The sequence below is a fragment of the Salvelinus alpinus genome, chromosome 3 (genome assembly GCF_045679555.1).
Source record: "Salvelinus alpinus chromosome 3, SLU_Salpinus.1, whole genome shotgun sequence".
NCBI classification, from domain to species: Eukaryota; Metazoa; Chordata; class Actinopteri; order Salmoniformes; family Salmonidae; genus Salvelinus; species Salvelinus alpinus.
The window spans coordinates 16,721,836-16,793,924 of NC_092088.1; the positions used below are offsets into that span (position 1 = coordinate 16,721,836).

The window sequence follows — 72,089 nt, forward strand, 5'->3', positions numbered from 1 at the left end:
GTCCCAAAATGTTTTGCATGTCAGCAATCAAGTTTTCAAGATAAGTAACTTTCAAAATACATCATATGGTGAAAAACGCAGCATCATACAGTATGGTTGCGCATCATACGGGGTACTGGTACCCCCTGTATTTAGCCTCGTTATTGGTATGTAGTTTTCTTGTGTTACTTTTTGATTCGATTTTTTTACTTTAGTTTATTTAGTAAATATTTTATTACCTCTATTTCTTGAACTGCATTGTTGGTTAAGGGCTTGTAAGTAAGCATTTCACGGTAAGGTCTACACCTGTTGTATGCGGCGCATGTGATGAATACAAATTTATTTTACTTGAGTAGGGCGTGAAACCGTTTTAAATAGCTCGCTTCCACCACCTACTGGTTGAGTCAGACACTCACACCATCACATGCGTGGCATGTGGCCCTACAGTGCAATTGTATTCTGTACATTTGTGTAATATATTATTTGACTGATCAACTATCTTTAATTAGAAATGATAAAACAAATTGCTGTGTCTTCAACTATTTTGTCATTCAGCATCCTGAAGAGAAAACTGAATAATAACCCACAATACTCATATAGTAAATCAAATTGGCCTGTGGAGAATCTAGTACAATATGCATCAGTAATGTAATCTTGCTTTGCCCAGCGTCCATGCTCTTCACCACAGAGTGGTGCTAATCAGTAGTCTAGTCTAGTGGCTATACTCAGGCTCTGGCCCCACTCTGGCTGTATAGGAAAAAGCAGGTTGACGTTTATTGTCATGAATCTTGCCCTGGAGGCAGAGTTGAGCGGTTTCTGCGAAGATGGACCAGCTGCTAAATCAAAATGGTCTATATTGTAAAGAATCATAAAAACTAAAATGTGCTTTTTGATATTAACTTAGGGTTAGGTATTAGAGTTAGCAGTGTGGTTAAGTTTAGGGTTAAGATTAGGTTTAAAAACTTTTTTTTTTTTTTTTTAACTTTGTGGCTGTGCCAGCTAGTGACCACTCTGCATAGCTTTCTCCATCCAGTACATGAGTCATCTCAATAAATGCCAACCTGCTAAAAAAAAAAACACTCAATCATCTCTAACATGTGGGCTTGAACATGTGGATGGGGGAATGGCTAGAGCATATACTGTACGACTCTGACTCAGTGCCCAGTGATGAAGCTGTGAGGATCCCTCTCTGTCCGCGAGAAGTTCCATAACATAACAGCAATTTGCTTGCATCAGCAACAATAATCCCACGCTACAGTGATGAAGAGGCTGTCATTATCCTCCTCACTACTCATCTGCCAGATGATTTAAGGCTTGGTACATGTTCATGATGTGACTGGCGCTCATCTGAAGTGTGTGATGGCCTTAATGAGAAGGTTGTGGTAAAAGGGTGGAGATGGCTCCTCTGATCTCACCAGTGGAACATACCAGTAGCCTACTGCTGCTGAAAGTGTCTCTATCTTCACAATCAACTTTGCAGTACTGTATTTATTAGAAAAGGCAAAAGCAAGGTGATGCAAGGTCAAGTCATCATGTGTAATAACACAGTTTTAAAATCGTGTTGTCTATAAGTAGGGCAGGGTAGTAGGATACCTTATCACTACAGAAAAACATCTCAAATGAAGTCTAGCAGTACCTGGTGATAAATTAATTCTAAACAGACCCTGCCTGGGCGAAGGAAATCAGTCACAGCAACACCGCACACTTACGTAAGGACATCCATGGTATCCAAGCTCGTAACTATGAACCTCCTCTTAGACAACATGGCGCATGTGTACAGCTGCACTGCAAATATAGACGATACATCCAGTTAGGTGGAAAATAATTAACTTATGCTTACCTAAGTGTAGCACCTAAACTAGACTTTGGCGACATTACCTATCGAATGCGGACGCTCGTGCCTGTTCACTTTGACCACAGCATCAGACTCTGGTCTCTGCGCGCTGACAACTTTGCGCGAGCTCACCTGCTTACAATGAAGACGAGAGAGCGTTTCAGGTCCTGAATGCTCTTTTGGAGTTAGTTTCAAATGATTTGATGTTTTGTTACTGCGGGTAACGTGTATGAGGGTATTGTGAGTTCTTTTAACTTGTTTTAGTTAAGAAAAGAGCAATGTGACTGCGACCTAAACGAGACTTTTCAACTGATGAAGAAATGCTACTCAACATTACGAGAGAAAACCACACACCACTGCATCAGGCGGAAAGGGAGAGAGATAGACTCCCTCCAATTTCCAGTAATTCCAGCTCTGTTAGTATGAAATGTTTTAAAATATTTTTCATATTCTTTAAATGTGTTTTCATGTCCAATTAAGAAATAAAGTAACAGTTTTCATGTGGGATCAATGTAACAATGAAGTCATAAAATGTCAATTTATTTCATTGCATAATGATAACTTAACCATTTCAATGACCTCAGAGCTTATCCTTTTGGAAATGTGTTGATGTTAAAACTAAGGGTGGGACCTTTTGGCCAGCTCTTCCTAACCCATTTATGTTATAAAACAGCATAGCAGCTTTGTGAGTAATATACCACATTATCACTGTAACAAAGCCCAAACATTATACACAAACAAAATGTACAGTATCAGACTTTTATTTTGGTGGCCTATGTGCTACAGTACTTGCTGTGAATGAATAGTATTCTATACTGTTATAGTTCCAATCGATACTGTTAAAATTCCGGGACCTGATGTCAATTTTTTGACATGTTTAGACAGGCAGCCTATTCTGTTCTTTTATTAACTGATTGGTCCTTTGACCAATCAGATCAGCTCTGAAAAATATCTGATGTGAAAAGATCTTATGTGATTTGTCAAAAGACCAATTTGTGGAAAAAAGATCAGAATTGGGCCGCCTGTCTAAACGCAGACAATGATGTCTGTCAAATGAATTGTGATTTTTATCGTAGGGACTTGATCGTGGACCAAAGCTGCCATATCCGTCTCTCAACTTCATCTCAAACCACAGAAAGGAGGATGGTAGCCACAGCCTCTCCTCCCAGTTTATCCTTCCTGGCATACGGCATGGTATGGTCCGTCATGGTAACCCTAATGTTCACATTACCTCATTCAAGAGTCAACTTGAATAGTAAGCAACAGTCTTTTGTGAACTGAGATTTCTGAAGCTCACAGGCAGCCCAATGACACAGGCAACGCAATAATTTTTTTCATTAAATGCTCTGAAAAATATCTGATGTGAAAAGATCTGAGCCGATTGGTCAAAACATAAATGAGTGAAAAAAATATCAGAATTGGGCTGCCTGTGTAAACGCAGCCATAGTGAACCAATATCAAAGTGCCTGCAAGAAGCATTTACTCAAGTATTATCTATCATGTGCTACCAATATGGCTACCTAACACATTTTTGATATTGTTACCTTCAGGTACAGGGTACACTTTGAGACTTAATAATAACACTAAGAGGCTTAAAAGGAAATCATTTTCACACAGCGCTCCCAAAAGAAAGTTTCAATTTCAAAGTGACCCATACAGGCTGTTTTGAATTAATGTGCGATGCTCCAGGCAGATGTGTTGTCGTGGCTTCCTATTCTTGAGATCAAAGATGTTAGAGGAGACTTGAGCATCAATACTTGATGCAGATGAGGGAGACAAAGGCCCATTCACAACTGCTGTTCCTTTATAGGGAGAACTTGTTCTGGGTGTAATGACCACGACCGTTGTGTGGGCTGGCGACGGAAGTTTTCAAAAGATGTTAATATATTGCTGTCACTTATACTTGAAAATATGGAGAGTTCATTGCCCTACGCTGCTCATTGTTGTGATATGAGAAGAAAAAAACATTTATGCAGGTTTCATCTTGTTATATACGGTTCATTGAGATTGTTAAACTATAATTTGTAACAAAACAAGCAAGTATAGAGTAGAGAATCATCCTACCATCTAAACAGCTGTGAAATATATTTTCCATAACCCAAAATATTGTATTTTCAACTGTTTGAAGCTGGTGTACAAAACCAAAAGTAAAAGACGCAAAAACGAAACATAAGAATGTGAAGCATAGAAGTGCTGCACATAGAACAGGTCTATCGCTTTTTAGACTTGCCTTCAATGAGAATGACAGATCTATAACTCACATGCATTTTTATTATTCAGGGATGATACATTTGGATAATAGTGTTTGTGTGTTTTTTTTATATATGTGTTTTGTTACTCCGCCTGCAGGTAGAGAGCTTCCCCCCATCTGTCCTAATGTCAGACTGAAGCATCAACATCAACATCGCATCACTGTTGACAACCTGCCTCCTGAGGTTAGGGCTCGCTTTGCCTCTGACCCAGTCATGCCCCTCCGCACCAAGACTGTCAAAGAGTTTCAGTAAGTATACACAGTAAGTACACACACACACACACATTATTATCATTCAGAAATTACTTTTAATATTTGTCTAATGTTTACTAGGGAGGACATTGAGAGGGCAACAGTCTCAGGCGATTGGAAACACGTCCACGATTTCTACTTGACCACGTTCGGCTCCTTTTTAGAACTGAATGCTGCCTTTAAGGTGGGTAATCCCCATGTCTGTGCCATGTTCAATTCTGAGGTTTCGTATTTGTATTGTCAGTCAAGCCAGTGCTATTTATACAGCATGATTTATAAGGACTTATTGCACTACTATGTCATTTGTATAGATAAGTGTGATGGTAAAATTGCTAAAGCAACCATGCTAGTTTTGAAATGTGACTGATCAACGCAAATAAAAGGTGATCATTGTTTTGGTATTAAAAGTCGGTGAATAAAGTATTTCTGGGAGCCAGGTAAAGGGGAATTTGGAGAGTTGTTTTTGAGTCTGTAAATGAATGAAGTCATTTAGAGAGTCGGGAAGAAAAGCACCTGTGCCTGGTTTCCATAGAGAGGGTTATTCATAAGAGCAGGACCTATAAGAGAATGTATGATTATATACGCAACAGTTGGGTAAATGTTTAGCATGTGTCATGGTCGGTTTGCATTGCTTCCTAGAGGGTCTAGGATAATTATGTCATAACAAAGTATAATTAAGCAATAAGGCCCAAGGGGGTGTTGTATATGGCCAATATACCATGGCTAAGTTCTTATTTACAATGCAACACAGAGTGCCTGGAGTGCCTGGTATATTGGCCTTATATCACAAACCCCCGAGGTGCCTTATTGCTATTATAAACTGGTTACCAACATAATTAGAGCAGTAAAAAATAAAAGTTTTGTCATACGGTTTGATATACCATGGCTGTTAGCCAATCAGCATTCTGGGTTCGAACCACCCAGTTTATAATTAAGCAATAAGGCCAGAGGAGGTGTGGTATATGGCCAATATAAGGGCTGTTCTTAGGTACGACGCAACACGTGCCTGGATACGTCCTTTAGCTGTGGTATATTGGCAATATATTGGCAATATACCACAAACCCCCGAGGTGCCTTATTGCTTAAACTGGTTACCAACGTAATTAGAACAGTAAAAATAAATGTTTTGTCATACCCATGGTATACGGTCTGATATACCACTGCTGTCAGCCAATCAGCATTCATGGCTCAAACCACCCAGTGTATAATATAGAATATTAGCCTTCCCCCAAAGGGAACCAGACTTGAACTGAGCGAGTCACCAATAAGTGTAAAGTCTTGGCCAAAGTTTTGACAATGACACAAATATAAATTTTCACAAAGTCTTCTGCCTCAGTTTTGTATGATGGCAATTTGCATATACTCCAGAATGTTATGAAGAATGATCAGATGAATTGCAATTATTTGCAAAGTTCCTCTTTGCCATGCAAATGAACTGAATCCCCCCAAAATATTTCCACTGCATTTCAGCCCTGCCACAAAATGACCAGCTGACATCATGTCAGTGATTATCTCGTTAACACAGGTGTGAGTGTTGACGAGGACAAGGCTGGAGATCACTCTGTCATGCTGATTGAGTTCGAATAACAGACTGGAAGCTTCAAAAGGAGGGTGGTGCTTGGAATCATTGTTCTGCCTCTGTCAACCATGGTTACCTGCAAGGAAACACGTGCCGGCATTGCTTTGCACAAAAAGGGCTTCACAGGCAGGATATTGCTGTCAGTAAGATTGCACCTAAATCAACCATTTATCATCAAGAACGTCAAGGAGAGCGGTTCAATTGTTGTGAAGAAGGCTTCAGGGTGCCCAAGAAAGTCCAGCAAGCGCCAGGACCGTCTCCTAAAGTTGATTCAGCTGCGGGATCGGGGCACCACCAGTACACAGCTTGCTCAGGAATGGCAGCAGGCAGGTGTGAGTCCATCTGCACGTACAGTGAGGTGAAGACTTTTGGAGGATGGCCTGGTGTCAAGAAGGGCAGCAAAGAAGCCACTTCTCTCCAGGAAAAACATCAGGGACAGACTGATATTCTGCAAAAGGTACAGGGATTGGACTGCTGAGGACTGGGGTAAAGTCATTTTCTCTGATGAATCCCCTTTCCGATTGTTTGGGGCATCCGGAAAAAAGCTTGTCCGGAGAAGACAAGGTGAGCGCTACCATCAGTCAGTCCTGTGTCATGCCAACAGTAAAGCATCCTGAGACCATTCATGTGTGGGGTTGCTTCTCAGCCAAGGGAGTGGGCTCACTCACAATTTTGCCTAAGAACACAGCCATGAATAAAGAATGGTACCAACACATCCTCCGAGAGCAACTTCTCCCAACCATACAGGAACAGTTTGGTGACGAACAATGCCTTTTCCAGCATGATGGAGCACCTTACCATAAGGCAAAATTATAACTAAGTGGCTCGGGGGAAAAAACATCGATATTTTGGGTCCATGGCCAGGAAACTCCCCAGATCTTAATCCCATTGAGACCTTGTTGGTAATCCTCAAGAGGCAGGTGGACAAACAAAAACCCACATATTCTGACAAACTCCAAGCATTGATTATGCAAGAATGGGCTGCCATCAGTCAGGATGTGGCCCAGAAGTTAATTGACAGCATGCCAGGGCAGATTGCAGAGGTCTTGAAAAGAAGGGTCAACACTGCAAATATTGACTCTTTGCATCAACTTCATGTAATTGTCAATAAAAGCCTTTGACACTTATGAAATGCTTGTAATTAATTATACTTCAGTATTCCATAGTAACATCTGGCAAAATTATCTAAAGACACTGAGGCAGCAGACTTTGTGAGAATTAATATTTGTGTCATTCTCAAAGCTTTTGGCCACGACTGTAGACTAAACTAACTGTCACGGCCGTTTAAAGGAGTGGACCAAGGCGCAGCGTTTTGGGCGTACATACTTATTTATTTACCGATATCGGCAACAAAAACAATAAATATCAAACCGACATGTGAGGCCAACGTAGTGCATCCAGGCAACTAACAAGGACAACTACCCACAAAACCAAACTTGGAAAATGGCAACCTAAATAGGCTCCCCAATCAGAGACAACGATTAACAGCTGTCTCTGATTGGGAACCCATCCAGGCCACCATCAACCTGCATACCCCTAGACAATACAAAATCCCCATAGATAACAAAAACCCTAGACAAGACAAAACCCATAGACAATACAAAAGCTAAACAAACCACCCTTGTCACACCCTGACCTAACCAAATAATAAAGAAAACAAATATAACTAAAGTCAGGGCGTGACAGTACCCCCCCCCCCCCCCCAAAGGTGCGGACTCCCGGCCGCAAACCTAAACCTATATGGGAGGGTCTGGGTGGGCATCTCCCCGCGGTGGCGGCTCTGGTGAGGGACGCAGACCCCGCTCCACCTCTGGCTTTACCCACTTTGGTGGCGCATCTAGAGCGGGGACCCTCGCCGCGGGCCCCGGGCAGGAGGGAGGCTCTGGCAGCTCCGGGCAGGAGGGAGGCTCTGGCAGCTCCGGGCAGGAGGGAGGCTCCGGCAGCTCCGGGCAGGAGGGAGGCTCTGGCAGCTCCGGGCAGGAGGGAGGCTCCGGCAGCTCCGGGCAGGAGGGAGGCTCCGGCAGCTCCGGGCAGGAGGGAGGCTCCGGCAGCTCCGGGCAGGAGGGAGGCTCCGGCAGCTCCGGGCAGGAGGGAGGCTCCGGCAGCTCCGGGCAGGAGGGAGGCTCCGGCAGCTCCGGGCAGGAGGGTGGCTCCGGCAGCTCCGGGCAGGAGGGCGGCTCCGGCAGCGCCGGGCAGGAGGGCGGCTCCGGCAGCTCAGGACAGGAGGGCGGCTCCGGCAGCTCAGGACAGAAGGGCGGCTCCGGCAGCTCAGGACAGACGGGCGGCTCCGGCAGCTCAGGACAGACGGGCAGCTCAGGACAGACGGGCGGCTCTGGCAGCTCAGGACAGACGGGCAAACCTGGAGGGAGGAGACGGAGACACAGCCTGGTCCTCGGAGGAGGCACAGGATAGACCAGGCCATGGAGGCACACTAGAGGTCTCGAACTAAGGACCTGCACAACCCGTCCTGGCTGGATGGTGATTTTACCCCGGCACTTGCGGGGCGCAGGCACAGGACGCACTGGGCTGTGCAGACACACGGGAGACACAGTGCGCAGAGCCGACGCAGGATATCCTGGCCCGAGGAGACGCACTGGCTGTCTGGAGAGCAGGGCTGGCACCAACCGCCCTGGCTGGATCCTCACCCTAGCCCGGCAGATGCGGGGAGCTGGGATGTAGCGCACCGGGCTAAGAGCGCGTACTGGGAACACCGTACGCTCCACCGCATAAACCGGTGCCTGCCCAATACGACGCCCGCCACGGTAAGCACAGGGAGTTGGCTCAGGTCTCCTACCTGACTCAGCCACACTCCCCGTGTGGCCCCCCCCCCCCCAAAAAAAAAACAGTTGGGGGCTGCCTCTCGGGCTTCCTTGCCAGCCGTGTTCCCTCGTAACGCCGGTTCCCTTTTCCTGCTGCCTCCGCTCTCCTGGCTGCCTCCACCTGTTCCCATGGGAGGCGATCCCTACCAGCCAGGATCTCCTCCCATGTGTAGGATCCCTTGCCGTCTAGAATGTCCTCCCATGTCCATGAGTCCAGATTGCACTGCTCCTGGTTCCCACGCTGCTTGGTCCTTTTTTGGTGGGTAGTTCTGTCACGGCCGTTTAAAGGAGTGGACCAAGGCGCAGCTTTTTGAGCGTACATACTTATTTATTTATTTACCGATGTCGCCAACAAAAACAATAAATATCAAACCGACACGTGAAGCCAACGTAGTGCATCCAGGCAACTAACAAGGACAACTACCCACAAAACCAACTTGGAAAATGGCAACTTAAATAGGCTCCCCAATCAGAGACAACGATAAACAGCTGTCTCTGATTGGGAACCCATCCAGGCCACCATCAACCTACATACCCCTAGACAATACAAAATCCCCATAGATAACAAAAACCCTAGACAAGACAAAACCCATAGACAATACAAAAGCTAAGCAAACCACCCTTGTCACACCCTGACCTAACCAAATAATAAAGAAAACAAATATAACTAAAGTCAGGGCGTGACACTAACCTATGTGTTAGTCCTAATCTAAATGTGCTCTTAATTTCTCTTTCCAGAAAGATGCAAGCCCTCCGTTCAACACGATTGAAGACTCAGGAATCAATACCAAATTCGTTAATGCTGTCTATGATGCATTATCGCTCACGGTATGTAGAATGATAGAGCAACGAATAGCCATGTTTATATTAGGTTGTTGAAATGAAAACCTCTCACTAACTTTGATCTAACATTGATCCAACAGCCTCCTGATGCCCAGAGAGCAGTGCTGAAGGGGATCATTAACAGCTTGTTGAGAGAATGGAAGGGGTGTGTGGCATTCTTATAGTGTAGTGCTCTTTTATTTGACACTCAAATCAAAGGATTCCTCTCTACATAGTAAAGCTCTATTCTTTGTGACTTGAATATTGATGCAAATGTTACATACTGGATGAGAAATGAAATTAACTTCATATTGTCTGCTTTGTTTAGCAGTCGACGGACAAAGGATGACCTGAGAGCGTATTTCATTCTAGTTCAGGTAACGTCATGCATCACGTGCTGCATATGTACACACTACTGGTACTAATGACACACAGATTTGGCTAATGTGCTCTTTTGACCGCTGATCCTTAATTCCACGCTATAAATAACAAACTCCTTTCATTATGTAACAGTAATAACGGCAATTTCCTCATTATAAGTGAGGCCGTTTCTGCATTCAAATATACGCATTACCTCCCCCCAGCCCTCAGTCTAAAGGCAAACACAGGAAACTCTTGATGCGCTCCCTCACCACATGCCCCCCTCAGCCCTCAGTCTAAAGGCAAACACAGGAAACTCTTGATGCGCTCCCTCACCACATGCCCCCCTCAGCCCTCAGTCTAAAGGCAAACACAGGAAACTCTTGATGCGCTCCCTCACCACATGGCCCATTGACTCCAGTCATAGCCCAAGCAGTCAGTCTCAGTCAGGCTCTGGATATAATGAGAGCAGAGTGTTTACTTTACACATGACCAACAGACTAGAGGTAGGCTTGGCACCGGCCAAATATGGACACAAACAGCCTGGCAGAGACTCGGTAGGCAGACTGGGAAATGGCTGAGTTGAACTGGGATGATTTCTGTCTGCTAAAAATTGAGACTTTGGTTGGAGACTCTTGTCTCCATCCCATTCATGGTTTAATTATTGTTTCAGACATTTTATGAGGTTTCTAGGACCGTAAATTAAAAAGTACGTCTTCCATCTCTTTCTTGCCAACAACTTTTTGTGGTCATTGAGTCTCTCCAGTTCTCTCATCTACATTTAGTGTGATTTGTCTTTGGGCTGTTGATAGGCTCTCTGACAGATCCTGTGAAATTGAAAGGGACAAGACAATTATTAATTAATTAATTAATTGTAGGGTTTGTATCACAATTAACACCCTATTTTTTAAATGGTGTACTACATTTGACCAGGGCCCATAGAGTAGTGTACTACATTTGACCAGGGCCCATAGAGTAGTGTACTAGATTTGATCAGGGCCCATAGCACCTCTGATCAAGTTGTGCAGTATATAAGCAATATGGTGTCATGTGGGAAGCAGCCTTGGTAAATGTGTCTGATTGGCTTAGTTGATGTCAGTCAGACCCTTATAATACCAGTGGTATTATTCTCCTCTCCTCTCTTTCTTCTCTCTCGCTCTCTCTCTCTCCCCGCTCTCTCTCTGCCGAGGGAACGGATGAGGTCATGTTTGAAGTAAAATAGTCTGGTTTCCTCTGTAATGCCAGTCTTTATTAGAAGCCTTCTGTTGTAAAGCTTTATTTCCTTTTTGAAGTGCAGTGCCACTGCTGAAAAAGCTTCTCTTTGTTGCAGAACCCTCAGTGCACCAGCCCAGCCACATATGTCATCTATGCACACTTACTGAGGCAAATAGCCGTGCTGGTGGAAGCAGACCACTATTTCCTGATGCACTGGTTTAAGAAGTAAGAGTCGGAATTGTTCCTCTGTCTTATGCAGTCCCATGCTTTTCCAGGCTGTAGTTGTTATCCACAAAGTAAACACAGTCCACAGAAAGAAACCATGTTGTTATTCTTTATCCAGGAAAGTTAAATAAATGACGTTTTCCAAATTGTTTTAGTAGCAGTTGGTAGGAATTGAGCAGTCATAGCTTTCAAGCAAAGACAATCTGTTTTGAAAGTTAAAATGTATTCCTTGCCACGGTGATAATGCCTCGATGATGATTATCTAACCCAGGTTGTCCCAGAAGCGGTTCAAACAGCTGGTGGAGCGGCTGCACCTCTTCATCTCCACCCGTCTGTTCCCAGTCAAGCCTGAGGAGCTGCCCCCCATGGCCAAGTGCTCTTGGTGGATCCCCTCCGCCACCAAGGTCCTCTCCCTCCTCAGTGAGTAGGACGTCTTCTATCTCCACCCCCACAGAGATATGAGACTGGGGCAATGGTCAGGGCAGGGGGATGTTAGTGTAGTGGTGTGGAGATTTAGGGAAAAGGGGGGTCGGTCTATCCCTTGTAATGGATTAAACTGCACTTTCTACAGAGATTGAATTCTCTTGTCCATATTTGTTTGGTTCTCCTGCCCATATTTGTCTGGTTCTCTACCCATATTTGTCTGGTTCTCCTAACCATATTTGTCTGGTTCTCTACCCATATTTGTCTGGTTCTCCTAACCATATTTGTCTGGTTATCTACCCATATTTGTCTGGTTATCTACCCATATTTGTCTGGTTATCTACCCATATTTGTCTGGTTATCTACCCATATTTGTCTGGTTATCTACCCATATTTGTCTGGTTCTCCTAACCATATTTGTCTGGTTATCTACCCATATTTGTCTGGTTATCTACCCATATTTGTCTGGTTATCTACCCATATTTGTCTGGTTTTCCTAACCATATTTGTCTGCGTCTCCTAACCATATTTGTCTGGTTATCTACCCATATTTGTCTGGTTATCCTAACCATTTTTGTCTGGTTATCCTAACCATTTTTGTCTGGTTATCCTAACCATATTTGTCTGGTTATCCTAACTAGAGGTCGACCGGTTAATCGGAATGGCCAATTAATTATGGCCGATTTCAAGTTTTCATAACAATCGGAAATCGTTATTTTTTTTTACACCTTTATTTAACTAGGCAAATCAGTTAAGAACACGTTCTTATTTTCAATGACGGCCTAGGAACGGTGGGTTAACTGCCTTGTTCAGGGGCAGAACGACAGATTTTTACCTTGTCAGCTCGGGGATTCAATCTTGCAACCTTACAGTTAACTAGTCCAACGCTCTAACCACCTGCCTCTCATTGCACTCCACGAGGAGCCTGCCTGTTACGCGAATGCAGTAAGAAGCCACGGTAAGTTGCTAGCTAGCATTAAACTTATCTTATAAAAAACAATCAATCAATCATAATCACTAGTTAACTACACATGGTTGATGATATTACTAGTTTATCTAGCGTGTCCTGCGTTGCATATAATCGATGCAGTGCGCATTCGCGGAAAAAGGATTGTCGTTGCTCCAACGTGTACCTAACCATAAACATCAATGCCTTTCTTAAAATCAATACACAGAAGTATATATTTTTAAACCTGCATATTTAGCTAAAAGAAATCCAGGTTAGCAGGCAATATTAACCATGTGAAATTGTGTTACTTCTCTTGCGGTCATTGCACGCAGAGTCAGGGTATATGCGATAATAATAAACGTTTGTTTTCGAAATGATAGTTTCTGGATTCGACCATATTAATGACCAAAGGCTCGTATTTCTGTGTGTTATTATGTTATAATTAAGTCTATGATTTGATATTTGATAGAGCAGTCTGACTGAGCGATGGTAGGCAGCAGCAGGCTCGTAAGCATTCATTCAAACAGCACTTTCGTGCGTTTTGCCAGCAGCTCTTCTTTGTGCTTCAAGCATTGCGCTGTTTATGACTTCAAGCCTATCAACTCCAGAGATTAGGCTGGTGTAACCGATGTGAAATGATGCGATGTGAAATAATAGCGTTTCAAACGTCACTCGCTCTGAGACTTGGAGTAGTTGTTCCCCTTGCTCTGCATGGGAAACGCTGCTTCGAGGGTGGCTGTTGTCGATGTGTTCCTCATTTGAGCCCAGGTAGGGGCGAGGAGAGGGACGGAAGCTATACTGTTACACTGGCAATACTATAGTGTCTATAAGAACATCCAATAGTCAAAGGTATATGGAATACAAATGGTATAGAGAGAAATAGTCCTATAAATACTATATTAACTACAACCTAAAACCTCTTACCTTGGAATATTGAAGTCTCATGTTAAAAGGAACCATCAGCTTTCATATGTTCTCATGTTCTGAGCAAGGAACTTAAACGTTAGCTTTTTTACATGGCACATATTGCACTTTTACTTTCTTCTCCAAGACTTTGTTTTTGCATTATTTAAACCAAATTGAACATGTTTCATTATTTATTTGAGGCTAAATTGATTTTTATTGATGTATTATATTAAGTTAAAATAAGTGTTCATTCAGTATTGTTGTAATTGTCATTATTACAAATACATTTTAAAAATCGGCCGATTAATCGGCATCTGCCTTTTTTGGTCCTCCAATAATCGGTATCGGCGTTGAAAAATCATAATCGGTCGACCTCTAATCCTAACCGTATTTGTCTGGTTCTTCTAATCATATTTGTCTGGTTATCTACCCATATTTGTCTGGTTCTCCTACCTATATGCGTCTGGAGTAGACGTTGTTTGAGGGTCAGAAGAGGTGTCAAAGTTCATGAGAATATATCAGTCTCCAAGAGAACTCGATACTGTTTCTCTTTTTTCTCCATTGTAGATGCAGCAAATATCATTTCTAGCACTCCTATCCTGCCCTTTGTTGACTTCTACAACCCCACACTGGACCACACTGACTTCATGGAAGACTATCGAATATGGCAGACTCAGGGAAACTCTACCAGGTGTGACAGGACAATATTATCAGAGCAAAGCTTATGTTGACCAGTGCTCTTCAATTCTCCTCACAGCCCTTGCTGTTATGGTTCCTGAATTTCCCTGTAAATAAATGGAGCTCCCTCTTGTGTCAGCTTTCAGCATTAGCACAACCGATTATTTGTTTATGATATCAGATTGCAACATCAAATATATCCAGCAGCTATCTTCAATGAGTATCATACACCAAAATCACACAATCCCTGATGAAACCAAAATATTATTTCCGTATGATAACCAAATATTCCCGTTCCTCCCTGTTCCTCCTCGTCCCCAGGTTTACATTCTGCCAGTTCGCCTTCATTCTGTCCACGGTGGTGAAGAAGGCCGTTATCCAGAAGGACTCTGAACAGCAGATGATCAGCATGGCCAGGGTGAGACAGAGGTCACTGCCCACATGGGTCCTTGTCATCCATCTTTGACAGTGTCATTGTATTGCACTGTCAAAGCACAGACAATGCTTCACATTCTCAGACTAACTCTTACCATTCTTCATATTGGCATATTGACTTTCTAGTGTTAATGTACAGAAAATGCATATACAGTGGGGAGAACAAGTATTTGATACACTGCCGATTTTGCAGGTTTTCCTACTTACAAAGCATGTAGAGGTCTGTCATTTTTATCATAGGTACACTTCAACTGTGAGAGACGGAATCTAAAACAAAAATCCAGAAAATCACATTGTATGATTTTTAAGTAATTAATTTGCATTTTATTGCATGACATAAGTATTTGATCACCTACCAACCAGTAAGAATTCCGGCTCTCACAGACCTGTTAGGTTTTCTTTAAGAAGCCCTCCTGTTCTCCACTCATTACCTGTATTAACTACACCTGTTTGAACTCGTTACCTGTATAAAAGACACCTGTCCACACACTCAATCAAACAGACTCCAACCTCTCCACAATGGCCAAGACCAGAGAGCTGTGTAAGGACATCAGGGATAAAATTGTAGACCTGCACAAGGCTGGGATGGGCTACAGGACAATAGGCAAGCAGCTTGGTGAGAAGGCAACAACTGTTGGCACAATTATTAGAAAATGGAAGAAGTTAGAGATGGCGGTCAATCACCCTCGGCCTGGGGCTCCATGCAAGGTCTCACCTCGTGGGGCATCAATGATCATGAGGAAGGTGAGGGATCAGCCCAGAACTACACGGCAGGACCTGGTCAATGACCTGAAGAGAGCTGGGACCACAGTCTCAAAGAAAACCATTAGTAACACATTACGCCGTCATGGATTAAAATCCTGCAGCGCACGCAAGGTCCCCCTGCTCAAGCCAGCGCATGTCCAGGCCCGTCTGAAGTTTGCCAATGACCATCTGGATGATCCAAAGGAGGAATGGGAGAAGGTCATGTGGTCTGATGAGACAAAAATAGAGCTTTTTGGTCTAAACTCCACTCGCCGTGTTTGGAGGAAGAAGAAGGATGAGTACAACCCCAAGAACACCATCCCAACCGTGAAGCATGGAGGTGGAAACATCATTCTTTGGGGATGCTTTTCTGCAAAGGGGACAGGACGACCGCACCGTATTGAGGGGAGGATGGATGGGGCCATGTATCGCGAGATCTTGGCCAACAACCTCCTTCCCTCAGTAAGAGCATTGAAGATGGGTCGTGGCTGGGTCTTCCAGCATGACAACGACCCGAAACACACAGCCAGGGCAACTAAGGAGTGGCTCCGTAAGAAGCATCTCAAGGTCCTGGAGTGGCCTAGCCAGTCTCCAGACCTGAACCCAATAGTAAATCTTTGGAGGGAGCTGAAAGTCCGTATTGCCCAGCGACAGCCCCGAAACCTGAAGGATCTGGAGAAGGTCTGTATGGAGGAGTGGGCCAAAATCCCTGCTGCAGTGTGTGCAAACCTGGTCAAGAACTACAGGAAACGTATGATCTCTGTAATTGCAAACAAAGGTTTCTGTACCAAATATTAAGTTCTGCTTTTTTGATGTATCAAATACTTATGTCATGCAATAAAATGCAAATTAATTACTTAAAAATCATACAATGTGATTTTCTGGATTTTTGTTTTAGATTCCGTCTCTCACAGTTGAAGTGTACCTATGATAAAAATTACAGACCTCTACATGCTTTGTAAGTAGGAAAATCGGCAAAATCGGCAGTGTATCAAATACTTGTTCTCCCCACTGTATATATATATATATATATATTATTTTGTATATATATATTATTTTGTATATTATATATATATATTATTTTTTGTATATATTATTTTGTATATATATATATATTATTTTGTATATTGTATATATATATTATTTTGTATATTGTGTATATATATATTATTTTGTATATATATATTATTTTGTATATACAGTATATGTTTAATTTTATAAAAATAATTTATGTATGTTGGAGTGTATACTGTGTAGGTCCTCAAGTTTTTCCCAGTCCATCTTGTAGTCAGGAAAAACCAAGAACAATAAGTTTACAATATTTACAGTGTATATCTCACTGAATCAGATTGAAAACATACGCTCTCCCTCTCAGACAGCAGTGGTCCAATTTAAACATCATGTACTGTGGTAACAACATAAGGAGTGGCTCTTGTTATTTATTTCAGCAAAGCCTGGTGGACAAAGTGTCTCGCAGACAGCGAGTGGACATGAGCTTGCTCTTTCTCAACATCAAAGTCCGACGGCTGCAGCTGGTCAGTGACTCAATGGATGAGGTAATACCATTTCCCAACTAACAGACACACAAAAACATTATTTAAGAAGACAGCCCTGGAAGAGAGGCTTGATTACTATTTCTGTTATGCAATAATGTAAGAGCCAATTCATTTCATATAAATTCAGTTATTTCACTGCTTTCCATGCAGTGCATTTCAAAACGGAAACATCCAAGGTATGTACAGTTGAAGTCGGAAGTTTACATACACCTTAGCCAAATACATTTAAACTCAGTTTTTCACAATTCCTGACATTTAATCCTAGTAAAAATCCCCTGTCTTAGGTCAGTTAGGATCACCACTTATTTTAAGAATGTGAAATTTCAGAATAATAGTAGAGAATTATTTATTTCAGCTTTTATTTCTTTCATCACATTCCCAGTGGGTCAGAAGTTTACATGCACTCAATTAGTATTTGGTAGTGTTGCCTTTAAATTGTTTAACTTGGGTCAAACGTTTCGGGTATCCTTCCACAAGCTTCCCACAATAAGTTGGGTGGATTTGGCCCATTCCTCCTGAGGAGCTGGTGTAACTGAGTCAGGTTTGTAGGCCTCCTTGCTCGCACACACTTTTTCAGTTCTGCCCACAAATTTTCTATAGGATTGAGGTCAGGGCTTTGTGATGGCCACTCCAATACCTTGACTTTGTTGTCCTTAAGCCATTTTACCACAACTTTGGAAGTATGCTTGGGTTCGTTGTCCATTTGGAAGACCCATTTGCGACCAAGCTTTAACTTCCTGACTGATGTCTTGAGATGTTGCTTCAATATATCCACATAATTTTCCTTCCTCACGATGCCATCTATTTTGTGCACCAGTCCCTCTTGCAGTCCCTCCTGCAGCAAATCACCCCCACAACATGATGTTGCCACCCCCATGCTTCACGGTTGGGTTGGTGTTCTTCGGGCTTGCAAGCCCCCCCCCTTTTTCATCCAAACATAACGATGCCCATTATGGCCAAACAGTTCTATTTTTGTTTAATCAGACCAGAGGACATTTCTCCAAAAAGTACGATCTTTGTCCCCATGTGCAGTTGCAAACCGTAGTCTGGCTTTTTTTATGGCGGTTTTGGAGCAGTGGCTTCTTCCATGCTGAGTGGCCTTTCAGGTTATGTCGATATAGGACTCGTTTTACTGTGGATATAGATACTTTTGTACCTGTTTCCTCCAGCATCTTCACAAGGTCCTTTGCTGTTGTTCTGGGATTGATTTGCACTTTTCGCACCAAAGTGCGTTCATCTCCAGGAGACAGAACGCGTCTCCTTCCTGAGCGGTATGACGGCTGCGTGGTCCCATGGTGTTTATACTTGCTTACTATTGTTTGTACAGATGAACGTGGTACCTTCATGCGTTTGGAAATTGCTCCCAAGGATGAACCAGACTTGTGGGGGTCTACAATTTTTTCTGAGGTCTTGGCTGATTTCTTTAGATGTTCCCATGATGTCAAGCAAAGAGGCACTGAGTTTGAAGGTAGGCCTTGAAATACATCCACAGGTACACCTCCAATTGACTCAAATGATGTCAATTAGCCTATCAGAAGCTTCTAAAACCATAACATAATTCTCTGGAATTTTCCAAGCTGTTTAAAGGCACAGTATGTAAACTTCTGACCCACTGGAATTGTGATACAGTGAATTATAGGTGAAATAATCTGTCTGTAAACAATTGTTGGAAAATTGACTTGTGTCATGCACAAAGTAGATGTCCTAACTGACTTGCCAAAACTATAGTTTGTTAACAAGACATTTGTGGAGTGGTTGAAAAACAAGTTTAAACTTCAACTGTATAAGTTCAGACATGTGGCATGCCTTGTTCTGATAAGTTCAAGAAAGTTGGCCACAGCTTAACTTGCTCTCCTGCTTTTAGCTGACTAGAAATCGAGCAGACTTGAAGAAGAAGCTGAAAGTGTCGTTTGTGGGGGAGGCTGGTTTAGACATGGGTGGTCTGACCAAGGAGTGGTTTCTCCTTCTCGTCCGACAGATCTTTCACACAGACTACGGTGAGACATATGGGACAAACAGATCAGGTATATGTGTTGCCATATAGATACAGATGTTACAGCTGTTTTGTTTGCAACACTGCTAGTTTCTCTATAGATAACAGTATACGTCCAGGAGATGTATTTCTCCTTTAGCCCTGGCTTTCTATTCTTCATCCTACAGTCTCAACCAGTACCCAGACTAAGAATGCTGACCTGTTAATTAAGAAAAAAAGTCAAATGTATGATCTTCATGTTCTGGGACAGATGTGTAGCACTGCAATAGCTGACCATTCTATTTACAGTAACTCCCATTTGGTCTGGGACCTAGCAGTCCAAAAAACTAAATTCCCATGTACTCTATTCAGAACATTTGTTATCTGTCTTTGACCGGAGGCCTGTGTTTTATGTCTATGTCATGTCTGGGTGGAGTTGTGTTTAAGCAGAGTGTATTTGTGTCTCCTCTCTGCAGGCATGTTTACGTTCTTCAAGGATTCCCACTGTCACTGGTTCAGCAGCTGGAAGTGTGACAACTACTCTGAGTTCCGATTGGTCGGAGTCGTATCCTTTTGTACCATACCGTGATTTACGGTACTGTGTAGCCCTTCGCGAACTGTAAACAGATTCTCAACGTACAGCTGGAGTCCTCATGTTGTACTCTGTAACTGGCACCTGGAGTTTTAGTCAGGTCACGTAGTGAGGAAGAACTCCTGGGAATCTTTGCACATTTACCATAGATACTCCGAGGTTCTCCACTCTCCCTATGCCAGGTTAATTGCTGCTTTGCAGATGATAGCTTTAGTTTTAGAACTATAATTTTGTGGGAATTCTTCAGTTTGTCGTCTTCTAAACTGAAGAGACTCTGCAGTGCTTTTCTATTTGGCACATTGCAATCTGATGTAATCTAATAGAATAACTAAAGCATGCAGAATATGAATGTGTTAAGTTACTGGGTCGTTCCACGAATAGAGTGCGTGTCTTTTATATCCTTGTGACATAGTGTTTATTTAGATCAAAAACTAAATGTAACAGCTAGATCATATACACCTACACTCTAACTAAACTAAATCATGTTAACATTTCAATAGTAGTTTGTTTTCATTCAAATCATTTAGTTGTTTTCTCATAAAATCTCCATTTTGACATGTCCTACTTCATGTTTGTCAGATTTCTTTGAAGATTAGAGCCTACTTAAGACCCACATTTTCCCAGGTTTTCACCATAATTGTAAAGCCCTAGTTGTGAAATGAACTATTTTTAGTATGGTACAACTATTCGTTTTAAAATGTATTTTTCATAAGAAACATTGAACATCTAATAGTTAAATCATAGTTTAAAAGCAGGTGAGCTGTTTCTACTCTTTTTGGCCAATTTCTGGTGTTTTGTGGTGAAAAACCCTGTTACCCATAGATGTTTTAACAAGTACACTGGGGGGGGGGGGGGGGGGGGGTTGCATTCAATTGCCCCTCGCTGTTGTACACAACAAGCTTCCATTCCCCATGTCACAAGGGGATTTATGGATGATTTAAGATGACCTTGTCAACCTTGTTACAGTCAACACTGTTACTTTAATTGTCACCTTTTATAGTCATTTTTATTAGTTGAACCTATGTAGATGGGAAAATATGTTTGTTGTGATGTTGACCATGGGCTCTTTATGACAGAATGCTAATGGTGCCACGAGAACCACAGCAAATATTGAGATGAGTGAGATGCACGACTTCGCTGTCACACAGTCACGCACAGTATCTGTTCACATCTCGCTGTTCAAAGTGTGGTAGCCACGTTTCCACACTCCTAGTTGTTGCGGAAATTGACCAACTATGCTGTTTACTTTCTGCATCTACGTTATATCGCTGAGTCTACTTTTAAAATTAGATGAAATACAGTACCAGTCAAAAGTTTGGACACACCTATTCATTCAAAGGTTTTTCTTTATTTTTACTATTTTCTAATATTGTAGAATAATAGTGAAGACATCAAAACTTTGAAATAACACATATGGAATCATGTAGTAACCAAAAAAGTGTTAAACAAATTCTTCAAAGTAGCCACCTTTTGCCTTGATGACAGCTTTGCACACTCTTGGCACTCTCTCAACCAGCTTCATGAGGAATGCTTTTTCAACAGTCTTGAAGGAGTTCCCACATATGCTGAGCACTTGTTGGCTGCTTTTTCTTCACTCTGCGGTCCAACTCATCCCAAACCATCTCAATTGGGGCAGCAGGTAGCCTAGTGGTTAGAGTGTTGGACTAGTAACCAGAAGGTTGCTAGATTGAATCCCCGAGCTGACAAGGGAAAAATCTGTTGTTCTGCCCCTGAAAAAGGCAGTTAACCCACTGTTCCTAGGCCATCGTTGTAAATAAGAATTTGCTCTTAACTGACTTGCCTAGTTAAATAAAGGTTAAAAAATATATATAATTGGGTTGTGGACGGGTGATTGTGGAGGCAAGGTCATCTGATGCAGCACTCCATCACGCTCCTTCTTGGTCAAAAATCCCTTACACAGCCTGGAGGTGTGTTGGATCATTGTCCTGTTGAAAAACAAATGATAGTCCCACCAAGCGCAAACTAGATGGGATGGCGTATCGCTGCAGAGTGCTGTGGTAGCCATGCTGGTTAAGTGTGCCTTGAATTCTAAATAAATCACAGACAGTGTCACCAGCAAAGGACCCCCACACCATCACACCTCCTCCTCCATGCTCCACGGTGGGAACCACACATGCGGAGATCATCCGTTCACCTACTCCGTTCACCTACCGACACAGCAGTTGGAACCAAAAATTGCACATTTAGACTCATTAGACCAAAGGACGGATTTCCCCCAGTCTAATGTCCATTGCTCATGTTTCTTGGACCAAGCAAGTCTCTTCTTATTATTGGTGTCCTTTAGTAGTGGTTTCTTTGCAGCAATTCGACCATGAAGGCCTGATTCACGCGGTCTCCTCTGAACAGTTGATATTGAGATGTGTCTGTTACTTGAACTGTGTGAAGCATTTATTTGGGCTGCAATTTCTGAGGATGGTAACTCTAATGAACTTATCCTCTGCAGCAGAGGTAACTCTGGGTCTTCTTTTCCTGTGGTGTTCCTCATGAGAGACAGTTTCATCATAGCGCTTGATGGTTTTTGCGACTGCACTTGAAGAAACTTTCAAAGTTCTTAACATTTTCCGTATTGACTGACCTTCATGTCTTAAAGTAATGATGGACTGTTGTTTCTCTTTGCTTATTTGAGCTGTTATTGCCATAATATGGACTTGGTCTTTTACCAAATAGGGCTATCTTCTGTATACCACACCTACCTTGTCACAAAACAACTGATTGGCTCAAACTCATTAAGAAGGAAAGAAATTCCACAAATTAACTTTTAAGAAGGCACACCTGTTCATTGAAATGCATTCCAGGTGACTGCCTCATGAAGCTGGTTGAGAGAATGCCAAGAGTGTGCAAAGCTGTCCTCAAGGCAAAGAGTGGCTACTTTGAATATATTTTGATTTGTTTAACACTTTTTTGATTACTACATGATTCCATATGTGTTATTTCATAGTTTTGATGTTTTCGCTAATATTATACAATATAGAAAATAGTAAAAAATTAAGAAAAACCTGTGAATAGGTGTGTCCAAACTTTGACTGCTACTGTATATATTTAAAAAGGTTTCCAGAATAACACTACCCAAAGGGCCCGCTATTGGTGGAATGCATAGGCGGAAATCCCAGGGGGGACGGGGGGGACACGACCCCCCCATCTTGGGAAAAATATGATTTGTCCCCCCCAATATATCACTGTAAACATAACTATGTAATTTCAATAATATTAATAATACGCAATGAAAGCACTTGTGCTGATTATAGACACTTAATAGCGCGTTTAAGTTTCAAAAGATTGCGACCCCCCCCGCCCTTTGCCTCACAATGGTTTGATCCACTGCCAGTTCTTTAGCTGGCAAGGTAATAAAGGGTTCGTATCTACTGTCCGAAAGGGACATGTACGTAATTGACGTGAGGTTAATCCAGTCAATCCATAGCAGGTCCATAGCAATGTTATTTATTTATTTTTATGTTGGCAGGGTTCACACACTAGCTGAATTTGCAGAGCTAGCGCGCAAACTAAAGCAAACATTAACTATCAAGCTAGCTAGTACCTATTCCATTTATGTGGCGTCGTCAAAGATGGAATCTTTGCTATCGTCAGTTTATTCCAAGATCAGCATGCAGCTGTAGTGCTTCGACGTCCCTGTGATAAGGTTAGCGATAAACTGAAGTCCAAACTGAACAGAACAGAACTACACTCTCTTCTACCATTGTCTTAAATATATATAATGGTCTCGTTGCAAAAGATAAATTGTCGCTAGTGAACTTTTTTTATTTTATTTTATTTTACCTTTATTTAACCAGGTAGCAAAGATTATAGCAAACACACAGAAACGGAATTGGTGCTCGCTAGCTTTACAAATTCAGCTATTGTTGGAAGCCAGCCAATATGAAACAAACTATTTAAATTACAAAAGGTTGCAGCATGTGTTGTGTAAATGTGTGTGTGTGCAGCTAGGCCAGCCAGCCAGCCAGGTAGAAAAATGGCAGAAATAAGTAAGAAGACGGACATCAGAGTATTTGTCAGTACACCAAAACGCATTGTAAGAACTCTAGTATCCTAATATCTCAAAGACTAGTTGATAAAATGTTCATAAGAAAGAAGTGAAATGCTAATGGAAATGTTTCACAATGATGTCATTAGGCAGAGCAGGCAACAGATGGCACACAGACAGCAGAGCTGGGGACAGATATGCAGGGACAGATTGGCAGACAGGGAGTCTCAGGTAAGTTTGTTGAGTCTTTGTTTGGCAACATTATGAAAGGTTCTCAATTTTTTTGACTTGTAAAATAGGGACATAATTGGAAAATGCCATGGATACCCCCACTCTCAACTTAAACTGGTGACTAAACTAAGATTTGTTTACGGCAATGGTATTGCTGCTGTGATTAATTGTGTAGTTTTGGGTACCGGTAGTTAGGAGTACGGCAAACACCTTATTTATTTTCTAGGAGACAGACTGAGTCAGTTAGGGTGGTGAAAGGGAAAGAGCCAGGGAGAGAGACTTCAGAGGACAGTGTCACAGCCACTGCAGGACCAAGTGTCACCCTTGTTGCCAGCAGCACCAGTATAGGGGACAGTGGCACAGCATTGTCCAGTTACCACAGTGATGGCACAAAACCATATCAGCCACACCCACAATTTATAGAACCGCAAACTCTTGCCAACAGAGTGTTGACGTTTCAAGAGAGATGGTTTCGCGATTTCCCCTGGCTACATTATAATCCATCAATAAAAGGAGTGTTGTGTTTTCACTGTAGCCAAGGGTTTTCAAGCCAGCCATCTTTTGGCCAAAGAGCTGATGCTGCCTTCATTAGTGCAGGATTTAGGAACTGGAGAAAAGCCATTGAAAAATTCACAGCACATCAAAATTGCCAAACCCACCGCCACTTTGTAATTGTAACAGCACACCAGCTAAATCCAATCAGTGTCCAGTTATGTCCAGCGCGTGGGGTAAACAGCAGGATGACGCAAGGCATTGCTTGATGAAAATTGTTAGTTCGGTGCGGCATGTAGTAAGACAGGGACAAGCCTTTAGAGGCCACACGGATGACAGTGGGAATTTATACCAGATTTTGAAACTTAGGGCAGAAGAGGATGATCCCATTTTACTGAAGTGGTTAACAGAGCGTACCACAATGTACACAGGCCCCAAAGCACAGAATGAAATTCTGAACATCATGGCCTATAGTCATTCGAGGCATTGCAGCTGAGATTAGGTCTCTTCCGATTGTACAATTTTCATTAATTGTTGATGGTACTCAAGATGTCTCTGGTGCTGAACAGGAGAATGTCTGTCTGCGTTATGTTGACCATGACCATGTCCCTCACAAGGAGTTTATTGGGCTATACAGGGTGTCGGAGACAACAGGCGAGGGCATTGCGAAAGTGCCAACTGATGTGTTGTTGAGGAAACCCGCAAACATATGCTCGGTTCTTTTGTTCAGTAGTGTGTATAGCAGTGGTTCTCAACCTTTTTGGGGTACTGGAACCCCTGCATATTTTGAGGCAAGGCAGGCAAGGTTTTGAGCGGTCCACAGGGACCTCCACCCCCTCTATATTATATGTAAACTTACTGGAAACCTTGTGGTACTGACTACATTCATTACACTTTTTTATTTCACGGACCCCTTGCAATTAGTCCATGGACCCCTGTTTGAGAACCCATGGTGTAATTGATAGTTGTTCTTTTGTTTAGTAGTTTTCAGTACACTTACAAATGATTTATTTCATGTTATTTTATTTAAAATTGCATACTTTGTGCGACATACTTGTCCATAGCTGCTGTTTGAAGAGTTGAGACACTGACTGAAGGATATTTTGTTTGATTTATTTGGGTTTTTCATTGAAGTAGTTATTTTGCTTTTAGAACTGTACTTATTTTAAGCTTTTTGTTCTTGCAAAGATATTGTAGACTCAGGCCAGGTGCACATATTTAATGACTATATAAATGTATCAGAAAAAGTCAAATTAAAAGGTCAATTCAATACGGAGACCAACTTTGTGATGGTTCTCAATGGAGATTCTTTTAGATGTGATCACACCATGTTCATTGTATTTATGAAAACTACACCCATACAGTGTACAGTACCATTGTCACCTACTGACCTTTCTTGATATTGCTGGTTGTAAGTACGAATACCTGCATACATACTGGACTGGTAAGGAGCACTGCTATAACTATTATTAGTAGTAGAATTATAATGATTTAAACATTTGAACAAGTTGGGAAAACCCTTCAGTTAACTACTGTACCTATCAATTATCCAGTTGTAGGAATTATGGTTCCTCAATATACATTTAACAACGTATGCTATGTGTTACAGCACTACTTTTGGTGTCCCCCTCAGGAATTGCTCTTGAGAAAATGTAATGTAATTGTCCCCTCCAAGGTTGATCTCAGATTTTCGCCCCTGGTGGAATGACACTACCATGTATTCAGCACTTTCTGGGTGTTCTACAGAGACGACAGTCAGTGTGCGTTGGGAGTCGCAGCTTGTGCGCACGTGGCTCTCCCCTTGGGTACGGCTGACTCGAATCTCGCCAAGTTGCACAATCAGAAGTGATGAGGCAGACACAGAGGCAGCCAGTAGCCAGGAGCCAGGGCCGTGTCCTGGCCTTACCTCTCTCCATTGTCTGCTGTCCCCTCCTTGCCTGAGGCATGTTCAGCCAGCCTGAGCTAGTCCACCCACATACCCCTGCACCCCTTCCACCTCACCAGTCTGTCTGCCACTCGGTTAGAATTACTGCACACTGACCGACACTGAAGTGCCTATGTGTCTCTGTCTGAAACTGTGCAACCAACACCACAGGGAGGGCGGAGTGATGAAAAATGCCGTGTCACAACAGAGAAGAGAGAGAAATAGTGATAAAAACGGAAAGGTTCTGTTTTGTCTTATTTTGTGGGCTGCAAGTCTGGCTGGAGCGGTCTGATTTTCATTCTCCGCTTCTCAGTTCCCATGGAATTTTCCCCAAGTCTGCGCCAATATAAGTTGAAGCAAACTCTATTCATCTATTTAGCAAGCTAGGGAGCTCTGCAGCTTAGCCTCTCCCACAGAAGTTCCATATGGGCGACACATGAAGTGAGATCTGCCAGAAGCAGCTGGAACCACTTTAGGAGTTCAGGCTCCGTCCAATTTCATTGTAAATGCATAATACACCTGCTGTTTATATTCGCTCTTCAGATCTGCTACTAGCCAATATACATGGCGAAATACTGTGTTAATCGAGTGATAATTGTGATCATTACCACACGCTGCAGGGTCTGTGAAGCTAGTATAAAATGCTGTCGTTGTTACGAAGTATAAAGAACTCAGGAGCACAATACTGCTATGCTACATTAAAGGAATATAACTAACCACATTTTAATCTGTTCTTCAAGTGGTGTATATGAGTTCTCTTAATGATAACCTTGAGTCATTTGGTGTTGGAAGGTAATTGCTTTCTTTTGCAAAGGATCTGTGAATACCGCCTTACCATAGACTTTGATACACCCTCAACTTGATATGTGTCAGCTTATGGGACTGGCCGTCTACAACAGCATCACGCTGGACATCAGCTTCCCACCCTGTGTCTACAAGAAGCTGCTGACCCTGCCCGTGGTGCCGTGTGACCTCGATCCCCCCGTTGGCATGGCGACCCTCACCCTGGACGACCTGCAGCAGGTCATGCCTGTATGTACACAACACAAGCTGTGACTCTCACTGGCATTCTTTCCCATTACACTGCACTCTTCTCCTAACGATCACAAGTACAAGAATATTGATTGCAGTAGTCAATGAAACATTTGTATACTTACACAGTACTCCTCTTTTTAAGGATAATTATTTCTACAATCAAATGAATGGACGTGATGCTTATGAGAGGACATTTTAGAATGATTAAGATTTTCTCTGAAGGGTAAAGTGTTGATTTGTACAGTATATGAATATGGATGTACAGTTGAAGTCGGAAGTTTACATACACTTAGGTTGGAGTCATTAAAACTTGTTTTTCAACCACTCCACAAATTTCTTGTTAACTAACTATAGTTTTGGCAAGTCGGTTAGAACATCTACTTTGTGCATGACACAAGTAATTTTTCCAACAATTGTTTTTAGACGGATTATTTCACATATAATTCACAGTATCACAATTCCAGTGGGTCAGAAGTTTACATACACTAAGTTGAATTTCGCTCAGGAAGAAGACGCGTTCTGTCTCCTAGAGATGAAGGTACTTTGGTGCGAAAAGTGCGAATCAATCCCAGAACAACAGAAAAGGACCTTGTGAAGATGCTGGAGGAAACAGGTACAAAAGTATCTATATCCACAGTAAAAAAGACAAAGATCGTACTTTTTGGAGAAATGTCCTCTGGTCTGATGAAACAAAACTAGAACTGTTTGGCCATAATGACCATCGTTATGTTTGGAGGAAAAAGGGGGAGGCTTGCAAGCCGAAGAACACCATCCCAACCGTGAAGCACGGGGGTGGCAGCATCATGTTGTGGGGGTGATTTGCTGCAGGAGGGACTGATGCACTTCACAAAATAGATGGCATCGTGAGGAAGGAAAATTATGTTGATATATTGAAGCAACATCTGCTAAATTTAACTCCAATATGCCCCTGTTCCTACTTATAGCTGAACAATATGTGAAGGAATAAAGGCATCATAATGTCAGTAATGTGCTTGTAGTTTAGGGAGTCATATATTGTGCTATTTGTTGACGCGTGGTGTCGAAGTGTTTGTGCCGTGCGCCACAGGAGTGTGAGATAATCAACCAGGTTCACACTCCATACGGTCCCAGTCTCACCCTGCCACCAGTCTCATAACAGTGTGGCTGCTGCCAAAGTGAGATGGGAGTGATTTGGCTAGGTCTCAGAGGTGCCAGGCTGGACTCCCACCATCACCTCAGACACACCAGTGATAGATTCCTACCCACAGATGTCACACCTAGCAGTCTAACACTGCTGATGAAGCTCTCCTGGTGATGGCAACATTTTTTATTGATCAGGGGGGTTGAATGATGCCAGCTGTAGTTAAGGAGGAGGATTAGGGAGGAGAGATACACTTCACGTGGCATGACATGTTCTGCAATTGCCATCAATGTTATGCTTTGTTGACATAATATTTCCTTATATAATCATGTAGTTTCACATAATATGTAGATTTTTGAGTTGCTATTGAAAGTGATTGAAGTACTGACATTTTCCAATATTCACCAGCAGAGGGCTCTCAAACCTAACGTATGCACATCTCCACTTGCAATCTCTACAAACTCACTGTTACAAACTGTTACAAACTCTATGTTAATCATATACTGTTTACTTGTATGCACACAATACATTACTGTCACTAAGACTAGTATTAAACTGCTTTTGGTGTAATTGTGTAGCTTTCTATTCAGTATGCATCTTATCTCATTGGGCTCCCGAGTGGTGCAGCGGTCTGAATGACTGCATCTCAGTTTTAGAGGTGTCACTACAGACCCTGGTTCGATTCCAGGCTGTATCACAACCAGCTGAGATTGGGCGGAAAACAACTGGCCCAGTGTCGTAAGGGTTTGGCCGGGGTAGGCCGTCATTATAAATAAGAATTTGTTCTTAACTGACTTGCCTAGTTAAATTAATAAACATTGCGCTGCGCAGCCTTGCCAGATGTTGGTCTGTACTGGGCAGTTGGCCTTGTCTTAGCTTACATAACGGCCTCTGTTGAATACTTTTTCCTAAATTGGAGGAGGACAGGGAAAAAGCTACCACAAGTTCTTTAAAAAGACTGACCAGCACTGACGTCAAACACATGTCATTGTTCTTCGAATGATTGCTTTTGCATTGTAAAATGTATTTTGTGTGACTATGTTCTAAGGTATGGATTGGAATAGCATAATCACAGTGATGTCATTGTATTTGGTACAAATCATTCCCTAAGTTCTAGACCTCAGCTGAATCTGGTAATGAGTGGTGTGGCTGTTGACCACATTGAGGAGACTAAATTTCTTGGTGTTACCTTAGATTGTAAACTGTCATGGTCAAAATATATTGATCAATGGTTGTGTAAAGATGGGGAGAGGTCTGTCCGTGATAAAGAGACTCCACAAAGCAAGTCCTGCAGGCTCTAGTTTTATCTTATCTTGATATTGTCCAGTCATATGGGGTGGCAGGTAGCCTAGTGGTTAGAGACTTAGGCCAGTAACAGAAAGTGTTGCTGGATCGAATCCCCGAGCCCACAAGGTAAAACGATGTTGTTCTGCCTCTGAACAAGGCAGTTTACCCACTGTTCCTAGGCTGTCATTGTAAATAAGAATTTGTTCTTATCTGACTTGCCAAGTTAAATAAAATTAAAAAAATATGATCAAGTGCTGCAAAGAAGGAGCTACAGTAGTTAAGTTGCAGCTTGCCCAGAACAGAGCGGCATGTCTTACTCTTCATTGTAATCAGAGGGCAAATATTAATACTATGCATGCCAGTCTCTCTTGGCTAAGAGTTGAGGGAAGACTGACCGCGTCGGTATTTTTTTTAATAAGAAACATTAAATGTTCCAAATTGTTTGCATAGTCAACTTAAACAGAGCACTGACACACACACTTACCCCACCAGACATGCCACCAGGGGTCTTTTCACATTCCCCAAAAGTCCAGAACAAATTCAAGGAAATGTACAGTATTATACAGAGCCATGGAACTCCCATCATATTTCACAAGTGAACAGCAAACTTGGTTTCAAAAAACAAATAAAGCAACACCTCACGCACGACACAACGCCTACTTTTTGTGTGCATGTACTGACATGTAAACTACATGACCAAAAGTATGTGGACACGTGCTCGTTGAACATCTCATTACAAAATCGTGGGCATTAATATGGAGTTGGTCCCCCTTTTTCTGCTATAACAGCAACCACTCTTCTGGGAAGGCTTTCCAATAGATGTTGGAACATTGCTACAGGGACTTGCTTCCATTCAGCGACAAGAGCATTAGTGAGGTCGGGCACTGGTGTTGGGCAATTAGGCCTGGCTCGCAGTCTGCATTCCAATTCATCCCAAAGGTGTTGAATGGAGTTGAGGTCAGGACGCTGTGCAGGCCAGTCCAGTTCTTCCACATCGATCCCGACAAACCATTTCTATATTGACCTCGCTTTGTTCGTGGGGGCATTGTCATGCTAAAACAGGAAAGGACCTTCCCCAAACTGTTGCCACAAAGTTGGAAGCACAGAATCGTCTACAATGCCATTGTATGCTGTAGTGTAAAGATTTCCCTTCAATGGAACTAAGGGGCCTAGCCCGAACCATGAAAAACAGCCTCAGACCATTATGCCTCCTCCACCAAACTTTATAGTTGGCACTATGCATTCGGACAGGTATCGTTCTCCTGGCATTCGCCAAACCCAGATTCGTCAGTCGGACTGCTAGATGGTGATGCGTGATTCATCACTCCAGAGAACTTGTTTCCACTGCTCCAGAGTCCAATGGCTGCGAGCTTTACACCGACGCTTGGCACTGCACATGGTGATTTTAGGTCTGCCATTGAAACCCATTTCATGAAGCTTCCGACGAACAGTTATTGTGCTGATAATGCTTCCATAGGCAGTTTGAAACTCGGTGTTGAAACCGAAGACAGAAAGTTTTTAATGCGCTTCAGCACTTGGCGGTCCCATTCTGTTAGCTTGTGTGGCCTACCACTTCGTGGCTGAGCACTTACAGTTGACCGGGGCAGCTCTAGCAGGGCAGAAATTTGATGAACTGACTTGTTGGAAAGGTGGCATCCTATGACAGTGCCACATTGAAAGTCACTGAGCTCTTCAGTCAGGCCATTCTACTGACAATGTTTGTCTATGGAGATTGCATGACGGTGTGCAAAAAATGTATAAACCTGTCACCAACGGGTGTGGCTGAAATAGCCGAATCCACTAATTTGAAGGGCTCTCCAAATACTTTTATATACACTGCTCAAAAAAATAAAGGGAACACTTAAACAACACAATGTAACTCCAAGTCAATCACACTTCTGTGAAATCAAACTGTCCACTTAGGAAGCAACACTGATTGACAATAAATTTCACATGCTGTTGTGCAAATGGAATAGACAAAAGGTGGAAATTATAGGCAATTAGCAAGACACCCACAAAAAAGGAGTGATTCTGCAGGTGGTGACCACAGACCACTTCTCAGTTCCTATGCTTCCTGGCTGATGTTTTGGTCACTTTTGAATGCTGGCGGTGCTCTCACTCTAGTGGTAGCATGAGACGGAGTCTACAACCCACACAAGTGGCTCAGGTAGTGCAGTTCATCCAGGATGGCACATCAATGCGAGCTGTGGCAAAAAGGTTTGCTGTGTCTGTCAGCGTAGTGTCCAGAGCATGGAGGCGCTACCAGGAGACAGGCCAGTACATCAGGAGACGTGGAGGAGGCCGTAGGAGGGCAACAACCCAGCAGCAGGACCGCTACCTCCGCCTTTGTGCAAGGAGGTGCACTGCCAGAGCCCTGCAAAATGACCTCCAGCAGGCCACAAATGTGCATGTGTCTGCTCAAACGGTCAGAAACAGACTCCATGAGGGTGGTATGAGGGCCCGACGTCCACAGGTGGGGGTTGTGCTTACAGCCCAGCACCGTGCAGGACGTTTGGCATTTGCCAGAGAACACCAAGATTGGCAAATTCGCCACTGGCGCCCTGTGCTCTTCACAGATGAAAGCAGGTTCACACTGAGCACATGAGCACATGTGACAGACGTGACAGAGTCTGGAGACGCCGTGGAGAACGTTCTGCTGCCTGCAACATCCTCCAGCATGACTGGTTTGGCGGTCGGTCAGTCATGGTGTGGGGTGGCATTTCTTTGTGGGGCCGCACAGCCCTCCATGTGCTCGCCAGAGGTAGCCTGACTGCCATTAGGTACCGAGATGAGATCCTCAGAGCCCTTGTGAGACCATATGCTGACACATGCACATTTGTGGCCTGCTGGAGGTCATTTTGCAGGGCTCTGGCAGTGCTCCTCCTGCTCAAAGGCGGAGGTAGCGGTCCTGCTGCTGGGTTGTTGCCCTCCTACGGCCTCCTCCACGTCTCCTGATGTACTGGCCTGTCTCCTGGTAGCGCCTCCATGCTCTGGACACTACGCTGACAGACACAGCAAACCTTCTTGCCACAGCTCGCATTGATGTGCCATCCTGGATGAACTGCACTACCTGAGCCACTTGTGTGGGTTGTAGACTCCGTCTCATGCTACCACTAGAGTGAGAGCACCGCCAGCATTCAAAAGTGACCAAAACATCAGCCAGGAAGCATAGGAACTGAGAAGTGGTCTGTGGTCACCACCTGCAGAATCACTCCTTTTTTGGGGGTGTCTTGCTAATTGCCTATAATTTCCACCTTTTGTCTATTCCATTTGCACAACAGCATGTGCAATTTATTGTCAATCAGTGTTGCTTCCTAAGTGGACAGTTTGATTTCATAGAAGTGTGATTGACTTGGAGTTACATTGTGTTGTTTAAGTGTTCCCTTTATTTTTTTGAGCAGTGTATATAATGTATGTGTAATTGCTAGATGTATTGTCGTTAAGTGTCAGACCCCAGTAAGACTACCTGTCGCCATTGGCATTGGCTAATTTGGATTTGTATTTGTGTTTTTTATGGATCCCCATTAGCTGTACTCTCATGTACTCTTCCTGGGGTCCAGCAAAATTAAGGTAGTTATACAATTTGAAAAACATTACAATACATTCACAACAGATTTCACAACACATTAAGTGTGTGCCCTCAGGCCACTACTCTACTACCACATATCTACAATACAAAATCCATGTGTTATCGTGTGCCTGTGCCTGTGTTTGTGTCTCTTCACAGTCCCCGCTGTTCCATAAGGTATATTTTTATCTGTTTTTCAAATCTGATTCTACTGCTTGCGTATGTTACTTGATGTGGAATAGAGTTCCATGTAGTCATGGCTCTATATAGTACTGTCCCATGGTCTGTTCTGGACATGTGAAGAGACCTCTGGTGGCATGTCTTGTGGGGTATGCATGGGTGTCTGAGCTGTGTGCTAGTAGTTTAAACAGACACCTCGGTGCATTCAACATGTCAAAACTTCTTACAAAAACAAGTAGTGATGAAGTCGATCACTCCTCTACTTTGAGCCATGAGAGATTGACATGCAAATTATTAATATTAGCTCTACCTGTACATTTAAGAGCCAACTGTGCTGCCTTGTTCTGGACCAGTTGTCATTTTCCCAAGTTCCTCTGTAGCACTAATGTGGATCCTAATCAAATCAACTACAACAAATCATGTACCATGCATACACCATATAATGGTTATTTTGTTTCCTCAATATGTGTTCTAGATTGTGTATTGGCAAAGGCTTTACATGGTGCTCTTGTTGTTTGTTCTTACAATGTCACACAAAAGAGAAGTCAGTCATTAGAAGTATCAATAGTGAAATGAAGTCAGATTTTCCTCCATAAAACATTCTATGAACATAGTGTTCTGTGCTGTATGAGGCAGAAGTTTCCACCGTGGCACTTTCAAATGGCAAGATGCTTTTTTTCCCTCTTTACAGATTTAGAAGAAGAATAAGGTATATATGCTTCATAAAGATTGGTTGCAATCTATATAAAAAGCCATGCTTAAAGATTTGATCTCGTGTTTCAGGATCTTTCTCATGGGCTGGCAGAACTTCTCAGTTACGAAGGCAACGTGGAGGAGGACTTCTGTACTACTTTTCAGGTGGGGAAAACACAAATTCTTATACACAATAACACTTATGAAACATAATATATTTGACATCACCATAATACATACTGTGACAGCACAAGGGAAGCGCTCCACTAATGTGATGAATGTTATTTTAGGTGTCGCAGGAAGAATTAGGTGTGATCAAGTCCTACAATCTGAAACCGGGAGGAGATAAGATTCCTGTCACCAACCAGAACAGGAAGGGTAAGTGAGAAGTAGACAGATGCCAGAGAAAAGACCACTGTCCTTCAGTAGCTTGGGATATCTAACAGTACACTGCCTTTCAGACTATGTGGCAATTGTTTGTTCTCTCATAGTTGATTGTTTGATTATTCTTGTCTTTGCAGAGTATGTCCAGCTGTACGTAGATTTCCTGCTGAATAAGTCCATTTACAGGCAGTTTACTACCTTCTACTATGGCTTCCACAGTGTGTGCGCCTCCGACGCTTTGATGGTAAGAATGTCAAGACTTTTGGGCTTCCCGAGTGGCACAGTCGTCTAAGGCACTGCATCCCAGTGCTTGAGGCGTCACTACAGATTCGGGTTCGAACCCAGGCTGTGTTGCAGCCGGCCGCGACCGAGAGACCCATGAGGCGGCGCACAATTGGCCCAGCGTCGTCTGTGGTAGGGGAGGGTTTGGCCGGCCAGGATGTCCTTGTCCCATTGTGCTATAACAACTCCTGTGGCGGGCCGGGTGCATGCACGCTGACACGGTTTCCAGTTGTACAGTGTTTCCTCTGACACATTGGTGCAGCTGGCTTCTGGGTTTAGTGAGACAGGTCAAGGGCAGGCAGGGGTCAGTAATCCAGATAGGTGGGGCAAAGGTACAGGACGGCAGTCAGGGTAGGCAGAGGTCAGTAATCCAGATAAGTGGGGCAAAGGTACAGGACGGCAAGCAGGGTCAGGGCAAGCAGAAAAGGTCAAAACCGGGAAAACTAGAAAACAGGAACAATCGAGAGACAGGAACAGAGGGAAAACCGCTGGTAGGCTTGACGAAACAAAACGAACTAGCAACAGACAACCAGAGAACACAGGTATAAATACACAGGGGATGATGGGCGACACCTGGAGGGGGGTGGAAACAATCACAAAGACAGGTGAACCAGATCAGGGTGTGACAAAAAAGGGTTATAACCATACCGGAACACTTTTTTGGTGCTATATACTGTATATAACTTTTTTAATGGTTCTTTATAGAACCTTAGGAAATAGTTATTTATAACAGCTTACAGGTTCCATTTAGAACCTTATGAGTATGGTTCTTTATAGAACCTTCAAAAAAGGGTTCTGCTAGGGTTAAAAGCCAAAGAACCACTATCTGGTATTATTTAGAACCATTCTTTTTTAGTGTGTATCACTGAAAGTGAAAGGACATAATTTGTTGTGCTGCATTTCAGTGCCAGCTGGTCCTGTTTGAAGTGTCAATAGTGTTCAACTCATGTAGAAAGTTCCTGATTAGGCAGCATAGGGAGAAACGTGAGGTCCATTTTGCATTTACATTTTACAGAGAGGCAATGAGGAGTTGAGGCTAGGCTGTGTGTGCATGAAGGTGTGTGAGTGAGTGTACTGTTCCTCGCTGCCTGCTAAATGTGTTCACAGAGCTCCCCTCCCCCTCTCTTGACATAGGCGTCCTAACAGGGATTTTTGTGTGCTCTGTCTCCACCCTGTAACCAGGGCTCTTTGGGCCATAAGGGGGAGGCTCGTATGAGTGGCCTATAGAAAGTGTACGTGGGAACCACAATAAATGACAAGAGTGACGTCCTTCCACGAATATAAATCAGACAGACCACAAAGCTTCTGTATTCATGCAGAACCAGGCCAGCTTTATGGTTAGATTTGCATGGTTTGACATGGGAGGATCTGGCTCTCTCTGGTCGTTATCAGTTGCTTTCCCATTAGCTAATTAACTGTTTCCTTGCTGACCTGCTGACTGAAACCGATCGGCATATTGTGGAACTAACAATGAGTGAAAGATGGACCACACCAACCGTCTTTGATAGGCAGGCCGCGGTCCGTATCCAGACCCGTACGGACCACGGGTCCCCACCAAAAAATACGATTTTGTTGTAATGTTTGAGTCACTCAGATAACATATGAACACATTAAGAAATGGCAAAATGTGTAGAATAGCAGGAAATAATCTTTAAAACTACAACATTTTCTCTCCAACAATAAGAGCAGTGTAATCAGTTTGTGTCTTGGACAGTGCTTGTGTTGGGGTTGAAGTTTGTTACTACACTGATCAATTACCATATCAATCCAGACCTTTTCCACCTAGGACATTTGTGTGACTGGACCTTTTCAAATAGTATTTGAGTACCCCTGGACTACACCAAGTAATCAATCAATTAGAATAAATAAAAATTGACATGATTATGTAACGAACATCGTCGGGAGAAGGAGAAGACCAAGGTGCAGCGTGGTAAGTATTCATAATCCTTTTAATAAATACGAATACTAGAACAAAAAAACAAAAAAACGACAAACGAACAGTTCTGCAAGGTGCAATACACAAAACAGAAAACTACCCACAAACACAGGTGGGAACAGGCTACCTAAGTATGGTTCTCAATCAGAGACAACGATAGACAGCTGCCTCTGATTGAGAACCACACACGGCCAAACACAAAGAAATAGACAACATAGAACACCAGACATAGAATGCCCACCCCAACTCACGCCCTGACCAAACCAAAATAGAGACATAAAAAAGGAACTAAGGTCAGGGCGTGACAGTACACCCCCCCCCCCAAAGGTGCGGACTCCGGCCGCAAAACCTGAACGTATAGGGGAGGGTCTGGGTGGGCATTTCACCGCGGTGGCGGCTCTGGTGTGGGACGTAGACCCCGCTCCACCTCTGGCTTGGCCCACTTAGGTGGCGCCTCTAGAGCGCCTCGCCTCCGACCCCGGACTGGGGACCCTCGCAGCAGGCCCCGGACAGGAGGGCGACTCTGGCAGCTCCGGACAGGAGGGCGACTCTGGCAGCTCCGGACAGGAGGGCGACACTGGCAGCTCCGGACTGAAGCCCGTCGCTGGAGGCTCCGGACTAGAGGGCGTCGCTGGAGGCTCCGGACTAGAGAGCGTTGCTGGAGGCTCCGGACTAGAGGGCGTCGCTGGAGGCTCCGGACTAGAGGGCGACGCTGGAGGCTCTGGACTAGAGGGCGACGCTGGAGGCTCCGGATTAGAGGGCGTTGCTAGAGGCTCCGTACTGACGGGCGTCGCTGGAGGCCTCGTGCCATGGATCATCACTGCAGGCTTCGTGCCATGGATCATCACTGGAGGCTTCGTGCCATGGATCATCACTGGAGGCTTCGTGCCATGGATCATCACTGCAGGCTTCGTGCTATGGATCATCACTGGAGGCTTCTTGCCATGGATCATCACTGGAGGCTTCTTGCCATGGATCACCACTGGAGGCTTCTTGCCATGGATCATCACTGGAGGCTTCGTGCCATGGATCATCACTGGAGGCTTCGTGCCATGGATCATCACTGGAGGCTTCGTGCCATGGATCATCACTGGAGGCTTCGTGCCATGGATCACCACTGGAGGCTTCGTGCCATGGATCCTCACTGGAGGCTTCGTGCCATGGATCATCACTGGAGGCTTCGTGCCATGGATCATCACTGCAGGCTTCGTGCTATGGATCATCACTGGAGGCTTCGTGCCATGGATCCTCACTGGAGGCTTCGTGCCATGGATCATCACTGGAGGCTTCGTGCCATGGATCATCACTGCAGGCTTCGTGCCATGGATCATCACTGGAGGCTTCGTGCCATGGATCCTCACTGGAGGCTTCGTGCCATGGATCATCACTGGAGGCTTCGTACCATGGATCATCACTGCAGGCTTCGTGCTATGGATCATCACTGGAGGCTTCTTGCCATGGATCATCACTGGAGGCTTCGTGTCATGGATCACCACTGGAGGCTTCTTGCCATCGATCATCACTGGAGGCTTCGTGCCATGGATCACCACTGGATGCTTCTTGCCATCGATCATCACTGGAGGCTTCGTGCCATCGATCATCACTGGAGGCTTCTTGCCATGGATCATCACTGGAGGCTTCGTGCCATGGATCACCACTGGAGGCTTCGTGCCATGGATCATCACTGGAGGCTTCGTGCCATGGATCATCACTGGAGGCTTCGTGCCATGGATCACCAGTGGAGGCTTCTTGCCATGGATCATCACTGGAGGCTTCGTGCCATGGATCACCACTGGAGGCTTCGTGCCATGGATCATCACTGGAGGCTTCGTGCCATGGATCATCACTGGAGGCTTCGTGCCATGGATCATCACTGGAGTGGAGAGACACACAGGAGGCCTGGCTCTGGGAGAAGGCACAGGACTCACCAGGCTGGGGAGACATGCAGGAGGGTTAGGGCTTAGCACAGGCACAGAACTCACCAGGCTGGGGAGACATGCAGGAGGCCTTGTCCGAGGCACCGGATGCACTGGGCCGTGGAGGCGCACTGGAGGTCTCGAGCAACGAGCCTGCACAACCTGTCCTGGCTGGATACCCCCTGTAGCCCGGCAAGTGCGGAGAGTTGGAACAGGCCGCACTGGGCTGTGCTGGCGAACCGGGAAAACCGTGCGTAGGGCTGGTGCCGTATAACCCGGGCCGAGGAGACGCACTGGAGACCAGATGCGCAGAGCCGGCATCATCCCTCCTGGCTCGATGCCCACTCTAGCCCGGCCAATTCGAGGAGCTGCGATGTAGCGCACCGGGCTATGCGTGCGCACTGGGGACACCGTGTGCTTCAAGGCATAACACGGTGCCTGCCCGGTCACTCTCTCGCCACGGAAGCACGTGGAGTTGGCTCAGGTCTCCTACCTGACTCCGCCAATCTCCCCATGTGCCCACCCCCCCCCCCAAAAAAAATTATGGGGCTACCTCTCGTGCACGTTACCTCGAGCCAATTCCTCGTAGTGTCGGCGCTCCGCTCTAGCTGCCTCCAGCTCCTCTTTCGGACGGCGATACTCTCCCGGCTGTGCCCAGGGTCCCTTGCCGTGCAATATTTCCTCCCATGTCCAGGAGTCCATTACACGCTGCTTGGTCCTTTGGTGGTGGGTAGTTCTGTATCAAACGTCGTCGGGAGAAGGAGAAGACCAAGGTGCAGCGTGGTAAGTATTCATAATCCTTTTAATAAATACGAATACTAGAACAACAAAACGACAAACGAACAGTTCTGCAAGGTGCAATACACAAAACAGAAAACAACTACCCACAAACACAGGTGGGAACAGGATACCTAAGTATGGTTCTCAATCAGAGACAACGATAGACAGCTGCCTCTGATTGAGAACCACACACGGCCAAACACAAAGAAATAGACAACATAGAACACCAGACATAGAATGCCCACCCCAACTCACGCCCTGACCAAACCAAAATAGAGACATAAAAAAGGAACTAAGTTCAGGGCGTGACAGATTAAAAAAGACTGGAGTACTGCAATTAACTGTATGTAGTGAATTTTCAGATGAGCTGACAGCGATGGAAATTTCCCTCATTGTTTTATTGCGGTCATTGGTATCTGTCTGGGCAAGGACTCTGCTGCACTTCCAAAAACAAATATTTGACTGTTCAATTATCTGTTTGCTGTACGTGTCACTGAATGCCAGAGTTGGTATTTATGCCACAGCTGAACCGACCACAAACCACAGTTAAACATTCATTTAATTATTTTCCTGGTGCAGCAATTTTAGCATGCATGCTGAGTCTATCCTTTTTGAATAGGAATCTAATATGCATTGTTGGGTTCTAAATAAACCGAGTAAAAAACTCACGGACGCTTAGTAAAGCTCAAACCAAGTTTATTGACCCGCTGGGTCATACAGCTGCATAAGACCAAAAACATTATAACGATTCTCGTGGGCTGAAGGAAGAGTGGTGCAGTGTTTAAAGTGTTCATCATTTAATCCAAAAACCAAATCGAACAAAAACAACAAACAGGAGAACGAAAGCGAAACAGTTCTGTCTGGTGCAGACACAAAAACAGAAAACAACTACCCACAAAACACAGGTGGGAAAAGGCTACCTAAGTATGGTTCTCAATCAGAGACAACGATAGACAGCTGCCTCTGATTGAGAACCACACCTGGCCAAACACATAGAAATAGACAACATAGAACAAAAACATAGAATGCCCACCCCAACTCATGCCCTGACCAACCAAAATAGAGACATAAAAAGGATCTCTAAGGTCAGGGCATGACAAACATATTCATACAAGTACTGGTATTTAACCCTTTCTCCTATGCTGAGTCTCTTACACATCTGAACACCCAATACATCTATATTGCTAATAGAACCTTAGTGATATCTGTTCTTCCTTACTTCATCTGACCTGACTCCTCCCCATAGGATCCCTGATGTCCAACAATAACATATTCTCACAGAATGTAAAATGTCTAAATTCCCCTCTCTCCCTCAGTGACATGAATAAGGATACTTCATATTTTCAATTTAGAACTCAGAACCCATCAGAATGTAACAGGAATATAATTTTAAACAGAATACAATGCAGTGCAATATCAGAATCAGTAATACTATGTCATTTGTCGCAATGACTAAACTTGACGGGGACTCAAATGACAAATGTCCCTGAGCTTTTTGTTTTTGCACTGAGACTAAAACAAAAATCCCTCTTTCAATCTTGGTAGGACTTGCTACTTAATATGCTCTTGTTGCACCAGCACCAACATAGAATTTGCCAGTAGTTAGATATATGCAGTACTGCTTCTATTTTTAGTTCTGTTATTACAATCTATTAGTTCTCAGGAGATTTTTCCTCTTAGCTTTCCAAGGCAGTGCATGCTCATATGAACAGGCTCATATTGTACATGTATTTTCATGCTGGTCAGTGAAAGTGGGACGGAAACATGTACTGTACATGTAGGAAAAGTCAGCTTTAGCCCCCACATGGCCCCACGCCAGTGAATGCAATCGGCTTTCAAACTAGCTCCTTGATACAGTTACGCAATGGTTGTCTACGCTTGCATTAATTATGCAACACTGCTGTGACAGCAATAACTCACTGGCTGTCTAGTGGGGTGAGGGGAGAGAGGGAAGATGGGTGAGAGAGGGGAAAGGGAGTGTGGCAGACCACAGTTTGGTCTGCCCCAGATTCTTCAGTAACTCTATACCTCAGCTGGATCTTGCCATTGGCTTGGCTTGCTCTAGCTAGTCATCGGGTTGCATTTATGTTTGCACTTCATGAACAAGGTGAAACTGTGCTGCTGTGAGGCAGTCTTGCAGAACGTGCACTGCCTGACACTGCTGTCTGGGTGTGTTTGGATAAAGTGGAGTCATGATGTGATAACACAGCTAGCACACAACTTTCTGAGAACCATATGTTTCTTTGCGCTTGGTGAGAGCGTTGTTGTCCTATGGTTATTTGGCATATAACCTTGCCACAATGTTCTGGGAATGGTGCAGGATACCCAGCTAGCACATAACGTTCTGAGAACCATATGCTTCTTCGGTGGGAATTTTAGTACTACGTTTTCTACAGGTTTCCTCATGGTTCTATTTAAAGTCATGTTCTCAGAACGTTCAGAGAACATTAAGAAACAATATTTTTCTGTCGGAATTTCAGTACTTCAGCATAACGTTTTCTGCAGGTTCTATTTTAATTCATGTTCTCTGAACATTAAGAAAACTTTCCATAAAAAACACAAGAAAACATTAGTTATGTTCAAAGAAAGTTCTAAGAATATTATTTAAAAACACATTCTCAGCGTCAACAAAACTCTCGCTATCCTCTATCTTTTAGTATTTATTCGGATTTGAGGCAGCGGCTACTGTTCCTGGGATTCAAACAGGAAACAACACAACAAATAAAGTACATAATATACATAAATATACATAGCACTACATTTACATTACAATTTAGCCATTCAGCAGAATTTCCCATCCAGAGCGACCCTCAGCTAATGCATTCATCTTAAGATAGACAGGCGAAACAACCACTGTCGTCTCCCAACCACGTATCACATACATAATACAATGCATAATACAATACATAATACAATACAAAATGCATAAAAATTGTCTGTGTCCCCGTCGTGTTGTAAGGTGTTCTTTTATCTGTTTTTTGATCTGTTTTTATTGCTAGTTTGAGTTACCTGGGGTGGCAGAGAGTTTAATTTAGCCATTGCTCTATTTAATACTGTGTGTTCCCCAGCCTCTGTTCTGGACCTGGGGATTGTGAAGAGACCTCTGGTTGCATGTCTCGTGTGGTACTGATGAACTCCGAAATGTGTGCCAACTGCTTGAACAGACAGTTCGGTACCTTCTACACATCAACACTTCGCACAAAGACCAATAGTGATACAGTCAATCTCTCGTCAACTTTGAGCCAGGAGAGATTGACGTCCATGTCATTGATATTTGCTCTCCGAGTACATCTAAGTGAAATACGTGCTGCTCTGTTTTTGACCAACTGCAATTTGCCTATGTGCTTCTTTGCCGCACCTGACCACACAACTGGACAGTATTCCAGGTGCCACAAAACTAGGGCCTGTAGGACCTGTCTGGTTGACTGAGATATGAAGAAAGCAAAGCAATGTTAAGTGTGTTCAGGTGTGTTGGCCACACCTGATCTTAATTAGTGATTGTTGCGTTTAAAATGGGGTCTGTTTGAATAGACTAAAATGAATAGCTTTGTATGAGTAAAAAAAAACTTGGTATTCTAGCAACATCCAGGTGGTGCAGTGGACTATTCCATGATTAGTAAACAGAAGATCATCGGTTCTAATCTCACAGATACCATGCCTCAATTTAAAAAAAAAAATGTGTTTGCATGATTAATGCTGATTATTTTCCATGTGTCCTATCTGTGCTTAGAGTTCAAAACAGTTCATGCTAGCTAGCAGTGTTATTAAAAGTCTTATTGAAACATGTTCTCAGAATGTTATTTCTTTACTTAAATAAAACCTCTCAGGAAAACATCCAGGGAACCATAGTAAAAGTTGTGGCGAAATCCTGCACTTAAGTGCGCTGCCACTTTAAGAGCGCATGAGCAGTAGGAAGGAGGAGATAAAAGAGCTCGTTAAGCTCTATTGGAGAGGAGCTATTGATTGGCGCGACAGTTTTTGTTGTGTGCTATGCTGCAGAGGTTTTTTGTTTGTCTTCAGCGTATGTGGTTGTACAGTGTTTGGATCAATCCTCGGTGTGATCGCTCGATGACGTGGTTGTTCTCATTTGGGACCACGATGGTTATGGATCAAATGGATTAGTAGCAACATTTGTTGCGAAGCGTTCAACTACAACCCAACATACCATCGGACAGTCAGACCGGATACCTGCAACCTCAAGACCACAGCTAAGCCCTCTCTTGTTCCCTTTCTCTCTTTCTCTTCCCGCTATGGTCCAGTGCTTTACACTGCAACCGACTCTATTTCCTAAGTACATTGAAGTTTCATTGGAGCTGGACTAGTGTGTATATGAACACCACACATTCATACCCTCTGCAGTCCTTCCCAGGAAGAAAATACAAACTATTGCAAATCCTCTGTGTGATGACTGGGTTCATTTGTTATTGTATGAAGTTGCTGTTTATTTGCTCTGCCATTATTGTTATATGAGGTATGTTTGGTGGGGTTACCAAGAATTGTGGAAGGAATGTGATGTGTATTCTTTTTCTCTCCGCTGGCTATCTGGTCAACAGGCTACACTCTAGGCAGTCTCTTCTGTTGATGTGTGTGGGTCTGGTAGTGGTACTCGCTGTTCTACTATTCTTTTCTTTCGGCAGGGTTAATACCTGCCTGGCGCCCGAACAAAATCTTCTTTACCTTTCTCTAATTAATACCGCTACAAAGTTCTCAGAACCTCAGCTTTACCGGTCAGGACACTTATGGCTTCGTTCCCAGAACCAAAGGAAAACCAAAAACGTACATTCCCACAACATCCAAGGAACCAAATGTGCTAGCTGGGAAGAGTGCATGGGACTGAAAAGTGGTCAAGGACAGAGTAATACAGAGAAAATATGCAACTATGTCTATTAGGGTTTGCAAAATGAGGCCAAAGGTATCAAGTTTGCAACTTGATAATGCTTGCATAATGTGTATGATTAATACTTTAGACAGTGTGTGACACAACAATCCATGCATGACACTACCATAGTCATGCACTGCTCTGTTTAAGTGCAAATTTTAGTGCAATATTGGGTCAATAAACAGGGATTCATGATTCAGACCAACATGGTAGTAACTCCTTGTCTTGTGTCATGCAGTAGTCAGGTTTTAATGGACAAACTCCCTTGGTACTACCACTGGTTGTCTTGTGAAATCCTGCAGTTTCACTGGAATCCCATTGTGTCCTGTAGTTTCATATCCTGCCGTTTTACTTGTCAGACTATTGCGATAGCGACTCTGTGTCTTGTCCCTCTCGTTGTAGTTACTGAGGCCCGAGGAGGTGGAGATCCTGGTGTGTGGCAGTCCCAACCTGGACATGAGCTCTCTGCAGAAGGCAGCCCAGTACGAGGGCTACAGCAAGACTGACCCCACCATCAGGTACTATAAACCCATCATATCAGTCATTGTGTAAAAAGGCCTGATGTCTCATAGATATTAAAGCCACAATCCTGAGTTTCTAAATGACCAGTGAACAGCAGGAAATATCCCAGATGGTGCATCTAATTAAAGTAGGTCCTAATGATTGTGCCTAACCCTAACCTTAAAGTAAATCATCTAATGTGTTACTCCGTCTACGTGGTCAGGGCGTTCTGGGACGTGGTGCTGGGATTCCCTCTGAAGTTCCAGAAGAGGCTGCTCCACTTCTCAACAGGAAGTGACCGCGTCCCCGTGGGAGGAATGGCCGACCTCAACTTCAAGATCTCCAAGATTGATGCCTCCACCGACTGGTGAGATACTGCAGATGTCCTCACTGTTTTCTTTCTTATTCATTGTAAACATGTTCGAAAGTACTAAAAGCAGACCTCCTTTATTCAGTTGGTATTGTCACATTTGATTTATACAGAACAGCAACTGTGAACAAACGTGAATTTATCGTTGACCTTTTCTTCCTTCCAGGTTGCCTATATCTCACACATGTTTCAACCAGATCTGCCTGCCACCATACAAAAACAAAAAAGAACTGAAGCAGAAGTTAACTATTGCCATTTCAAATGCGGAGGGATTTGGACTGGAGTAAACTCAGATAACGACAATGGTTAAACTGCCATTTATCTTTGGATCGTGGTCAGTAGGGTGTGTATATTTGAACATGTTCAGACATGCTACCAGTAATCTCTCAGCTTCAGTATTTCTTAATAATATACTTAACAAATCTGGTTCTGTAGAATATTGAGTGAAAAGTTACATTACAAGTATAGCCTTCAAAGCTCTCCCGTTTGTGCTATAAATACCTTTGCCTTTTGGATATCAAAATGGACATGGAAAATGTTCTGCCCAGTCCATTAAACAATGGAGTTGTTTATTAAAGTCAGAGGTTGAATGTAGGTCAGAGCAGGGCTGGGTTGGTCTGTGATAAAATAGTTAAACAAACAGTCTGCCAGTACTGTGGTGTCAGCTCTTAAAGTGACAGAGCCCATCTCTCCTCCTGAACAGAGTTCTTTCCCGCCTCTCTTTGACAAAAGCCTTTTCAGGACTAACATTTAAATCATTCCGAGTCTGATGGTAAATTATGAACACAGATATTATCTTGTTGGTATTTATACTAATATATTTTGTTTTCAGAGGTCTCAGAAGTTTTGAAACATTTGGAAGACGTTTCTGTTATGTTGTTCGTGAGCAGAGTTTTTAGACGACCCTTTCTGGATGGGTTCATGTAGAGCAGGAAAGGGAATCAAGCTTCGGTAAGGTTTATCATGTTGGGGCGGCAGGTAGCCTAGTGGTTAGAGTGTTGGTCCAGTAACCGAAAGGTTGCTAGATTGAATCCCCGAGCTGACAAGGTAACAATCTGTCGTTCTGCCCCTGAACAAGGCAGTTCACCCACTGTTCCTAGGCCGTCATTGTAAATAAGAATTTGTTCTTAACTGACTTGTCTAGTTAAATAAATAAATAAATACAGTAGTTGTGCTGGTATATGGCTATTATTGATGTGGGAACTTACTGTGTACCTTGTTTGCTTACTCCCACATTGTCGGTGATGCCTCTCTGTACAGATTACATCTCTTGGTACAGTTGGCATATTGTATGGAGAGGTATGAAATAGTTACAAAACACCAATGAGATCACGATTGATATCAAGGCAAGTATGAGTTCGGTGGACCTCACACACCTGCAGGTTAAAACGATGAGACGAATTCATGAAATGTACAGTATCGGGAACTATGTCATGTGATTTAATACTGTTGTATAGGGATCCTTTTGTAAAGTGGTGACACTTGTGTGGTAGTTAGCTCGCTCAGGATGTCCATATTTCATGGACTGTATGATTCTTCTAAAATGATCTTGATAATAAAAATAAGGTCTTTGTTGAAACAGATCCGTTGTCCTGTTGCATGTGGTGTCCAATTAAACAAAGGTTACCAGGCTTAGACGATCTTGCCTTACATTGAGTCCTCCCTCATTACTCTTTCTCCTCAGGTAATGGACACTTACACTAAAGAAAGACTGCCTGTGCTTCTCTAACAGGAGCAATCGGTTGTGTTGATTTATGAGCCCAGGTCAACTGTTTATAGTTCTCCCCAACAGTGAGGAAGTGAAGTTGCAATGCATACCACCAACTGTGATGGAATGGAAGTTATTTAAAGTATACTGCATAGATAACTATTTACATCATCATTGAATGTATATGTTGGACATGGGGATTTAGTCACAGTTAAGTTCAGTGGAGGCTGCTGAGGGGAGGATGGCTCACAATAATGGCTGGAATGGAGCGCATGGAATGGCATCAAACACATGGAAACCATCCTCTCCAGCCATTACCACGAGCCCATCCTCCCCAATTAAGGTGCCACCAACCTCCTGTGGTTAAGTTATCCTGTACTCTAGAAAACATACGAAAGGGTCTGAATACTTATGTAAATGTGATATTTAATTTTTTTATTTGAAATACATTTGCAAAAATTTACAAAAAACTGTTTTTGCTTTGTCATTATGGGGTATTGAGTGTAGATTGAATTATTTTATCCATTTCAGAATAAGGCTGTAACGTAACAACATGTGGAAAAAGTCAAGGGGTCAGAATACTTTCTGAATGCACTGTAAGTTATCCTGCATTCTAGAAAACCTACTAATCATGTGGCCTGTTGCTGATTTTAAACATGTGCACTATGTTCTTCTGGAGAAGCCTTTTAGTATAGTTGACGTGATGAGCTAATGCTTTAAATGGGGAAAGTGTTAATTAAGCAGTAGCCAAGCTTGTGAAAATATAGACCAGTCGCCCAATCACAGGAGGGATCCCCCAGCAGAAATAAAATGACTACTAGCCTTCCATTTAAATCTGGGTTGCTCTCTTGTAGTCTAAATGGACCCAGCTGCTGCTAGGAACCTCTAAAAGCATCTGTATAGACGGTCTCTGTAGTCTTTCTCTAGTCTATGTACAATGTTGTACTGTAGCCAGCTGAGAATGGACTCCTATCATAAAGGTTATCAGAGAGCCAGTCAGTCAGCAACCATACTCACATGATAAACCATAGAGACTGTAGATGACGCAATCACATCACGTGGCTGATCAGAAGGTTGAGTCTCTCAGTAAAATATTTGACCTTCCTACAATCAGACAGCTTTGTGTGTCCAGTTTGGCCCCGAGTGACTGACAGCCCTCCGCTGTCTCACACCTCAAGGTGGGTCTAGGTCAATAATCAGGCCAAAGGTAGACCAGAGAACTCAATAGCCAGGGGCCACGTTCATATCTGTCTGATCAAGGCCATATAACACCTCACCACATGCCATCGGAGGCGTGTTAAAAACACTTTATAAAGGTTACCGCCATTCATCAGATCAACAACCGCCCGGTTTCTGAAGTGACAATGTGTACATTCATAGTTTGGATTGCAACTGGAAAAAAGCCAGTTATCGCATTCAGAATGCCTTAGAGGCATGCTAGACCAGTGCTGATTGACGAACAGGGTTGGACGGGTTGGGTTGCCACAGCAGAGGGCTCGACTTAGAACGGTAGGGTGTCGACAAGCAGAGTAAAAAGGTGCTCCCATTTTTGGGTGCCTTTGCTGTACTCTGAGAACTGAACGTAATATTGATATAAACCCAATGTACCTGGGCGTGGACTGGTTGAGAACACGTACAGGCATAGGATTTTAATTTGACCTGTAGTGTCGCAGCAAAATTATTCCAAACTTTTTGTCCATAATGTTGCTTGAGCTGTGGTTAGGCTATTATCTGGTCAAAATGAGGCTACATGAAAAGCAGAATACTGTTAATATAACTGTGTGCTAGTGCGTGTTTTCTGTGAATTTATGTAACTGATGAAGCTCATCTGCATTTCCTGCGGGGCAGGGAAATTCTCAGCAACAAAAGAGTGATCTAATTAAGACCCTACATCAATGGAGTACCAGTACTTGCAAGCGAGGTCACAATAGGGCCTAGGTATGTCCACTCATGACAGCTGTCCGAATACCTCAGCTGTGACTCCTTGGCTCTCATTACCCAGTGGTTCCCAACCAGGGGTACTAGGACCCCTGGAGGTATTTGGCCTATCCACTTCAGAAAACTCATGAGATCATAGGCTTACTGGTAAAATGCACATGAGTGGGTACTTCAGGGGTACACCGGGCAGAGCAAAATTCAGTTGGTGGTATATTAACCGAAACAGGTTGGGAACCACTGTCATAACCCACTTTTTACTGGCACAGGTTTAATCTCTCTAGACAGACGGGTTACCTCCCACAATGTACCAATGTTCCAGGTCTGGGATTTCCGAGACTAGCACAGGTTGGCAAACCTACAGCACTACACCGTTGCTAAGTGCCACAAATTGTAGATGAACTAATTGCTCTCAGGTAGAGAAGAGTATAAGAACCTTATGTCTGAAGTTCACTGAAACCACTCCACATCATGCAAAAAAATGACTTATCATGAAACCAAGTTCATAACTCTAAGTCATATCCACAAGTGTCTGTTTTAATTCCTTATTGCCTGCTACTGTAGTTCTACTGTATAGCCTGCTGTGTCCCAGTTCTTCACAATAGCAACTTCTTCCCTTTTACATTTTATTGACTTAACAACATGGCTGTGAAAGTGTTGTCACACTCCCCCAGCCTATTACCAGCATAATAGGAGGGGAATTATGAATGTTTTCCCTTTTCATCCATAGGTTATTGCCTCCAAAGTGGCGCAGCGGACTAAAGCACTGCATCTCAGTGCAAAAGGCATCACTACAGACCCTGGTTCGATCCCGGGCTGTATCACAACCAGCCGTGATCGGGAGTCCCATAGGGCGGCGCACAATTGGCCCAGCGCCGACCGGGTTAGGAGAGGGTTTGGCTGGGGTAGCCAGTCATTGGAAAATAAGAATTTGTCCTTAACTGACTTGCCTAGATACAGTTGAAGTCAGAAGTTTACATGCACTTAGGCTGGAGTCATTAAATCAAATTTTTCTACCACTTCACAAATTTCTTGTTAACAAACTATAGTTTTGGCAAGTCGGTTAGGACATCTACTTTGTGCATGACACAAGTAATTTTTCCAACAATTGTTTACAGACAGATTATTTCACTTATAATTCACTGTATCACAATTCCAGTGGGTCAGAAGTTTACATACACTAAGTTGACTGTGCCTTTAAATAGCTTGGAAAACTCCAGAAAATGATGTCATGGCTTTATAAGCTTCTGATAGTCTAATTGACATAATTTGAGTCAATTGGAGGTGTACCTGTGGATATATTTCAAGGCCTACCTTCAAACTCAGTGCCTCTTTGCTTGACATCATGGGAAATTCAAAGAAATAAGCCAAGACTTGTGGACCTCCACAAGTCTGGTTCATCCTTCGGAGCAATTTCCAAACGCCTGAAGGTACCACGTTCATCTGTACAAACAATAGTACGCAAGTATAAACACCATGGGACCATGCAGCCGTCATACCGCTCAGGAAGGAGACGCGTTCTGTCTCCTGGAGATGAACGTACTTTCGTGCGAAAAGTGCAAATCAATCCCAGAACAACAGCAAAGGACCTTGTGAAGATGCTGCAGGAAACAGGTACAAAAGTATCTATATCCACAGTAAAACGAGTCCTATATCGACATAACTTGAAAGGCTGTTCAGCAAGGAAGAAGCCACTGCTCCAAAACCGCCATAAAAAAGCCAGACTACGGTTTACAACTGCACATGGGGACAAAGATCGTACTTTTTGAAGAAATGTCCTCTGGTCTGATGAAACAAAAATAGAACTGTTTGGCCATAATGACCATCGTTATGTTTGGAGGAAAAAAGGGGAGGCTTGCAAGCTGAAGAACACCATCCCAACCATGAAGCACGGGAGTGGCAGCATCATGTTGTGGGGGTGCTTTGCTGCAGGTGGGACTGGTGCACTTAACAAAATAGATGGCGTCATGAGGTAGGAAAATTATGTGGATATATTGAAGCAACATCTCAAGACATAAGTCAGAAAGGTAAAGCTTGGTCGCAAATGGGTCTTCCAAATGAACAATGACCCCAAGCATGCTTCCAAAGTTGTGGCAAAATAGCTTAAGGACAACAAAGTCAAGGTATTGGAGTGGCCATCACAAAGCCCTGACCTCAATCCTATAGAAAATTTGTGGGCGGAACTGAAAAAGCATGTGCGAGCAAGGAGGCCTACAAACCTGCCTCAGTTACACCAGCTCCTCAGGAGGAATGGGCCAAAATTCACCCAACTTATTGTGGGAAGCTTGTGGAAGGCTGCACAAAATGTTTGACCCAAGTTAAACAATTTAAAGGCAGTGCTACCAAATACTAATGGAGTGTATGTAAACTTCTGACCCACTGGGAATGTGATGAAAGAAATAAAGCTGAAATAAATAATTTTCTGTACTATTATTCTGACATTTCACATTCTTAAAGTAAAGTGGTCATCCTAACTGACCTAAGACAGCGAATATTTACTAGGAAATAAATGTCAGGAATTGTGAAAAACTGAGTTTAAATGTATTTGGCTAAAGTGTATGTACATTTCCGACTTCAAATGTACATAAAAGTTAAATAAAATACATTTTAAAAATGTAGTGCAAGGTAAACATTTCAGGGTCAATGTCAAGGTTATACAGAGTAGTGTTTACACTCATGTTTATTTTGCTTAATCTAATGCTCTAGTATTGCACAAGCATTAATGTGTCAGTTAACCATAATCTAAATAAAAAAGGTTCTGTATGTTGTTTCGCACTGTACATGGCGTTCACAGATTCCATTGTAGTGAGGTGATATTTATCATACAGGCTATATTATATACAGTACCTTACACTCGAACCCGTAATAAGACTGCAATGAATATTAAACTGAATATCTGAATATCTGACTCTATTATCATGTGAATGCTATAAGCGAATCCGATGGTTCTAGTCAAAATAGCGAGCCTTGCGTCACCACTTGGAATACTATAAGTTACATGTGTCCAACATTAACAGGCTGAGAGACAAAGAGCTAATGATTCATTTAACCTCAGTTCAGAGCTGCACAGTTAGAGGCCGAGCATATATGCTATGTGAATAACTTTTACCATTAGTTAAAATACATATTTTACCTTTATTTAACTAGGCAAGTCAGTTAAGAACAAATTCTTATTTGTTAAACTGACTTATTCAGGGGAAGAACTACAGATTCTTACCTTGTCAGCTCAGGGATTTGAACTTGCAACCTTTCGGTTACTAGTCCAACGCTCTAACCACTAGGCTACCCTGCCACCCCAAATAGAAATATTACTCACAAATAAGAGGACGGTGGTTTGTATCCATTTAAAAGTAATCAGATGTAGTACAGTTATGCAATAAGAATATGCATATCAAATGGTACATACCAGAAGTCTTCAATGTGAAAAGATACAAAGTCTAAACGGATAAAATACATACTATAGTGTAACGGAACGCTACACCTGGAGATTGGTTTAGAATAACTCCATGAACAAAGTTTCCACCCATCTTTTATTTTCCCCAGAGCGCCAAATATCAGTATCTCTCATCACTTTGCTTGGCCAAAACAATAAACAAAGGGCATAAAAACACCATATGCATTCTTGAACCTTTTCTAATCTAAATGATAGGAGTGCACCCTCTTTGAACTAATTAACACAGTAGCTGTAAAAATACATCCATAGCACTTAAAAACAATAAAACATAGACCTAAGAAAATTTGCGAATCTTTATGAACTCTTGAAACATTCAGAAAATGACAATTTAATTCACACAGCAACATTAATTTAGTCGACTCAAGTTTTAATGTGTCTTCACACCCCCGGCGGTGTGCGTGCTCCCAGGATTCTATGGGAGCCTCCCGCCTCTGAGAAATCCACGGATAAGGTTGTGTTTGACTTTTATGATATCCATCATATGGTCTGCCATCCAGACATTGCCATAAATCGTGATTGAGTCCTCACCCTGGACCTTAGCGTCTGAAAGTTGCTAGACTCATCTTCATCACTGGCCTTCATCATCATTCACATTTGTTCACTCTATTTTTTCACTACATCATCACAGTCGTTCTAAGGATTTTGATGAAAATACTTAACATAAAAGTGGAATTAAGTCCACACATTTGTGTAATATGAATCAATAGGTAATGGAAACGTTACAACATATTGGTAATATTTTGTATTCGACATTGCCCACTTTTGATGTGCCCAGGGTTTTACCAGCCCTGGTTGCGCAATCGATATGCTGATAGAATTTAGGGAGTCTTGTTTTCAGATTAGCCTTGTTATAATCCCCAGCTACAATGAATGCAGCCTCAGGATATGTGGTTTCCAGTTTACATAGAGTCAAATGAAGTTCGTTCAGGGCCATCGATGTGTCTGCTTGGGGGGGAATATATACAGCTGTGATTATAATCGAAGAGAATTCCCTTGGTAGATAATGCGGTCGACATTTGATTGTGAGGAATTCTAAGTCAGGTGAGCAGAAGGACTTGAGTTCCTGTATGTTGTTATGATCACACCACGTCTCGTTAATCATAAGGCATACCCCCCCCCGCCCCTCTTCTTACCAGAAAGATGCTTGTTTCTGTCGGCGCGATGCGTGAAGAAACCAGCTGGCTGCACCGACTCCGATAGCGTCTCTCGAGTGAGCCATGTTTCAGTGAAGCAAAGAACGTTACAGTCTCTGATGTCTCTCTGGAAGGCAACCCTTGCTCGGATTTCATCAACCTTGTTGTCAAGAGACTGGACATTGGCGAGTAGTATGCTAGGGAGTGGTGCGCAATGTGCCCGTCTCCGGAGCCTGACCAGAAGACCGCTTCGTTTGCCCCTTTTACAGCGACGTTGTTTAGGTTCGCCGGCTGGGATCAGATCCATTGTCCTGGGTGGAAGGCAAAACACTGGATCCGCTTCGGGAAGTCATATTCCTGGTCGTAATGATGGTGAGTTGACGTTGCTCTTATATTCAGTAGTTCCCTCCCGACTGTATGTGATAAAACCTAAGATTACCTGGGGTACCAAAGTAAGAAATAACACGTAAAAAAACAAAATACTGCATAGTTTCCTAGGAACGCGAAGCGAGGCGGCCATCTCTGTCGGCGCCAGAAGTAGGAGCCGTCAGTGCTCGGTTGTCTCTACCAAGTCTGTCTCCAAACAATTTGATTTGCTGGTTTTAAGCATTCAACTTTCAAATAGCTCTTTGTTGACTGTTGCTGGGTGCTATTGTCCTCCATCAGCACAGGCCTGTACCCTTCCTGCCCTAAGCTCTCTCCTGGCCCCTTACACTAAGTCTGAATTTGTCCTGCTAGGTAACCTAAACTGGGACATGCTTAAACCACCTGAGCAGGTCCTATAGGAATGGGACTCCCTAAATCTTTCTCAGATTATTACCAATCCCACAAGGTATTACATTTACATTTAAGTCATTTAGCAGACGCTCTTATCCAGAGCGACTTACAAATTGGTGCATTCACCTTATGATATCCAGTGGAACAACCACTTTACAATAGTGCATCTAACTCTTTTAAGGGGGGGGGGGGGGGGGGTTAGAAGGATTACTTTATCCTATCCTAGGTATTCCTTAAAGAGGTGGGGTTTCAGGTGTCTCCGGAAGGTATGACCCCAAACACCCAGAAAGGCTACTCTCCTCGATGTTATCCTCACAAATAATCCTGATAGGTATCAGTCTGGTGTTTTCTGTAATGACCTTGGTGATCATTGTTTTACAGCCTGTGTTCGTATTGGCTGCTCAGTGAAACGACCTGTCCTGATTTGTCATAGACGCTTGCTAAAAAACTTGAATCAGCAAGCCTTCCTTCATGAACTGGCTTCTGTAAAATGGTATAGAATCAGTTTGATCCCCTCTGTCGAAGATGCTTGGCCCTTCTTTTTTGATATTTTCAGTAGTATTGTTAACAAACACGCCTCCATGAAGAAAATGAGAATTAAAAACAGGTTCAGTCCCTGGTTCGACCATGATCTTGCAGAGTTACTCCACCTCAAGAATTGCATTTGGAGAAAGGCTCGGCACACGCATACTCAGGCTGACTGGCTCTCGTTCAGGCAAATGAGAAAAGTGCACTCAGGCTGTCCGGAAGGCCAAAGTTAGTTACTTAAAGGAGCAGTTCTCTCTCTGTGGGTCTAACCCCAAGAAGTTCTGGAAAACGGTTAAAGACCTGGAGAATAAACCCTCCTCCTCACAGATGCCCATGTCCCTAAATGTTGATGATGTGGTTGTTACTGATAAGAAGCAAATGGCTGAGCTCTTTAATCACCACTTCATTAAGTCAGGATTGTTATTTGACTCAGCCATGCCTCCTTGCCCGTCCAACATTTCCTCATCTTCCACCCCTTCTAGTCGCCCCAATGCTCCTCCCTTTTTTCCCACTGTGTCACTACAAAGTTTCTCCCTGCAGGCGGTCACTGAGTCCAAGGTGCTAAAGGAGCTCCTTAAAAACTTCTTAAGGATCGGTGTCCCGCTAGCGGGACAACTTCAGGTGATACTGGAGGGCACGCAATTCAAATAAATAATCATAAATATTATGGATTTTAAACATTTAGGTTCATATAAGTGTCTGATATCGGCTGAAAGCTTAAATTCTTGTTAATCTAACTGCACCATCCGATTTACAGTAGCTATTACAGCGAAAACATGCCATGCGATTGTTTGAGGACGGTGCCCCACATCAAAATATTTTTCCGCTGGCACAGTTTCATACATTCACATATAACGATTAAATATTCACTTACTTTTTGAAAATCTTCCTCTGATTTGTAATCAAAAGGGTCTCAGCTATAACATGTAGTGTCGTTTTGTTAGATAAAATCCTTCTTTATATCGCAAAAAGTCAGCTTACTTGGCGCCATCGATTTGAGTAATCCACTCGTTCAACTTGCAGAGAAAGGAATCCGAATATCTACCGCTAAACTTTGTTTCAACAAGTCAAAATACGTTTCTATTTACTCCTCAGACACCCTAAAATGTAATCAAACTATAATATTTCTTTCGGAAAGAAGTATGTTCAATATGTAACCGATTTTAGCAGGTGGGTAATGTCTTCATGCGCGCGCAAACACGAATTTCCAAGACTGTCCTTCTACTAAAACTGATATTTCTTATTCGTTTTTGAAGTTACAAGACTGAAACCTTGAACATAGACTGCTGACACCCTGTGGAAGCCATAGGAATTGCATCCAGGGAGCTAATTTTCAATATGACCTTTCTCTTGCATTTCTAAGAGGATGATCTCTCAAAGAAATGCTGGTTGGTTTTTCTTTGGATTTTCTCCTACCATATCTATTGTGTCATATTTTCCTACATTATTTTAACATTTATACAAACTTATAAATGTTTTCTTTCCAATGGTACCAATTATATGCATATCCTGACTTCAGGGCCTGAGCTACAGGCAGTTTACTTTGGGCACATCATTCAGACAGGAAGTGGAGAAAAAAGGGGCCTATCCCTAAGTTTAAACTTGACCCCAAAAAAACATCTCTGTCAGATGGTTTAGACCCTTTCTTCTTTAAGGTGGCTGCTCCTATCATCGCCAAGCCTGTCTCTGACCTTTATAACCTGTCTCTCCTCTCTGGGGAGGTTCCCATTGCTTGGAAGGCAGCCATGGTTCGTCCTTTATTTAAAGGGAAGATCAAGATTATCCTAAATGTTATAGGCCTATTTCTATTTTGCCCTGTTTATAAAAAGTGTTGGAAAAACTTGTCAATAATCAACTGACTGGCTTTCTTGATGTCTATAGTATTCTCTCTGGTATGCAATCTGGTTTCCGCTCAGATTATGAATGTGTCACTGCAACCTTAAAGGTCCTCAATGATGTCACCATTGCCCTTGATTATAAGCAATGTTGTGCTGCTATTTTTATTGACTTGGCCAAAGCTTTTGATACGGTAGACCATTCCATTCTTGTGGGCCGGCTAAGGAGTATTGGTCTCTCTGAGCGGTCTTTGGCCTGGTTTGCTAACTACCTCTCTCAAAGAGTGCAGTGTATAAAGTCAGACAATCTGCTGTCTCAGCCACTGCTTGTCACCAAGGGAGTACCCCAAGGCTCAATCCTAGGCCCCACGCTCTTCTCAATTTACATCAACAACATAGCTCAGGCAATAGGAATCTCTCTCATCCATTTATATGCAGATGATACAGTCTTATACTCAGCTGGCCCCTCCACGGATTTTGTGTTAAACTCTCTTCAACAAAGCTTTCTTAGTGTCCAACAAGCTTTCTCTGCCCTTAACCTTGTTCGGAACACCTCCAAAACAAAGGTCATGTGGTTTGGTAAGAAGAATGCCCCTCTCTCCGCAAGTGTGATTACTACCTCTGAGGGTTTAGAGCTTGATGTAGTCACCTCATACAAGTACTTGGGAGCATGGCTAGACGGTACACTGTCCTTCTCTCAGCACATATCAAAGCTGCAGGCTAAAGTTAAATCTAGACTTGGTTTCCTCTATCGCAATCGCTCCTCTTTCACCCCAGCTGCCAAACTAACCCTGATTCAGATGACCATCCTACTCATGCTAGATTACGGAGACATAATTCATAGTTTAGCCGATAAGGGTGCGCTCGAGCGGCTAGATGTTCTTTACCATTCGGCCATCAGATTTGCCACCAATGCTCCTTATAGAACACATCACTGCACTCTATACTCCTCTGTAAACTGGTCGTCTCTGTATACACGTCGCAAGACCCACTGGTTGATGCTTATTTATAAAACCCTCTTAGGCCTCACTCCCCCTATCTGAGATACCTACTTCAGCCCTCATTCTCCACATACAACACCCGTTCTGCCAGTCACATTCTGTTAAAGGTCCCCAAAGCACACATCCCTGGGTCGCTCCTCTTTTCAGTTCGCTGCAGCTAGTGACTGGAACGAGCTGCAACAAACACTCAAACTGGACAGTTTTATCTCAATCTCTCCATTCAAAGACTCAATCATGGACACTCTTACTGGCAGTTGTGGCTGCTTTGTGTGATGCATTGTTATCGCTACCTTCTTGCCCTTTCTGCTGTTGTCTGTGCCCAATAATGTTTGTACCATGTTTTGTGCTGCTACCTTGTTGTGCCGCTACCATGTTGTGCTGCTGTAATGTTGTGTTGCTACCATGTTGTTGTCATGTTGTGTTGCTACCATGCTGTGTTTTCATGTGTTTCTTCCATGCTATGTTGTTTTCTTAGGTCTCTCTTTATGTAGTGTTGTGTTGTTTCTCTTGTCGTGGTGTGTGTTGTGTCCTAAATTGTATATTTTTTTCCGATCCCAAGCCCCATCCCCGCAGGAGGCCTTTTGCCATTTGGTAGGCCGTCATTGTAAATAAGAATTTGTTCCTAACTGACTTGCCTAATTAAATAAAGGTTAAATAAATAAATTACAATATCAAACACCTGCACAAAGCCTTTTAGATGTGAATACACTACAACATGCTGGGTTGTTTGGTTGCAGGCGTTGGGTAACTTAGTTGGGTTGTTTTCTTTAAAAAGAGCAAGGTTGGGTTGTTGATGCTGGGTTATTGGTGCTGGGTTATTGAGATATGACCCAGCGGGTCAGATCAGAAGACTGGAGGCGTATCTTATTAGGCGCGTGGCTTTTAGATATTTATTTTTGCCCACCTGTGAGAGTAAATGTTATTTCTGTTCATCAGTTCTGTTGTATAGTTATGACATGTTAAGGTTGAACATTGACATTTTTGTAACTTCAATACACCTTATGTAACACGTGGGACAGTGGCTGTCGGTGCCATTTAAGATGAGGGAGGACGGTATTTTTGGATAACTGTCATTCATATTCCATTCACTCAGCTCAATATAACATCGATAGGTTTAGACTACTACATGATACTCAAATTTTCCCTGTACCAATAATGAGGTTGCTACAACCTAGCCTATGAATGAAAGTTTACAATGTACGCTAGATGCACAGGTTGAGAGAAATTTGAGTAATCAAGGTGACAGACATTGACAAATTCAATACCGACTTGCACACTCTTGCCTGCATCTAGCTGATTTAGGGTGGAATCATTAGTCCAGCAGTTGCAAACAAGCAAATTCAGGTATGTTTATCATCGTTTCGTTCCATTTGCTTCCATTTAAGAAAGGTTGAATGAATACACCCTGATCACACACAAACACAGTTCACTTTCATAGCAGTGAACAGCATGATCCCTTTGATCATTGTATAATTTCTTCTCGCATCTATGCGCTCTCCTCCTCTCAACTTTTCCCTTCGCTTGTGGACTTCAGTGAACAACACATCAGCTGTCTGTGACTAGGCAAAAAAATCGTTCCAAGCCAAACCTTCATATCATAACCGCTAACCACTACACACAGCCTACATCATTGTCACCCTATTATGATGTCATAGTCAGCATAGCTACTAGAACTAACGCACTGTACCCAGAGGACGGAAATTAGCTTTCCTCCGGCTACACCATGGTGCTACCCTACAGAGTGCTGTTGAGGCTACTGTAGACCTTCATTGCAAAACAGTGACGTGAATATATTTAATATAGTTTTGTCTATTCACTGAGGAGGATAGTCCTCCCCTGAGGAGGCTCCACTGACATGGGATATGACCCAGTCTCCCACAGGAGCAACCAACGTCTTGGTCCGAGGGCAGACACCGGTTTTGAAGTTTGCAGGCGGGGCTACCTCATCACATTACCATGACAACCGTGCCCGACTCATGTCCTCTACACTTACAGAAGTGTTTGAGTTCCCTAAAAGTCTATGCAAATCCCATTGTTGGGATAGACAGTGAGTGTACAAAACATTAGCAACACCTGCTCTTTCCATGACATAGACTGACCAGGTGAATCCAGGTAAAAGCTAAGAGCCCTTATTGATGTAACTTGTTAAATCCACTTCAATCTGTGTAGATGAAGGGGAGGAGGCAGGTTAAAGAAGGATTTTTAAGCCTTGAGACAATTTAGACATGGAATGTGTATGTATGCCATTCAGATGGTGAATGTGCAAGACAAAATATTTACATTACATTCAGAAAGTATTCAGACCCCTTCACTGAAATGTATTAAATAAAACATTTTCCTCATCAATCTACAAACAATACCCAATAATGACAAAGCGAAAACTTTTTTTTGCAAAGAATACAACATTTAGAAATACCTTATTTACTATGAGACTGTAAATTGAGCGCAGGTGCATCCTATTTCCATTGATCATCCTTGATTGGAGTCCACCTGTGGTAAATTAAATTGATGGACATGATTTGGAAAGGCACACACCTGTTATAAGGTCCCACAGTTGACAATGCATGTCAGAGCAAAAACAAAGCCATGAGGTCGAAGGAATTGTCCATAGCGCTCCGAGAAAGGATTGTGTCAAGGCACAGATCTGAGGAAGGGTACCAAAAAATGTCTGCAGTATTTAAGGTCCCCAAGAACACAGTGACCTCCATCATTCTTAAATGGAAAAAGCTTGGAACCACCAAGACTCTTCCTAGAGCTGGCGCCCAGCCAAACTGAGCAATGCCACTGACTTTGAGTAAAGCCAGAGTGTCTATGTATGCGGATGACTCAACACTAGACACGTCAGCTACGAGAGCGACTGAAATGACTGCAACACTCAACAAAGAGTTGCAGTTAGTTTCATAGGGGGTGGCAAGGAATGTTGGCCCTCAATATTTCTTCAACCTAAAGCATTGTATTTGGAACAAAACACTCACTAAACCCTAAACCTCAACTAAAACGTATAATAAATCATGTGGAAATTGAGATGACTAAACTGCGTGGAGTAACCCTGGATTGTAAACTGTCATGGTCAAAACATATTTATGCAGTAGTAGCTAAGATGGGGAGAAGTCTGTCTGTAATAAAGCGATGCTCTGCCTTCTTAACAACACTATCAACAAGGCAGGTTCTATAGGCCCTAGTTTTGTCACACCTTGACTACTGTTCAGTCGTGTGGTCAGGTGCCACAAAAAAGGACTTAGGAAAATTGCAATTGGCTCAGAACAAGGCAGCACGGCTGGCCCTTGGATGTACACAGAGAGCTACTATTAATAATATGCATGTCAATCTCTCCTGGCTGAAAGTGGAGGAGAGTTTGACTTCATCACTACTTTTATTTATGAGAGGCATTGACATTTTGAATGCACCGAGCTGTCTGTCTAAACTACTGGCACACAGCTCGGACACCCATGCATACCCCACAAGACATGCCACAAGAGGTCTCTTCACAGTCCCCAAGTCCAGAATAGACTATGGGAGGCACACAGTACTACATAGAGCCATGACTACATGGAACTCTATTCCACATCATGTAACTGATGCAAGCAGTAAAATTTTCTTTAAAAAACAGATTAAAAAACACCTTATGGAACATAAGCAACACAAACATTGGAACAGTGAAGCAACACAAACATTGGCACAGACACATGCATACACACACACAATAACATATGCACTATACATACACATGGATTTAGTACTGTAGATATGTGGTAGTGGTGGAGTAGGGGCCTGAGGGCACACAGTATGTTGTGAAATCTGTGAACGTATTGTAATGTTTTTAAAATTGTATAAACTGCCATAATTTTGCTGGACCCCAGGAAGAGTAGCTGCTGCTTTGGCAGCAGCTAATGGGGATCCATAATAAATACAAATGCAAATACCTCAGACAGGGGCGAAGGTTCACCTTCCAACAGGACATTGACCCTAAGCACACAGACAAAACTGTAACGGTCTTCAGACGCTGGGAGACAGGAAGCAAGTACAGGGTGAGGATTTCATAATAAATAGACATGAAACAAAGCAAAACAGCGTGTGGACAAAGGAAACAAAACAGCATCAATGCAGACAAGGGGAGGAAACTGAGGAAGTGACAGATATAGGGGAAGCAATCAATGATGTGATGGAGTACAGGTGAGTCCAATGAAGCGCTGGTGCGCGTAACGATAGTAACAGGTGTGAGTAATGATGAACAGCCTATCGGCCTCGAGCGCCAGAGAGGGGGAGCGGGAGCAGACGTGACAAAGACAACGCAGGAGTGGCTTCAGGACAAGTATCTGAATGTCCTTGAGTGACCCAGCCAGAGCCTGGACTTGATCCCAATCAATCATCTCTGGAGAGACCTGAAAATAGCTGTGCAGCGACGCTCCCCATCCAATCTGACAGAGCTTGAGAGGATCTGCAGAGAAGAACGTGAGAAACTCCCCAAGTACAGGTGTGCCAAGCTTGTAGCGTCATACCCAAGAAGACTCAAGGCTGTAATTGCTGCCAAAGGTGCTTCAACAAAGTACTGAGTAAAGCGTCTGAATACTTATGCAAATGTGATATTTCAGTTTTTTTATCATATAAATTTGCATACAAAAAACAACGACCTGTTTTTGCTTTGTCATTATGGAGTATTGTGTGTAGATTGATGAGGATGTTTTTCTTAAATCCATTTTACAATAAGGGTGTAACGTTAACAAAATGTGGAAAAAGTGAAGGGGTCTGAATACTTTCCAAATGCACTGTAACTGCCTTTGAACGGGGTATGGTAGTAGGTACCAGTCACACCGGGTTGAGTGTGTCAAGAACTGCAACGCTGCTGGGTTTTTCAAACTCAGTTTCTATGTGTGTCAAGAATGAGTAACCACCCAAAGGGCATTCAGGCAACTTGACACAACTGTAGGAAGCATTGGAGTCAACATGAGCCAACATCCCTTTGGAATGCTTTCGACACCTTGTAGAGTCCATGCCCCGACAAATTGAGGCTGTTCTGAGGGAAAAAGAGGGTGCAACTCAATATTAGGAAGGTGTTCCTAAAGTTATTTACACTCTTTGTATACCACCATATTATAATTTGTAATAAATACTCTTAATATTCCAGAATGTGTAAAATGCACAACTTTATAAGGAATATTTAAATGTGCTGTATGTAAACATGATGAAAAGACATTTACTTTCACAGGTGGTCAAATAAATCTATCTGTAATCCACGCCGCTAATAAGCCACGCCTCCTGAAAATAACCTAAGGATTACGTAAAATAATACCCGGTTGCTAGGTCAACTTAGCATGAAAGCAAAAAATACCCAACCTATGGGTTAAATTATCCCATGTTCGGGTAATTCCAACAACTCAACATGTTGGGTTTTTCAAGCAATCCAATTGGCTGGGTGAAAATAACCCAGCATGTGTTCTGTCCAATATTTAATCAACGCTGGGTTACCAAAGAACCCAAACTGGGGTGTTTTTAATCCGCTCTACTCTTTCTTTCCTTCTCCACCATTTTGCCCCACATTGATTGTGAGATCTGGCTGCAGGCGGTTGCTCCTAACAGAGACTGACTGTGTCTGAAAACCAGTGTTGGGGAAGCTACTCTGAAAATATAGTTTACCGAGCTACCAATTACTGTAAGAAGTTAGGCAACACAAAAGCTTCCCTTAAGAAAAATATAGTTTACTTATCTAAAGCTACTTTGAAAAAGTTGTTCACTACAACCAAACTACTGTGTGAAAAATTATCATATTTAAATCTGAAATGTCATACAATACAAAATTGCAAGAACAGATCACTCTGTAGTCAGATATTAACAGAATGTGTAATTCATCATGTTAAACACAAAAACCGTGTTTCAAGTGTCACCTGAAGACGAAAAAGAAAGTAAATTCTTGTCTACTTCACCCATATTTTTTTTGTGCACAAGACGTAGTGTGTAGTTCCAGTAGTTAGCTACACTGCTACATGGCAAACAAGTAATACACTTCTGAAAACACTACCAATATTTGAATTTAGTTCAACTACCACAAGGCTACTGTAGTTTAATTACTAGTTTAACGACATGTAGTTCACTACTCCAACACTGCTGAAATCATTACTAGCCATCAACTCCTTGCTTCCTGGATTTGACAACAAGGACGGAGGAAGCAAGAATTTGACAGCTAGTGACATTTTCAGACACAGCCTTTGTCTGCGAACTGAACTGCAGTGGCTTGCCCTGGTTCTGTCTGCCTCACCCATCCAGCCAGTTGGTGCGTGAGGGAATGCACTCACCCTGCCTAGTCCTATTCAGATCTCAGACCACAACAGAGCACTGGAGGGTGTGTGTGTGTGTGTGTGTGAGAGAGAGAGAGAGAGAGAGAGAGAGAGAGAGAGAGAGAGAGAGAGAGAGAGAGAGAGAGAGAGAGAGAGAGAGAGAGAGAGAGAGGGGGGTGGCCTCTTCTGAACGGGAAGTTAAGCTGAGCTGCACGTAGCTCATGGCTGCATCTATTCGTCTCTGTTGCTAGAAGTGGCCGTTGAGAGAAAAGGTCAGGCTTTTGTCCATTGACATTGTCCTCATTTTTATTTACCTTTATTTATACAGGTGAAAAACCTCATTGAGATAACATCTCTTTTCCAAGAGAGACCTGATCCTCATGAAAACAAATCTTTTGGAATCATACATCAGTGTTAAGGTTTATTTTGTTTACTTTGAACTGTTCTCTTCACCTGGCATCTGACAAGTGGGTGTGAGCGCATGCCGCTTAAAGAACATACAGTGCCTTCCGGAATTTGTTCAGACCCCTTGAATTTTTCCACATTTTGTTAGGTTACAGCGGTATTCTAAAATTTATTAAATTGGTATTTTTCCTCATCAATCTACATTCAATACCCCATAATGACAAAGCAAAAAAAAAAAGACATTTACATCAGTATTTAGACCCTTTACTCAGTACTATGTTGAAGCACCTTTGGCAGTGATTACAGCCTCAAGTCTTCTTGGGTATGATGCTACAAGCTTGGCACACCTGTATTTGGGGAGTTTCTCACATTCTTCTCAGCAGATCCTCTCAAGCTCTGTCAGTTTGAATGTGGAGCGTTGCTGCACAGCTATTTTCAGGTCTCTCCAGAGATGTTCGATTGGGTTCAAGTCCGGGCTCTGGCTGAGCCACTCAAGGAAATTCAGAGACTTGTCCCGAAGCCACTCCTGCGTTGTCTTGGCTGTGTGCTTAGGGTTGTTGTCCTGTTGGAAGGTGAACCTTCGCCCCAGTCTACGGTCCTACAGTCTACGGTCCGGTCCGGAGCTGGTTTTCATCAAGGATCTCTCTGTACTTTGCTCCGTTCATCTTTGCCTCAATCCTGACTAGCCTCCAAGTCCCTGCCGCTGAAAAACACCCCCACCTCATGATGCTGCCACCCTAATACTTCACCGTAGGGATGGTGCCAGGTTTCCTCCAGAAGCGACGCTTGGCATTCAGGCCAAAGAGTTGAATCTTGGTTTCATCAGACCAGAGAATCTTGGAAAACTCCAAGCGGGCAGTCATGTGCCTTTTACTGAGGAGTGGCTTCCGTCTGGTCACTCTACCATAAAGGCCTGATTGGTGGAGTGTTGCAGAGATGGTTGTCCTTCTGGAAGGTTCTTCTATCTCCACAGAGGAACTCTAGAGCTCTGTCAGAGAGACTATTGGTGTCACGTTCCTGACCTTATTTCCTTTGTTTAGCCTTGTTTAGTTGGTCAGGACGTGAGCTGGGTGGGCATTCTATGTTATGTGTTTCTATGTTGGGTTCATTGTATTAGCCTGATAGGGTTCTCAATCAGGGGCAGGTGTTTTACGTTTCCTCTGATTGAGAACCATATTAAGGTAGGCTGTTCTCACTGTTTGTTTGTGGGTGATTGTTGCTGTGTCTGTTTCTGTTTCACCACACGGTACTGTTTCGTTTCGTTTCGTTCGTTCGTTCCTACCTACCTGTTCGTGCGTTCATGTTTTATGTTCTCAAGTTCAGGTCTGTTCACGTTGTTTTGTTATTTTGTATTTTGTCAGTGTTCTGTTTTGTTGGATATCATTAAAATTCGACATCATGAACATTCACCACGCTGCGCCTTGGTCCTCCTCTCTTCCACCTAAAGACGAGCGTTACAATTGGGTTCTTGGTCACCTCTCTGACCAAGGCCCTTCTCCCCCGATTGCTCAGTTTGGTCTAGGAAGAGTCTTGGTGGTTCCAAACTTCTTCCGTTTAAGAATGATGGAGGCCACTGGGTTCTTGGGGACCTTCAATGCTGCAGACATTATTTGGTACCCTTCCTCAGATCTGTGCCTCGACACAATCCTTTCTCGGAGCACTACGGACAATTCCTTCGACCTCATGGCTTTGTTTTTGCTCTGACATGCGCTGTCAACTGTGGGACCTTATATAGACAGGTGTGTGCCTTTCCAAATCATGTCCAATCAATTGAATTTACCACAGGTGGACTCCAATCAAGTTGTAGAAACATCTCAAGGATGATCAATGGAAACAGGATGCACCTGAGCTCAATTTCCAGTCTCATAGCAAAGGGTCTGAATATTTATGTAAATAAGGTATTTGTGTTTTTTATCTAAATAAATATCAAAAAACCTGATTTCGCTTCGTCATTAATGGGTATTGTGTGTAGATTGATGATGATATGTATTTGTTTAATCCATTTTAGAATAAGGCTGTAACCTAACAAAATGTGGAAAAGTCAAGGGGTCTGAACACTTTCCAAAGGCGCTGTACATTTACATGTTAGTCATTTAGCAGACGCTCTTATCCAGAGCGACTTACAGGAGTAATTAGGGTTAAGTGCCTTGCTCAAGGGTACATTGACAGAGCCTTGTCGGCTCGGGAATCGGAACCAGCAACCTGTCATTTACAGGCCCAACACTCTAACCACTAGGCTACCTGCCACATATAATTGTTCTGTGCTCTTTTGGTTGACTGTTGTTTATAACAGTATTATCTAGTGTGACGATGGTACAGTGCATGCTGCTTAGTATGAGCACTGGTGACTAAAGTCTCTTCAGTTAGATGGAGATCTATTCAAAGAAAATAAGCTTCTGCACACTGCCGACTTGTTGCTCCAGCACACTGTGCACTTGTTTATTTTGTGAAATCTACAGGTAAATGCCAAAATAAACACTTAAATAAAGTTTCTTAATAGGGTGTTGGGCCACCATGAGCCGCCAGAACAGATTCAATGCACCTTGGCATAGACGCTAAAAGTGTCTAGAACTCTATTGGAGGGATGCAACACCAGTCTTCCACGAGAAATTCTATCATTTCGTGTTTTGTTTATTTTGAAAATGCACCTCTTCAGAATCTCCCATATTTTGGCAATTACCTTAAGATGCCATTCTGAAAAATGAAACCCAAGTAAAAACCCCGATATGCCCAGAGGCACCAGAAATATCATTGAGCAAATTGTTTACGTGCGAGACAAGCAAATATGTGATGAAGACTGGAAATACCTTGAGGCCTTGAAAGGGGAGTACTGTACTTGACTCCAGAAGGTCAGCCACTTGTCACAGACCAATGGGGAAAGTTATGATATCAAAGTGGTGCGATAAGTTCTCTCTCCAATGACATTGACGCTCGCAACATCAACAGGGTGGGAATGAAGTGTTCTTCTACAGCTTTTGGGAGTGCTGGGCAGCTATTACTTATTATTGCAATGTGGTTTACTTAGTAACTTACTATTACTTACTATTGCAATGTGGTTTACTTAGTAACTTACTATTACTTACTATTGCAATGTGGTTTACTTAGTAACTTACTATTACTTACTATTGCAATGTGGTTTACTTAGTAACTTACTATTACTTACTATTGCAATATGGTTTACTTAGTTACTTACTATTGCAATGTGGTTAACTTAGTAACTTACTATTACTTACTTTTGCAATACGGTTTACTTAGTTACTTACTATTACTTACTATTGCAATATGGTTTACTTAGTTACTTACTATTGCAATATGGTTTACTTAGTTACTTACTATTACTTACTATTGCAATATGGTTTACTTAGTTACTTACTATTACTTACTATTGCAATATGGTTTACTTAGTTACTTACTATTGCAATGTGGTTTACTTAGTTACTTACTATTACTTACTATTGCAATATGGTTTACTTAGTTACTTACTATTGCAATGTGGTTTACTTAGTAACTTACTATTACTTACTATTGCAATATGGTTTACTTAGTTACTTACTATTGCAATATGGTTTACTTAGTTACTTACTATTACTTACTATTGCAATATGGTTTACTTAGTTACTTACTATTGCAATGTGGTTTACTTAGTAACTTACTATTACTTACTATTGCAATATGGTTTACTTAGTTACTTACTATTGCAATGTGGTTTACTTAGTTACTTACTATTACTTACTATTGCAATATGGTTTACTTAGTTACTTACTATTGCAATGTGGTTTACTTAGTAACTTACTATTACTTACTATTGCAATATGGTTTACTTAGTTACTTACTATTACTTACTATTGCAATATAGTTTACTTAGTTACTTACTATTACTTACTATTGCAATTTGGTTTACTTAGTTACTTACTATTACTTACTATTGCAATATGGTTTACTTAGTTACTTACTATTGCAATGTACAGCTTGTCCTGGGGAGATATGTGCCTTGATATGAGACACTTCATAAATAGGATGTGACTTTTTAATGTTGAAAATATATAACATAACCCACAACATACTCTTCCTTACCAGATTACATTTGAGGTGCTTGTTGTGCTCTTGAAAAAGTTATGCTACAGCACCAAAACACAGCCAGAAATGATAACGAAGGCGTACTGTAGGATACCTGTAGGTTTGTCGTATATGTAGGGTTAGAGGTTTTTAACTGATCACATGATCTAACCAGGAAAGACTCTGGGCCCTGGCTATAGCCCATAAATAGGACTGAGAGTTTTTTTTCTGGGCAGGTCACGGGGTCAGGGAAAACTTAGGGACCTTCCTGTCTGGCTCTATCTTTAGAGTGGACAATGAGCAGACCTGAACAGCAACAGGGGCACTAGAACAAAATCCCAATGGTTGACTATACCAAGGGCGGGTTTTACTTAAAGTCACAGCCTAACGGTGTGTATGAATCTGTTCTTGGGTTGGCGGTTCAATTAGAGCTGGGTTTCGATAAACAGAAAATGATCGACACCGACTATACCGATCACTTATCACAGGCCTTTTGCTGATATCATTCATTATGATAAATAGCCTATACTAGGGGTGGCAGGTAGCCTAGTGGTTAGAGCTTTGATCCAGTAACCGAGAGGTTGCTAGATCAAATCCCTGAGCTGACAAGGTAAAAATATGTCATTGTGCCACTGAACACAGCAGTTAACCTACTGTTCCTAGGCCGTCATTGTAAATAAAAATTTGTTCTTAACTGACTTGCCTAGTTGAATAAAAAATACTAGAGAAATGTGAAATAACTTTGCTAATATGCGTGATTGTTAATGGGACAATAGATGGCTACAACCATCAAACTAGTAGTTTAAAGGATCATAAAAATTATATTTATGGTTAAATTACCTCCTTTCTGGCACATGAAAGCCATCTCAAAGATCACCCTGATTCGAGGCCTGCCTGGCCATTACTCTACGCACCCAGGCCATTTTATGGAGTCAAATATTCTGTAGTTTGTGCACGGCCTCAACTCCACTTTCATTCGTCGCAAGACTCCAGTCTGCCTCAGTCAGTTAGTATGAAATCATTTCAGAACATGATTGTGTCTTTCCCATGTATTGCTTGTGGAGGAAGGTGTTATTGAGTTATGGCTCGGATTCATTTCCTTGGTATGAGCTTCGACTATGTGAAAGGAAGTTATGACTTGTGGCACAAAATTTGTGTCTATGTTGGCATGCATGTTTTCTCGGTGCATACTGTACATTCAAGCTAAGGCCTTATACCAATTCAAGAGGGAAAGCTCTGAGTAATTTCATCCCACATCTGGTTGGTTGGTGGAAATCATAATCAGATAAACAACAGTTTAATCTTCCAACCAGGGGTGGACTGGCCATCTGGCATTTCAGGAGAATATTAGACGGGCTGGTACATTTTTTGCCTCATGGGCCTGTTTAATTTGGGGGTTTTGAGCAAAATTATAATTATCTGGCTAATAATGGGGAACTCGAGGAAAAAAATGTCCTAGTGTGTTAAAAATGCCAGAGACGATTTCTGGTCCCAGTCCGCCCCTGCTTCCACCCCAATGCCCAGAGAGAGGCTGCAAGCTTGAGACTTATTTATAGCAAGTTGTTATGGAAACTGTATTTTGGAAACAGTCCCAGTCTACCTCTGATTCATGCACAGAGTGGAAATATACAATACATATACAAAGTTTGGACAAACCTACTTATTCAAGGATTTTTCTTTATTTTTACTATTTTCTACATTGTAGAATAATAGTGAAGACATCAAAACTATGAAATAAAACATATGGAATCATGTAGTAAGCAAAAAAGTGTGCCACGCTTTGTCGTGATGACAGCTTTGCACACTCTTTGCATTCTCTCAACCAGCTTCATGAGGTAGTCATCTGGAATGCTTTTCCAACAGTCTTGAAGGAGTTCCCACGTATGCTGAGCACTTTTTGGCTGCTTTTTCTTTACTCTGCGGTCCAACTCATCCCAAACCATCTCAATTGGGTTGAGGTCGGGTGATTGTGGACGCCAGGTCATCTGATGCAGCACTCCATCACTCTCCTTCTTGGTCAAATAGCCCTTACACAGCCTGGAGGTGTGTTTTGGGTTATTGTCCAGTTGAAAAACAAATGATAGTCCCACTAAGCGCAAACCAGATAGAATGGCGTATCGCTGCAGAATGCTGTGGTAGCCATGCTGGTAAGTGTGTCTTGAATTATAAATACATCATGACAGTGTCACCAGCAAAGCTCCCCTACACCATCACACCTCCTCCTCCATGCTTCATGGTGGGAACCACACACGTGGAGATCACCTACTCTGTGTCTCACAAAGGCACGGCGGTTGGAACCAAACATCTCAAATTTGGACTCATCAGACCAAAGGACAGATTTCCACTGGTCTAATGTCCATTGTTCATGTTTTCTGGCCCAAGCAAGTCTCTTCTTCTTTTTGGTGTCCTTTAGTAGTGGTTTCTTTGCAGCAATTCGACCATGTAGGTCTGATTCACGCATTTATTTTTGCTGCAATCTGAGGTGCAGTTAATTGCCGATTTCTGAGGCTGATACCTCTAATGAATTTATAACCTCTGCAGCAGAGGTAACTCTGGGTCTTCCTTTCCTGTGGCAGTCCTCATGACAGCCAGTTTTCCCATAGCGCTCTATTTTTTTTGTTAATGCCCTTGAAAAAACTTTAAAAGTTCTTGAAATTTTCCGTATTCACTGACCTTCATGTCTTAAAGTAATGATGGACTGTTGAATGGCTAGGTGCGTCCAAACTTTTGACTGGTACTATACATTAACACAAATCATCCTGGTTGGCTATTTCTGAGTCTGTCATGTGTAAGGGTTACACAAGGCACCTATGTATTGCAAGCCATTACCCATAGGCCACTACAGTGGCTTGTGAATGTATTCACTCCCTTGGCATTTTTCCTATTTTGTTGCCTTACAACCTGGAATTAAAATGGATTTTGGGGGGGGGGGTGTATCATTTGATTTACATAACATGCCTACAACTTTGAAGATGCAAAATATATATTGAAACAAACAAGAAATAAGACCAGAAAAATCAAACTTGAGCGTGCATATTCACCCCCCCCCCCAAGTCAAAACTTTGTTGAGACACCTTTTGCAATTACAGCTGCAAGTCTCTTTGGGGTATGTCTCTATAAGCTTGGCACATCTAGCCACTGGGATTTTTTTCCCATTCTTCAAGGTAAAACTGCTCCAGCACCTTCAAGTTGGATGGGTTCCGCTGGTGTACAGCAATCTTTAAGTCATACCACAGATTCTCAACTGGATTGAGGTCTGGGCTTTGAATAGGCCATTCCAAGACATTTAAATGTTTACCCTTAAACCACTCGAGTGTTGCTTTAGCAGTATGCTTAGGGTCATTGTCCTGCTGGACGGTGAACCTCCGTCCCAGTCTCAAATCTCTGGAAGACTGAAACAGGTTTCCCTCAAGAATTTCCCTGTATTTAGCGCCATCCATCATTCCTTCAATTCTGACCAGTTTGCCAGTCCCTGCCGATGAAAAACATCTCCACAGCATGATGCTGCCACCACCATGCTTCACTGTGGGATGGTGTTCTCGGGGTGATGAGAGGTGTTGGGTTTGCGCCAGACATAGCGTTTTCCTTGATGGCCAAAAGCTACATTTTAGTCTCATCTGACCAGAGTACCTTCTTCCATATGTTTGAGGAGTCTCCCACATGCCTTTTGGCCAACACCAAACATGTTCATTTATTTTTTTCTATAAGCAATGGCTTTTTTCTGGCCACTCTTCCGCAAAGCCCAGCTCTGTGGAGTGTACAGCTTAAAGTGGTCCTATGGACAGATACTCCAATTTCCGCTGGGAAGCTTTGCAG

The 72,089-nt window shown here is 42.9% G+C and overlaps 1 protein-coding gene across 2 annotated transcripts; it reads left to right on the forward strand.

Annotated features, from left to right (window-relative positions):
• The first annotated feature begins 1,706 nt into the window (after nt 1-1,706).
• Nucleotides 1,707-46,809, forward strand: LOC139570125 (probable E3 ubiquitin-protein ligase HECTD2). Of its 2 annotated transcripts, none has more exons than XM_071391685.1 (21): nt 1,707-2,229; nt 2,890-3,007; nt 4,163-4,313; nt 4,398-4,500; nt 9,453-9,542; nt 9,638-9,702; nt 9,865-9,913; nt 11,227-11,336; nt 11,608-11,756; nt 14,182-14,305; nt 14,614-14,710; nt 16,920-17,027; nt 18,892-19,024; nt 19,476-19,564; nt 27,112-27,270; nt 34,212-34,286; nt 34,412-34,499; nt 34,643-34,749; nt 44,701-44,816; nt 45,023-45,166; nt 45,336-46,809. In XM_071391685.1, the coding sequence occupies exons 1-21, from the start codon at nt 2,134-2,136 to the stop codon at nt 45,454-45,456; spliced, it is 2,292 nt and encodes a 763-aa protein (XP_071247786.1). In that variant the 5' UTR covers nt 1,707-2,133; the 3' UTR covers nt 45,457-46,809. The 2 variants fall into 2 exon arrangements, with proteins under 2 accessions (XP_071247786.1, XP_071247788.1); XM_071391687.1 differs by having other exon boundaries at nt 9,868-9,913.
• The last annotated feature ends 25,280 nt before the right edge of the window (nt 46,810-72,089 follow it).

What these genes read in the sequence shown, in the direction of transcription:
- LOC139570125 (XM_071391685.1), top strand. Translation starts at nt 2,134, where the DNA reads ATGCTACTCAACATTACGAGAGAAAACCACACACCACTGCATCAGGCG. An exon ending in AACTGAATGCTGCCTTTAAG is followed by an intron (nt 4,501 to 9,452) that starts GTGGGTAATCCC and finishes TTCTCTTTCCAG; the next exon opens with AAAGATGCAAGCCCTCCGTT. An exon ending in CACCAACCAGAACAGGAAGG is followed by an intron (nt 34,500 to 34,642) that starts GTAAGTGAGAAG and finishes TTGTCTTTGCAG; the next exon opens with AGTATGTCCAGCTGTACGTA.